This window comes from Vigna unguiculata, chromosome 4, assembly GCF_004118075.2.
Source record: "Vigna unguiculata cultivar IT97K-499-35 chromosome 4, ASM411807v1, whole genome shotgun sequence".
Classification (NCBI taxonomy): Eukaryota; Viridiplantae; Streptophyta; class Magnoliopsida; order Fabales; family Fabaceae; genus Vigna; species Vigna unguiculata.
In genome coordinates, this window is record NC_040282.1 from 31,549,770 (window position 1) to 31,621,858 (window position 72,089).

Below are 72,089 nucleotides of genomic sequence, written 5' to 3' on the forward strand. Positions count from 1 at the left end.
CTTTTCTTATTAAGAATGGTAATCAGTGTTGTTTGTTGAGGAGAGATCTTTCGCATGATTCATTATTCTCCTTCAAGCATTGAAGATATCTCATCATGTTTTTCTTATATAGAAGTTCTAAGGCATGTGTGTTGAAGTGGCCAAATCTTCTATTTAAAAGCCATGAGTCATCAACTTCTGCTTTCATGGCAATATTAGTTCACAGTTTGAAGCTTATAGAAAAACTTCTATTTCTCTTCTCCATTTTAACTTGGCTTATTTCTAACCTTCTATTGTCATAAATTTTGCATTTATCTTTCTGAAAGTAAAGAGAATATCCTTTCTCCATCATTTAGCCAATACTTAAAAGATTCTCTTTAAGATTGGGAACTAGTAAAACGCCCTTGATGAATTTTGTATCTTTCTTTGTATCCACCATGATGACACCTTTACCTTGAGACTCCATTGTGGTGTCATTTCCCAACCAAACTTTGACATTGACAAATTTATCAATGTCTTTGAAGATTCTTTGATCTATGGCCATGTGATTGCTACATCCATTATCCAAGTACCAACTTCCTTCTTTGCTTGGATATTCTTGATTAGCATAGAATAAACGATACTCGTGATTATGTTCTTCAGCAAAGTTTGATTGATGCTTTTTGTTACAACAATTTTTCTCCATGTGTCCAAATTTCTTGCAATACTAACATTGAGGTTTTTCATGATGCCAACAATCTTTTTCCAAATGAATTATCTTTTTACAAATGCCACATGAAGGATATTTCCTTGACGCGTCATAGAGAAGCTTATAGAATTTTCTTCATTTATAGAAATTTCTCCTCTACTTTTATTTCCTTCATATTCTTTATTCTGAAACCATAATTTGGGTTTTGATTGAAAGAAATTTTTGATCGAGTCTTCTTCATGCCTTTTCAATCTTTGTTCATAAGCTTCAAAATAGTACATTAGTTGTGTTACTGACAATGTAGCCAAATCTTTTGTTTGTTCAATCACGGTTACGGCTACATCATATTTTTTGGGAAAAGAAATTAAAATTTTCTCAACTTTTTGTCAAGAATATTTTTCCCATAGGCTCTCATTTTACTAACTATTTCTTTTATTCTAGAATAGTAGTCTTTAATGGTCTCAAATTCTTTCATTATTATTAATTCAAACTATCGTCTTAAAGAATGAATTTATCATTGTGTACCTCATCACTTCCTTGAAACTCCTCTTATATTATGTTCCAAGCTTCCTTTGCACTTGTGGCACCTATTATTCTTGGAAAGATTGTGTCATCAACTGCTTGTTGAAGAGCAAATAAAGCCCTTGAATCTTTCTACTTGTTTTTCTTCAAATCCTTCTTCTGAGCAGTATAAAGAGTGGAGGTGTCTTCTAAAATAGTGAATCCCTCTTCTATAATGTCTCATAAATCTTCAGAATGAAAGAATGTCTTCATTTTAACACTCCACAAATCATAATTTTTTCCTCTAAAAATAGGTATTGCAATTGATGATGTTTGATTGATAGTGGCCATGGATTGAGAAAATATTTTGGAAAGTTATGTAGAATGGAATTATAGTTTCTTCTTTTTTTTTAAGTAGTTGATCTACGCCCAACAGATGACCAAACTAACTTTGGTGTCATTGTTAGTATTTTTGAGGTTGTGAAAGGAATAGTTGATGGGATAAATAAAAATGTTGAGATAGTAGTAGTTGGAAGTAATATGTTTTATAGTTGTGAGTGGTTGTATTAGATGTTGTCTTAGTTGTGTACAAATGGTAGTATACATGGGTATTTATAGACTCAGATTATTCTAGAAAATGATAGCTAGAATTTATGTAGAATGTTCTAGATTTTCTACCTATGTAGAATGTTATTGACTTTTCCCTCATATCTTAGGTTTTTCTACAATGTTCTAGAATTTCCATGACATTTCAATACTTCTAAGACTTTCTATATTCTTCTAGAATTTTCATTACACTTTAATACATATATAGGCACTAGGGTGGCCATTTGGGCTCAACAATGCTAACTTGGTTACATTAAGTACCTCCAACCTAAGTGGCTTAGAGATGACAACGGGGCGGGGTGGGGAGGAGTTTTGCTATCCCATGCTCATCACTGTAGAAACAATTTGTCCCCATCCCCATATATGCCCGAACCCAACGGACTTTTGTCTCATCCCCATCCCCACCAAGTAATAGGTATAATCTCGTACTCATACCCATACCCGTTTTCTTACTACTTCAATATTAATTTTAATTAATTTTCATGAAATAATAAAAAATTACAGTAAAGTAAACAAAATATTATCAAATATTTAATATTAGAAGGTTGGTTGTTTCTTCGATATCAAATACTTTAAAATAAATTATAATTATTTACATTTTAGATTAGAATACCAAATAAAATTTCATGAGAACCAAAACATTTATTACATTTGCAAACTGCAAACATTAATGAAACTTAGTTAATAAAATTTAAAAATATTTTTAAAAAACTATAAAAGGAAAACAAATATTAAAATTAAAATATATTTCAAATGTTTGTTTACTTTAATTTTTAAATTCTAATGAATCTCTTTTTTTTATACACTAATAAAAGTTATAATACATCACTTGATTAAAATGACGTAAAGAACAAATAATAAATATAGTAATAAAATTTTAACATAGATATTGTATCATGGCAATTACATTAAATTTTATATTGCAGTAAAAAAAAGTTATTTATATAATTATAGTGAAAAAATTACAGTATGATTGATAATGAGTTAGAAAATAAAAAAAAAACTAGATAAAATATATAAAAATAGTACTCTACATGATGAAAATAAACAACAAATAAATGTATTAAAAAATTAACAAATGTATGTTTTATAAACAATTTGAGAGACTGTTGAAAGGAATCGCACAAAGAAAAATAAATGTATAATTAAGGGTATGATAAGATGAAAAATACCTTAGAGATCTAAGAAAACTTTTAAAATATTAACATATATACTCAATGGTTGAGAAATAACAAAAATTGTTTTAGCGAAACAAAAGAGTTCTTCAAATGAAACAAAAATTAATAATAATAAGTAAATAATTTTTTTTATATTACCTAGTAAATGAAATGTTTATGCTATTAAACACTTAAATTGAGAGTATTAAATATTATCGGGCGAAAGGAAAATATACAATAAATAAAGATATTAAAAAATAATAGAAATATTCAAATGTGAGACATAAAAAAATTTTAATTGACATACATCATTTTAACATAATTACATAAAGGTTATGATAAGTTGAAAAATATATTGGACATGTGAATGAGTTTCATGACAAACCAAATAATTAGAAGAAATAAAAAATAGAAAAAAAATATATATATATATATATATATATATATGGTTACTTAATTAATTGTGAATATTTTAATAATTTAAATGAGGATGGAGATATGGCGGGACAGGTATTATGGCGGGGATATGTACATCTCCATATCCAATTGAAAAAGTCGGAAATTTTCCATACTCATATTCAGTCAATACGGAGATTCCCCATCGAAACGGAGATGAATTCGGATAATACCTATGAGGCAGATTTATTTGTCATCTCTACCTAAGTCATCTTAATTGTTTGGCTCTTGCCTTACCATTTTCCACTTCATCTAAATTTTTATTCTCTGAGCATCTTCCCTTAAATCTCCAATTCCATAAGGCTTGGTTTTTGAACGAGTAACACTTAAAGTCACTCTTTAACCCAACTCCTACTAGTTTGAATTTTATGCTTGTTTTGGTTGAATAAGGTAGATGGATCGGGTGTTCGTATTTATAGATAAAGTTGTAATCTTTTCACATGGTTAGCTTTTGTGAATAATCTTATTTGTTTTTCTTGTGTGTTCAATGTAAAAAGACATTACAATTTATACGACATACATTGGGCTTTTCATCTCCGACCCATCATGTCTACCAATTATTACAAATCATGACACTATAAAGTTCATTAACAACCGAAACGTAACACAGTAAATTCTTAAGTTTTGTTCTCCTAAAACATCAAAATATAACTAGTCATCAAATCTACCGTACATAGTAACTGCCGCATTTAAGTTTACTTAACACTTACAAGGTTCTCTTACAAATACAACTTAGACAACCAGATACAATCGTCCACGTCTTCTTCCCTTAACTGCCTTTTCTTGTTCCTTATTAACAACCCATCTCCTTATTTACCTGCACATTTAGCATTGCAATTTTAATCAGTTCTAACTCATTTCGTATAGCAGTAGTTAAGTAGTTAAGTATACATATAATGACTTCTTACCACGAACTACGGAGATGATTGAACATACAGTCTGAATAAACGTTAGCAAAAGTAGCATAATTGCAGCACTAGTAGATGCTATTTTCCAAGGAGTGTTAAAGTACTCGTGTATAAAGATAGCCTTGTACTTGTTGCGAGGATTTTCATAGAATTCATTCAAACTATTGCAGATGGAGAAATAGTGTGAATTGAAATCTGGCATAACAATACTTGAGCTCAGATGATTAATCATTGTAACCACTGCTTTAGCATCACCCATCCAATTAACAATAATCTTCTTGTCAACAAGTATGTCCACGTCCTTTTCAGTATTGATAAGAAAATCTAGCAACGCTACATATTGAATAATGATTTTTGTAGAAGAAAGGTGGCAATCTTCATATGCCATCATATTCCTGAACAAAGCTTCTGTAGTGGCATGTATATTCAAGATTGGCATGCTCAACACTCCATGTTTAGAATAGGTCAAGTCAAGTAAGCTATTATTAGGACTGGCTTTGAACTTAAGACCTGCCTCCGTTAGTTGGCTTGCACTGTATACATGATTAACTTCTTCGCATTCTTTCAGTTTTTCAAGACCAAGTTTTGATGATGATATTATAGAAGATCTTAACAAATCAGTGAAGTGTTTTGGACTCTCTCTTGGACACATGTTTCTTAGACTTGTGTTCTCAAAATAATTGAAAGTAATGTCAAGTAATTTCTCATTCATACCAGTAAGGTTGTAGAGTTGTTCAAGAACAAAGAATGGAAGTTGATTTTCCAGAAGTAGCAAGTCACGTTGAATATAGTTTAGCATCCATGGTTTTAGCAACAACGGATCTTTTTCCTCCCACTCACTGTATCTGTGGCATCTTAGAAAAAGTTCAATTATGAAGCAAGCATCAACTAAAATCATCTTTAAGAAATAATCAACATTATATTGAATCGTGGCTGCATAACAACTTCGAATAATATTGCTTTCTTCCATCTCTTTAATTTTGACAACAAATTCTCTCATAGGTAGTCGTGTTCGATTTAGGAATCCCTTGAAATATTTCAGTTTAAGCTCTTCCATTTTTCCAAAACTATTGTGATGATAAGGGCCAATTGAAACAATTCGAGGTGTGTAGGCTTCAGGATTATTTTCACGAATATCTGGTGGTACCCTATAAATGCATTGCATATAGAATTCATCCATCTCCGGAGGTTTCACATCATGAAGCATCTCACTCCATTCTCTCTCCAAACGTTCTATTTCAATCGCTACATCTCTCAATTCTCCTTCCATTTGGTTAAAACTCTGTAACATTAAAAGTTATATAATAACGTATTCAAATATATTACGATTAAGGATTTTTAGAATACCATTTTTAAAGGTGGGGTAATTAGTAAATATAAATACTTATTTTAATAGGCATTCTTAAACATAATTGATATACCAAATATTTTCAAAATTAATAATTTTTTTTTTTACATTAATAAGCAAAAGAGAGAAAACACACTATATACTATAAAAAATACTGGTAAAGCAGTTAAAAAACAGTTAATTAATTCAATTATAGCATTTATACCAAAGTAGATCTAGATATTTCACAACAACAAAAAATCAGCCGACTTTAAAAAAAATCTGAATTCAGTATAGTACTTCAGCCAACAACAAGACACAGATCCCCTGCAGCTAAAATAATGAGTGCAGAAAAAATGTATTCATGGATGCATCAAAATCGAAGAATATTAGAACTAAATAGAGAAAAAAAAAGGAGAAGGAACCTCTGTTGAGGAATTGGATTAATGTTCAGCAATTGGATAGCCTTAACAAGCAAACCCAATATCCCACAACCAGCATCTGTTTTCTGATTCATCTCATATAATGATTCATGCTTTATATAATAATTCCTTATGCTAAAACCACTTTACACGCTATCTCGTGTAGCATTCGACTTTATAGCATACTAACTGATGAAGCTATCAGGTCCCCTTCACAGATTAGACTCACTCAATTCTGAATGCTCTACTTGAAAACTCTAAAAATCACACCGAATTATATTTTGCTAAAACACAAACAAAACTACCTTCCATTTGTAAATTTTCTTCCTCATACAACTCAGCAATTCCTTGATGTAGAAAGTATTTAAGTGCCCTAGGCATAAAGGTACACCATTTCACACTCAAAGAATGTATGATTGGTTGATTCCTTCCTAAAGTTGCAAGTATAACACACACTTTAGTTTCACGTATCACATGCGGATTGGGTCTTTTGTTTATACGATCTGGTCTTTGTATAGCGATTTGGGCAAAAGTTGTGGATTAAATAAATGTCAGTCATCAAATGACATCTGATATTTGAAGAGCATGAAGAATGAAAGGAAGTATGAGAGTGAGGTCTAAATAGACTTGAGCAAAACAATTTTCCATTAAACAATATATTTTTATCCTTCATGTTAAGAACCTCTTTCTAACCTTCTCCGCCACATATTTCCAATTTTATGGTTTACTCCTATTGGCAAGTAAAGATAGATATACAAGGATGGATCCAACTGTACAAGTCAACAAAATCGAAGATTCAAAGATGGAGGGGTCAAATATATATGTTTCTGATTTTATAAAATTGAAATGGAGGGAATACAAATATGAGTCTAAGTTTCATATTGGGTAGAAATGAAAAAATAAAACACCACATAAAGATGAAGACCCATAAATCCATTGTCTTAAGAGTTTTGTGTTAAGAGTGGTGAAAATCTTTTGTAGTTGAACTCTTGTTTCATTGGTTTTTTAATTTTTTGTTTGCATATAAAATTATAAATTAATTCATTGTTAACTTATTAATGTACATCTAAGTTAATATTATAAACGAATTAGCTCAATCAAATTTGTAAGAAAATAGAGAAACTCATGGACGGTAAAAATAAACGATAGGAGGAAGAACAATTAATAAAAGGATTAAATATGTTATGTTTTTGGTTCCTCAAGTTTTAGTGAATTTTGGAATTAATCTCTCTTCGAAATTTTATACCAATTTAGTCATTCATCTTTAGAAATCTGTGGATTTAATCCTTCTTACCAAATTTTCTTAAGTTTATTTGACATTTTAAACACATTTTATGATAATATTTGAGTTAATAAAGCGAAAGTGTGTCAAACGGTGTAAACAATTCAGATACTATCATGAAATGCGCTTGAAACGTCAGATAAACTTAACAAAATTTGTTTAAAAGGATTAAATTCACATTTTTAAAGATGAAGGACTAAACTAGTCGAAAGTTTTGAAGAGGGACCAATTTCAAATTTGACTGAAATTTGAGGGTAAAAACATATTTAACCCTTAATAAAAAAGCACAATTCTCGGGATTGGCTAATTATTTTAGGAAATTCATTAATGATTATTGAAAAAAAAAGGGCAAAACCACTCATTTATTTAACAAAGAAAGTGGTGTTTAAATGGAGTGACTATAGCTCTAGTGTTGGCTTTACCAAAGAAATTTAATATTGGATGTGATGCCTCAAGGCTAGTTATTGAGTATTCTCATCCAAGATGGTAAACAAATTGCTTATTTTAACAATGAGGACCGATTAGAAAAAGTTTGAGAAAATTGTCCTACGGTGGATCAACAAAACTCGGCTACAAAACTATTGGGTTACCTATTGGATATTGAGTATAAATTAGGTCTGAAAATAAAGAGGCAGTTGCTCTCTCACAAGTGGTGCTAATTTCCAACAAGTTATACAATTTACTCAGTGAGAGGGAGTTCAAATTATATAAGAGCATAAAGACGAAAAGTTGATGTAGATAATCTCAACCTTGAAGCAAGGTATAGAAGCCAAACCAGGCTTTAAATATAAAAAAGGGAGTTTTGTTGTATATAGAGGAAGATTAGTTTTATCTTCTAACTCTGCATGGATTCCCGAGATGTTGCATGAATTTCGTGAGACATTCCATTGTATTTCTGACTCTACATGAGTGGGGATGTTATTTCTTTGAAGGAGCTTGTTCTATGATTCGAAGATTACTAATTCCATTGTATTTCTCATATTTAGTAAGAATATTGGCTTTATTTCATACATGTTATTCCTTCTATTCTTGTTGTTGGAACCTTAACCATAAATATTTTAGATATTGAATAAAAAAATTAATATAAATTTAATTAATGAAAATAAAATTAAAATTTAATTAAAAAAAGTAGATGTTAAAATAAAATGTAAAGAACAAAAAAGTTCTTGGAATCATTACTATTTGATAAAGGAATACACCTTACAAAAATTTTCTTGTAGACTCCGAGATATAATTATCAAAATGTCTTCTTTCCCAATTGACCTTCATGTTCCACATTTAGCGACCCAACTCCTTATCAATCTTCACAGAAACAAAAACTATTGTTATTATGATTTTGTTACAAATAGTTCAGTATTCATATATATGATGATAATATTTCTTACCATGAAATAGTGAGACGATTGAACATACAGTCTGAACGAACGTGAGGAAAAGTAGCACAGTTGCAGCAATAGTAGATGCTATTTTCCAAGGGGTGTTAAAATACTCGTGTATGAAAATAGCCTTGTACTTGTTGCGAGGATTTTCATAGAATTCATTTAGGCTATTGCAGATGGAGAAATAGTGTGAATTGAAATCTGGCATAGTAAGATTTGAGCCCAGACTGTTAATCATTGTAGCCACTGCCGTAGCATCACCCATCAAATTGACAATAATTTTTTTATTAACCAATACATTTACATCTCTTTCAGTGTCGATGAGAAAATCCACAATCTTTAGATATTGAGTAATAATGTCTGTGCCTTGAAGGTGACAGTGCTGAAATGCCATTATATTTCTGAACATCATTTCAGTGTCATCACCTATATTCAAGATTGGCATTGTAAACATACCATCATCCGCATAGGACAAGTCAAGTAAGCCTTTATTTGGATCCACTTTGAACTTGATACCTGCCTCTGATAGTTGGCTTGCACTGTATACATGTCTAACTTCTTTAAATTCATTTGGTGTTCTAACATCAAGTTTTGATGATGATAGTAAAGAAGATCTTAAAAGATCAGTGAAGTGCTTTGGACGCGTTATTGGACAAACGGTAGCAAATGTAAAGATCCTAAAATAGTTGAAACAAATCTCAAGAAAGGAGGGGAATTGTTTATCCATACCAGTGAGGTTGTAAAGTTGTTCAAGAACAAAGAATGGAAGTTGATTTTCCAGTAGTATCAAGTCATGCACAATCTCATCTAGCATCCCTGGTTGTAGCAACAAAGGGTCTTTTCTCTCCCAATCACTGTGTCTATGACATCTTAGGAAATGTTCAATTATGAAGAAAGCATCAACTAAAATCATCTGTAAGAAATCATCACTATTGTACTTAATAGGTGCTGCATAACAACTTCGAATCTTTTCTTCTAACGTTTTGAGTGTGATGACAAAATCTCTCACTGATAGTTGGGTTCGATTTAGAAATCCTTTGAAATATCTAATTTTAAGCTCTTCCGTTGACTCAAAAATGTCGTCTTCCTCACCAATGTCACGTGTTTTATGAAAAGGGCCAATGGAAACAGCTAGAGGTGTGTAGGCTTTGGGATTATTTTCACGAATTCCTTTTGGTACTCTGTAAATGCATTGCATTGTGGGATCATACATTTCTGGAGGTTCCACATTTTGAAGCATCTCGATCAATCTTGTCTCCAAACATTGATGTTTACCAAGTGAATCACTTGATTTTCCTTCCATTTGGTTAATTTCTGTGGCATGGGAATTGTTAAATTAATATTGATAACCAAATTACCTACAATATTAGTAAATCGAAGGTAAGTCATTTTAATATAGTTCCAATATTGAAGAATTTAAATCTAGTTGGAGTCAATTTTATGAGGTTTTGATTTACACTTTTGTGATAACTTATAAGATATTTTTACAATAAGATCCACGCTTTCATTAACGTTTTATTTAGTTGTTGGTATAACTAAATATTTCTAAACCAGTAATTTTTATATTAAGTCTGAGTCTTAATTGGAGGACTTACAAAATACAAATTTTAACCATTATGATCCAGTGTGTAACTCCTGTGATATAGATGCTTTGAGTATATATTTCTCCCAAAAACAAATGCAGAAGCAGACACTTCAAAATGAGAAACGATATTCGTACACCCTAGATTCAACGCAGATCAGCAAAAAGATTCATATTCTTGTATGGATCAAAATCGAAGAAGATATATAGGAACTATATAGAGTAAAAGAAGGAGAAGGAACCTGAGATGATGAACTTGTTATGCAATAGGAATAATCTTCTTCACACCTTTAACAAGCACAAATCCTCTGTTCAAAAATAGACGCATCGAAATAGAAGAAGATTGAACTGAACAGAGAAAAACCGGAAGAGAGGTAACCTGAGACGGTGAAATTGTTGAGGAATATGATTAGTCTTCAGCAATTAAATCAACTGTTCCACACCTCAGCAACTGCTTTCTGATTCATCCTTTATAAAATAATTCAAGCTAAAACCAATTTTTCAAAGTCAACAGGCCATGTATGAAAACTATTCGAAATCTAATGGCTATAAATTGCAGTTTATTAATGCATTATTTAGTGAATGGTATTGCACGCTCTCTCGTTTTTGGATAACGTATGGACCCATTGTCCAGCATTTGGCATGTTCTGAAAGTATTATATAAAACTCAGTAATAAATAATTATTTATCATAGAATTTAAAATATCATAAGAATTTTTTTATCAAATTTTCTATGAAAGATATTTGCAAAAAAAAAAAATCATAATAATATTTTTGCAAAAAACTATTTTTAAGAAATATAATATTTTTTATTTTTATATGATACATTTAAATTTCATAAATGATTTTTTTATTAATTTTAAATTTATAAGTAATTTCTTAAAAACAAATCTTGAGCTGTTTTTCTTTTCTATGAAATTAAATTTGTAAATATATTTTATGCAAAATTATTCCACTAAAAATTTTATAAAATATAATACTTTTATTTTGATATTATTATCAATGATGAAGCAACTAATCAAAGATTTATTTATTCTATTAATTTTAATAATTAAAAATAAATTATGAAAAGAAAAAAAAAAACAATTGCAAAATAAGGTAGAGTTCAGGTCCCAGCGACTCAAACGTTTTCCTTATGACGCCAACTTACATCGTGGTTTTGTCGGAGTGCGTGAAGAACATGAGGAACTCGACGGAAAGTTATGTGAACACGGCCACGACAACAATCATGATGAAAGCCGCCACAACCACGCCGGGGACCTTCGTGATCACCTAAATTATTCTGCACCGATAATGCTGGTCACCACGAGAACGAGATTGAGCAAGCATGCGAGAGTGAGAATGAGAACCGAAGGGAGAGAGCCTTGTAAGAAAAAATGAGTCTTTGTGACGTCAAAAAGTTCCATATCAGTAAAGATTTGTCGGATAAAATTCGAAATAGGTAAAAAATATTATTATAAATAGATATATGAGTAATGGGTACGAATATTTTTATACTCCACATGCTAATGGGGCGAGGTACGTACGAGTATCGTAGTATCAGTACCTGTGAATATTCGTACCCGCTATATTCTAATTTAAATTATAAAAATAAAAAAAAGTGATTAATATATTAATATATTAATTTTGAATGACTTACTTTTTTATCAATTAGTTTTTAAAAAAAATTATTTTATTGTAAACTGTCATTCAACACTATTTAAATGAGTTATTTGGACATTGTTTGAAATTTATGAATGTTATGTATTATATTTTATTTGAATTTACGATTAAAAATATGTTGTTAAATTTTTATTTTTCTGTAAATACCTGTGGATACCCGTAAATATCCGTAGATATTAAAAAAAATATGCGGGTACCCAGATAATGATTATTCGCACGGATACAGATACATGACGGATATTTATCCAGTGAGTACGGTACGGAAGAGCTACTACTCGTATCCTACCGTACTGTTGACATCCCTAATAACAAAGAACAAATATTTCAAATTTCTTTCTTATTTTTAAAATAATTATTATTATAAAAAGATTTAAAAGATTTTTTCCTAAAATATTTAAAAGTATTTATTATCACAAATATTATATATATATATATATATATATATATATATATATTATAATATTTCACAAAAAATATTTATTTTTTCTCCCATTCTTGATTTATTTACATTTTTTTTTCATATTTCATATTTTCACACGTTATTTCACTACTAAAAAAATTTATATTTTCTACCAATTTTGTTTTGAATTTTTTTTAAAGAAAATACTTATAATGAAAAAGAAAATTATAGAAAATTGTTGTTAATTTTTTGTAAAATATTGTGTATAAAATATTTATTATAACAAATTTTGTAAAAAATACTTACGAAATAATTTTGTAAAAACAAATTATTTACGAAGAAATTACCTATCGATTAAGATTTTTAGTAAAAATAGTAAAAAAAAATCAAATTTTTTTAACAAATTTGTAAGAAAATTTTCATGTAATATAAATTTTTTTACTAATGTTTAGAGTTGAAAGACAAATTTTGTTCTTATTTTTCATATGTCATGTTTCATTTTATCGAGGACATTGAGTGAATCAAATCGAGTAAATGAGTAAACAAAAACCAACATTTTAAGGCAAACAGAATCAAGAGGAAGAGTAGAGAAAAAGGCACCGTTAAGACATGTAGAGAAACCCAATTGAGATATATAACAATATCGACGGAAACCTCATCGAGGTGGGGAGATATGAGAGAAAGGCACTCGAGACAGGGATTTGAGCTAAATCGAGAAGAGCTGTAATATGCAATCGTGGAATTGATGAGAACATCTAAGACTACGTAAAAATGTATGTATTCTTCTTTTATTTTAGTTATCAAGTAACACTCAGAAAAGCGAGAAAATATATAAAATAGATAGTTTAAATGTAAATAAAAGGTAATAAATCGTGGATACAATTTCAAACCATTGATGTTGGTTATTGCAATTAGAGTCACCGTTTTCATTAATTTATTTTTTCAGTTCTTGCTCTGGTAATTCATTTTCATGCAGTTTATATTCTTACAAATCATTCATCTATCATTTCTTCATTTTATCTTTTTCATTCATCTAAAATCCCACTTGAAAATCTAAAATGTATAAAAAGTATTATCCTTGAAAATAAATTCAGGAGTGGTTGATTAAAATCCATAAGTTAGAGTTCACTAATTTAAAGATCTCTGTGACAATGATTTATAACATAAGCGAGTTGTTTGTCAAATTCATTATAAGAGTGGATGTATAAATATTTTGAAATAGATTTAAAAACTTATAAATTATTAGCCTACCATAAACAAATGTGCGTCAAGTAAATTAGGTTCTTTAAATGACATTGAATATTTTTCGAACCATAATCTTCCAGAAACACATTCCAAAGAAAAAACAAAGACAATTATTTTTTCACTTGATACTATAATATTAGTTTCATATATTTCTTTTTTACCTTACAAGTTTTTTGTATAATATTTTTTTATGAACATAAAAAAAGAAGTTAATTGTTATCTTTCAATAACCCAATTTTAACTATGATTTAATTATCATATATTTCTTTTAATAATTACGTAATTTAATATCTAATTACATTTTATGATAGTTTAATTTTTACTGTTGAACCTTTTTCTTAGATAAATATACATGTAAAGAATAAAATAGTAAATTCATTTTCTAAAAATTATAAAAGGAAAGCGACACTTAAAGACAAAAACAAGACAAATTTAATTTTTTAATTTATTTTGAAGTATTGTGGTAATAATCCAATTATTTATTTTTGTTATATTAAGAACATTAATTGTTTTAATATAATATATAAAGAGAAAAAAGAAATCATAGTGTGACTAGGCTAAAATCCATGTAATATCAAAAAGTCAAACAACCCAATCCATTAAGAAAATCTATAATCCGACAATCAAAATCTATTTCTAAAACAATAATTAAATATATAAATCTTGAATATATTATTTTAGTTCCACAAAAATTATTAGTCAAAATTCATCGTCAAATTACATCAAAATTTAACAAATTCGTTAGAGCCTCGTTAATTTGCATATTAATGTTCAATAAAATCCTTTATGTTCTATATATCTAACTAAGTAAACAATTTTCATCTTGTTTTGTAAAAGTACATATTAAATTTAAACCTAATTCATAATTTGGTATTAAAACTTATTCTTTGGACGTTATTGCACTTATAATAACGTCATTTGTTGGATTATTATCGGATTATTTATAACACAAGAAATATTGTCTGAACCTAATTAAAAATGTGTGTTAAAGAGCTTGCATAAATTAAAAATAAAATCATTTACCAGTAGAAATAGTCTTCACTTTACAAACATATTGGATGAAAATCAGTCACAGGTAAATTCAATTCATAATGTGGGAACATTTAAACTAACATTGATCATAAATTCCTTGAGATTGCCACTGCACAACTTCATTGACTTGATGGACAGTCTTTCACAAAGCATATGTACCAAACTCATCTCCCATCAAAAGTCCACCTATAAACCTATGTACCAATCATCATAATGAATATTAACTTACCATTTTACATATATCTGTATTCATACATTTTGTTATTCTTACTCTTTTCTCACTTTTTCGCATGGTATGATGAAAATAACAATTTTATATTTGAACAATTATGATAGAATGACGAATTTCTTCGTAAGCTTAAAAATATTTACAATTATCACGGAGTAGAAAAATTGGAAAACAAGTTGAATATTTAGTTTTATGAAAGAAAAGCAACAACAAAGTGCGTAAATCACCTTACAAGGTTCTCTTACAAATACAACTTAGAGAATCAGTTACACAATTAATGTAGTAAATCCTTCCTTAAAATGATCCATCTTCTTATTTACCTGCACATTTAACATGGCTAATTTTATCAGTTGTAACTCACTGCAGAAGTTAAATATACATATATAATGATTCCTTACCACGAAATACTGAGATGATTGAACATAGAGTCTGAATAAACGTGAAGAGAAGTATCACAATTGCAGAAATAGTTGATGCTTTTTTCCAAGGAGTGTTGAAGTACTGGTGCATGAAGATAGCCTTGCGCTTGTTGCGAGGGTTTTCATAGAAAGCATTTAAGCTATTGCAGAGCGAGAAATAATGTGGATTGAAACCTGGCAAGATAAGGTGTGAGCACAAATTATTAATCATTGTAACCACTTTGTTAGCATCACCAGTCCAATTGACAATAATTTTCTTATCAACAAGTAGGTTCACATCTTTTTCAGTATTGATAAGAAAATCTAGAATTGTGGCGTATTGAGAAATGGTTTTTCTACATAGAAATTTACAATGCTCATAGGCCATTATATTCCGAAACACAATTTCTGTTTCATCATATATATCCAAGATTGGCATGGTCAACGCTCCATCGCGTTTAGAATAGGTCAAGTCAAGTAAGCTTTTATTTGGACTGATCTTGAACTTAAGACCTGCCTCCATTAGTTGACTTGCGCTGTATACTTGTTTAACGTCCATGAATTCTTCTAGTCTTCCAAGATCAAGCTTTGATGATGATATTACAGAAGATCTCAAAAGATCAGTGAAGTGTTCTGGACTCTCTCTTGGACACACTTTTCCAAAAGACACACTCTCAAAAAACTTGAAAGTAATTTCAAGAAAATGCTTAGTCATACCAGTCATGAGGTTGTAAAGTTCTTCCAGAACAAAGAAAGGAAGTTGATTTTCTAGCAGTAGCAAATCCACCTTAATATCGTATCGCATCCAATCTTCTTCAATTAAGGGGTCCTTTCCCACCCAGCCTGTGATTTCATCCCATCTTAGGAAAAGCTCAATTATGAAGCAAGCATCAACCAAAATCATCTTTAAAAAGTCACCACTTTTACATTTAATAGCTGCTGCATAACAATTTCGAATCTTCTCTTCCAACTCTTTAATTTTGAGAACAAGTTCTCTCATAGGTAGTTGTGTTCGATTTAGAAATCCCTTGAGGTATGTCAGTTTAAGCTCTTCCATCTCCTCCAAACTGTTGTCTTCCTCACCAACCTCACGTGCTTTGCGATGATAAGGGCCAATGGAAACAATTCGAGGTGTGTAGGCTTTTGGATTAGTTTCACGAATTTTTGGTGGTACCTTATAAATGCATTGCTTATCGAAAGGATACTCTTCCGGAGGTTTCACATCTTGAAGCATTTCACACCATTCTCTCTCTAAACATTCTATTTCACTTTCTCTTGATTGTCTTCCCATTTGGTTAAAATTCTGGAACATCAACACTTATATATTAACTATAATTTGAAAGGCCACAAATTAAATCCCTAAAATATTACCTCCTTTCATGGATAGATATTCTAAATATTTATCAAATTTTGTCTCTACATTAATAAAATTACTAGCATTGAAATATTAATATTATATATCATATTGATTAGAGATAGAATTAAATTATAGAAAAATCTAACACTACTTAGTTGACCTTATACGGTTGAATTACATCTAATTTCTCTATTTTAATATATTATCAGAACAATTAAGAGTCCACTTTCGCTGAGACTTTGGTTTATCGGGCGACCCATTATCGGATTAATTTCTTTTAATTTTAACGTTCAATGTTTTCGTATGATGTGTTGGACATTATTACTAAACTGATTTAGTAAAATTGAGTTATATTTAATTTCATTCTCATAGTAATTAATTTAAAGAGATTTTTTAACAATTAAAACATTTTTGTAAATTAACATAATTTTATAATATTAGGGACTGTTTATATAATTTATCTAATGAAAGAAATATGGGACAAAGAAATTGTACGACAAAGACACTGGATGTTATACCTTTTAATATGTTTTAAAAAATATATTTGGCATACCACATCGAGAAAAACCATGCTCAAAAATTTACTGCCAGTTGATGGAATACTCGTTTTGAAGTGATTTGTAAATGTACTCTTGGATATTAATAATGTGAATTTTCTTAATGAGCAATAACAAAAAGTTATAAAATATAAATAGTTTGATATATATTGTCCACAATATGTTCAAGAAAAAAAATAGAATAGTTGATATTAAATAGTTACATTCAAAATTACCAGTTTCAGTGATTTAATAACTTCTATAGAATATTTCCTAAAAGTGTGAATTCTGAAAAGTTATAAATACTTTTTACTTAGAACTCGATTGGGAATGGGTGGGTTAAATTTTGAAATTTTAAATTTACTACATTAATAATGCTTTGCTCAATTTCATTTTTAAAAATTAAATAAATATGAAAAGTATGAACTTTATAATCTTTCATTATTAATTTTTAACTCTGAAGTTAAGTATTAGTTTATAAGTTATATATATATATATATATATATGGTTAAATATGTTTTTGGTCCCTTAACTTTCAATAAATTTTGGAATTAGTCCATTTCAAAACTTTGGACCAATTTAGTCCTTGATCTTTCGAAATACGTGGATTTAGTCATTTTAATCAAATTTTGGTAGGTTTATTTGATGTTTTGTATGCATTTCAGGATTGTATTTGGATTGTTTATACTATTTGACACATTTTTACTTTAATGTTAAGTCAAATACTATTATGAAACGCACTTGAAATATCAAATAAACTTAATAAAATTTGATTAAAAGGACTAAATCCACACATTTCAAAAGATGAAGGACTAAATTGGTCCAAAGTTTCGAAATGGACTAATTCTAAATTTCACTGAAAGTTAAGGGACCAAAAACATATTTAACCCTATATATATATATATATATATATATATATATATATATATATATATATATATATGAAAGAACTATTGTTTTTATAACTTTTTTATTATAGGTGTTTCATTGAAACCATAAATATTTAGTATATTAAATAATTAAACTCAACATTATTAATATTATGCATTTCATATAGTTTGAATTTATTTTTTTGGAAAACAATTATAAATGCTCTTTAGGTTAATTTATTAAGTTTAATTAAACCAGTATTATTTATTAAAAGAAAATAGTATAAATCTTAGTTTGAAATTTTAACTTTGAAAATTAATTATTCATTTCTCGAAAATTTGGAATAATTTAGTCTCTCATCTTTAAAAATGTGTGAATTTAGCCCTTTTAACCAAATTTCGTTAAATTGATTTGATATATTTAAATGTTTTTTTCGATTAACAATGAAGTGAAAATATATCAAACAGTATAAAGAATTCAAATGCAATTCAAATTATATCAAGAAACGTGTTTGAAACCTAAAAAAAAAAACTTAACAACATTTGGTTAAAATGACTAAATTTGTACAATTTTAAAGACGAAAGACTAAATTGAAGCAAAGTTTTAAAAATAGACCAATTCAAATTTCACATTAAGGGTTGAAAAACTTATTGAACCCTACTATTATAAATACTTGTCATTAATAAACCTTTTTAAACATAATGACATGACAAATACTTTTAAATTGTCATACAACAATTTATGTATTAATATACAAAAATGTAAAAAATGAAAAAAGAAGAAGAAGAGTAATTATCTATTAAAAATAACATCATGTATTGCACAGATGAATATACCAACACAGTTTAAGGAAATGTTTGGACTATAATGAGCATTTATCAAATATAAAATGCAGTTCCAATATTGAGACAATTCATTTGATGCCAAAGCAGAAGTAGATACTTAAAAGATAATAACTAAATAGAGAAAAAAGGAGGAGAAAAAACCTGAGTTTGTGAAGTTGTTCATGAATAGGGATAAATAATCTTCACACCTTTAACAAGCACAGATCCTGTGTGTCTATATATATGCTATAGAGTGAGTGAAGAACACAATGAATGAATGGCTTGTATTCAGAAGCTAGCAATGTACGTATTAATAAATTGCATTGTACATTATGTAATGAAAACTCATCTGCTCCAACTGCCACATTAATTTTGTTAATTGCTCTGCAACTGTCCCACGCACTACGGACAACGTGTTTTTCACTTCATATATGAATAAATTTTCTCATAAATCATTTTAAAAGAGAAGAACGGAAAAAAATTCTCAATAAATTGTCCCCAAATGAAATTCTGAACGATATTTTAATTAGAAATATTTAATAACAAAACACTTTTTGAATTTTAAAAAAAAAAGGTTATATGAAAGATAGTTGAAAGTATAAATACTAATGTATTAATGACAATTAAAATAAACTTTTTATGATTTTTAATCAATATAAGTATAAACGATATAAAAAATTTATTTCATAATATGATAGTTAATTACCATACAAAAAATCCATTTTTTATGTCGATTAATAAGTATTTATCATAGGGAAAACATTAAAATACATCATATTTATTATTATTATTATTATTATTATTATTATTATTATTATTATTATTATTATCTATGAGAATTAAAATTACCCATGTCATAGTATATTTTTTAACATGATTAAAAGTTTTAACCGTCATAACATGTTATTTTATATGATGGTTAATATTACAAATGTAATAGAAAGTAACACTTTTTTTAGGGGTCATAGGAAATAACATATTTTATGGCAGGTTTGGACTTAACCATCATTTATGGTCTCATGTGTCATACTAAGTATGTGTTTTTTTTTTTTTTTTTAATTTCGAGATCATTCATTTTCCTACTTACCTTGCATAATAATCACATTGACCAAGTTCAAATTTCCAAATAAAATCTTAATTATCCAGTACATAATCATTTAATGTCTTCTACCACGTACAAAATTATCAATAATTAATATCGGTAATTCTAATCATGTACAATAACCTAAGAAATGTTAATAAAGAAAATCTTAATATTTAATTTGGATGAGATAATTTACAAGGCTAATTCATTTATTTGGAAAATTTGTAATTTTATATACTAAAATGACTTATTTTGATAAAATAATTACAAAAAAAAATTATGGTGTACTTGGATAGAGTATTTTAATGATTTTTTTTTTTTTTTGAAAAATTTAGATTTCTTTGTAATGAAATGTTTTGTTTGGATTGAGAAATTAAAAAGTATTTAAAATACAAGCATTTTTTTAAGTATTTCAATTAGCTAAATTAGTAGAAATTCAAATATCCTCAAAATAGGTGGAATTTGAAATTCTTCTCACTCAACCTCACACTCTAGACTTTCAGGTAGAGTTGTCAATTTGGCTCAGTCTGTAGGCGGGCTCGACAAGCTCGACGACCTAGATGGGCCCGATAGCCCGACGACCTAGATAAGCCTAACCGACCCGGCTAGCTAGCCGAGTTAGACAACCTAACAGCACAAACTGTCAGGCAGGCCCGATGACATAAATGGACCCAATGACTCAGATGGGTTGGCGGGCACGATGACTTAGTGGGACTAAGTCGGGCTAATGACCTAGACGGACTAGGTCAGACTGGGTAGTCAGGTTGGTCCGGCCAATTTGGGTCGTCGAGTCCGTTTCTAAATTTATCATGAACTCAAAACATAATCATGCCTAAAATAAATATTGTTAAAATGAAATTTTATCTCATAAGAAATTCAATTGTTTATCCAAACAAGAAATTTAAATATAAGGTATTTTAATTTCTTTATCCAAACAAGTTATTTAGAAAATGAAGGGAATTTAATTGCAAGTAATTCAAATACAATGCATTTCAATTTCTCAGCATTGTTGAAATACTTATCGAAACACATGGTTAAAGGAATTTTGGTAGGTATTTCAAATGAGTCGGTCATAGACGAAAAGGTCAAGCTGAGTCAACCTGGAACAAAGTTAAGCCAAGTTAGCCTGAGCAATGTTGAGAGTAATTGCCTAGGTCGAAGGTTGAACCAAGTTGACCCAAGCTGAAGATCAAACTAAGTCAGCCCAAGTCGAAGATCGAATTGAGTTAACTCCACTAATACAATAAAGAGATATTACATCGATTTTTTTGGGCATATTACATCGATTTACAACCGATGTTGTATTAGACTATGTAATAAGTGGAAGAATTATTGCATCGGTAGTAAAAACCGATGTAATATCATATAGTATAACATCAATTAAAAAAAATCGATTTGATAGAGAATTGGATTTCAGCAGGAAAGCTATAACATCCCTAGGGAATATTACTTAGAAATAAATAATAAAAGAAATAAATTCATTAATGGTCATCTCGATAAGAATCCCAACGTGGGAAAATTTCAATTTATAAAGTTAGCGCGCCAAAACTCATAATTGAATTCATAAAATGTTTACAAGTTTCCATAGTCTGTGTTTAAAACATAAAATACATATGATTAAAAAAAAACTCTAGCTCTAGTCCCATGCTAGCCCTCACTCCGTCATCTGAACATCCTCAGCACCACCTGTATCAACATCTGCTCCCGTGTAACGAATCACACGATCATCGCCAAACACAAACAGAAAGGGTGAGCTGAGAAAATAAAATAATAAGCATGTAACACAAGATAGATCATTTACCCATCTTAATCATTATCTATAAATCTTGGCCAAGACCCTAACCCCAAGACTTGACAGTCTTCAATTCATGCAATTGGTTAGCCTTGGACTCGGGAATCTGATGCTCACACGAACCTGCCCGCTCGTGGTCCTGCTTCTACGAACCTCCCCGCTCGTAGTCCTGCTCTACGGACCTACCCGCCCGTAGTCCAACACATGTGATCCACCAGCCCCCGTACCTCCCCGCACGTGGCATCTCTCAACGTGAGCACGGAACATACGAACCTCCCCGCTCGTATCCCCACGTGAGAGTAACTTGATATGAACCTCCCCGCTCATATCATCACATGTCACACCATCCATGAACCTACCCGCTCATGGCACATCATCTCCCGATCCAAGCAAGGCATCATTGTCAGTTAAAACAACACACACAATTCGTAGCCTGGTGCACGGCCGCCTGGCGCACCAGCCAACACCGCCTGACGAAACAGGCCCAGACCGCCTGGCGGTTCATGCACGCCGCCAGGCGCCAGCGCTCTTCCAGCGCCATTGTTTTTCCAACACCGCCTAGCGGGGCACATCCTCATCGCCAGGCGCCATACGGTGCAGGGACATCTGACGCTAGTCCAATCTCCTGGCGCACTCGCTCGTGCCGCTAGGCGCTACTCCAGTGGTCTGCATATTGTCAATTTTCTCACGCGGTTTGAGTACATGGACTTATACCACTAATAATACCAAGAAACTCATGATCTCTTATTCCTCACCCTCAACTTGGTGTAATCTTGTCACGCTACACATGATCCATGATCTTTAATTCACTTCCTAAGTGGCCCTAGTCATAACTTGGCCTTTAGCATCCATAATGTCACCATTTCTAAAGATTTGTTTAGCTTAACATCACCATTGCTCCAACCAGTACCTTCACTACACCATAAATTTGGTATTTCTATACAATGTTACATAATCCAACGTTATCCATCACCCACTTAAGTCACGAATGATACCTAACCAATAAGTCCTAATCACAATTATCCAACCATATATGCAAAAATATACTCCCAGAACCCAAATTGTTAAATACCATTACTCTTCCCTCTTCATTCCATAAATATTCCCACCAACATACCATATCATATTCCCTTTGCGTAAATTTTACCCTTCTCCCAAAAGTACCCTTAGCTCATCAATCTTTCTCTCTCACTCACCAACAGTTATGTATAATTCAAATACCACAACTCCCTCACGACCAACCCCACACTGCACTTAAACTGGGACTGCTCAAGTCCTCGCCTGGCGGCTAGCGAGGAGCCGCCAGGCGCTACACCAGAACCAGACCACGTTGTACGCGTTCTTGCATCTCCCGTGAACCCCACTCACTCTACTTCTTTCCAGTGATTAGCACACACTATAAATTCGGTAATAACATGATTCCTTGATACTAATCCATTCCAAAACAATATACTGATTTAATTAAGGCATCCCTAACCTCCAATTTCCAAGGGTTTGAATCACACCCTTGCGTAATTGAACTCTTTAGGGTTATAATCACAATCTAATTTATAACATCACAACGAAGTCATTCAAGTACAATTATACATTCAAATAGGATAAATGTTCCAATGGAACCTCAACACAAGGTAAAAGTCACGAAATCACGGCAAAACCGCGACAACCAGAACGCACCGCCTGGCGGAATTCAACTCACCGCCAAGCAACTCATAACAAAACCCAGAAATAGGGTTACACTGATGTGCCGCCTGGCGGCACATACGTGCCCGCCAGGCGGTTTCTGGGCGAGGACCCAGAATTTTCGTGGAACAGCGTCAGAGTGAAAGGGAAACTCATGCATTCAATCAAACATCGCATAACCAATCGAACATGAAGTAAAACATAATAAGCAGCTCCCCTAACCTGGAATTCCTTGCTAAACCACGAATTCTTGATGTATCACCAATCCAACAAGCTTCTTTAACCCTCTGTTGCACGTTCACAATGTTTTCCAGCCACTCCACCCTCTTACAATCAGTTTCTCCCTTCTGAAAACCTAATAATCGACCCTTACACCCACTGTGGTACTCTTTGCCTCTCTCACTAGCTTGTTCTCTCTTACTTATTACCCAAATTAAAGGTGCTAAATGCTAAAAACGAAAATTCCTAGCTAATGGCTACTCATGAACCACTATTGAATGGTTTCCTACCCATTGGACTGCCTTTATCTGCAGCTAGGGTTTCTACGTCCCTTCAATACCATGCAATCCAAATTTGCCAAAAAGAAAATTAGTTTTGTTCTTAGCAAGGATTGAACCCACAACAAATCAATTAACAATTTAAGTACATAACCACTCAACCAAATCATATTTCATGATAACTCCTACAATTTTAGGAATTTATCGTTACACTACACATTCAATATATAAACACACAAAAACACATAATTTAGATAACATCCAAGTGGCACATATAGGACTCGAACCCAAGTCTTCACACACAATAAACTACTCTCAACCACTTGAGCTAGTACTTTTCCACGTCATAGCTCCTCACATTTATTACTTTAAATGTTCTCCTTACCCGTCCTAATTAAATAATTAATTAAATAACTATTTAATTTTCCCGGGTCTTACAAAAGCAATATTACATTGGTTGTTTGTGGGACCGATGTAATATTCTTTACTGATTTTTAGGCTCTAAAAGATATGCATATGAAAGGCTAGTGTATTTTCCCACCATTGCAGTTCTATCTTGTGTGGCATGTAACAATGATTGTAAGCTCCACATTGGTCACTATTCAGACAAATGAATATCTATGCATATTTTTTTTCTTTAGATGATACATATTTGAGATGTCTAACACTCACAATTTCACTGTATCTTTCATAAACATCGGAACATTGGTGGATAATGATATTTTTACCTACTCTTTTTGACTCACTTTTAACTCACCACTTCAATTATCTATTTTGATTTTTTTTAATGGTGTGATGTGATAATTGAAGGATAATTGGAGTTGTAAATTAAAAAAAAGTAGATCAAAATATAATTATCAACATTTGTCCTTGCACTCCACTCTTTCAACTTAGGCTCGGCTGCAACTGCAAATGATAAAGGATTTAGTTGAAAGACACCAACACTTTAACAAACAACTATTTCATAACCACATTTTTAGAAAAGCATAATGGCTTAGGAATATTTATGGGGAAATGGAAGGGGTTAACACCGAAAAAGAATGAGTTTGTAAAACCAATCTATATATACTCTTATAGTTTATTTTCATAACATTTTAAATAAAATTGTTTAAAAATAAACTTAGATAAAAAAATATTAGTTTTGAAGTAAAATTTAAATCAAATCTCGTTAAAATATTATAGATAATTTTTATTTATTTTGTATGTAATCTTTTATTATAAATATTTACTTTTGTTTAAAATAATTAAATTTAGGACGATATAAAATTAAAAAAATAGTTAAAAGGTAAAATTTTCTTTATATACCTCGATAATATATATATATATATATATATATATATATATATATATATATATATATATATCCAATAAATACTATAAAAAAATGTTTCATTAACAATCAATTGTGACAAAAAGTTGTTAATCACTAAAGTTATTAATTATTAAAATAGTCAATATTATTGTAACTAATAACGATTAATTATAATTTTTTATTTAGAATATTTATTGTTTTAATAAATATTTTATTTTGTAAATTGATATCTAAATTAGTCATTATATATTATAATTAAAAAATTTTGTTCATTGAAATTTGTTGTTAACAAAGACAATTTCTTATCGTAATGAAATGAATTTTTACTTTACCAGTTTACAAATATCTTTTTCCTATCTTTATACATATACTTTGTTATTCTTATTCTTCTCTCACAAGGAAATTAAACTCACAACTTCTCGCGCTCTCCATATTTACTATTAAGACATAGACACTATAAGCTTAATTTAGTGGTAAAAATATGAAGGAAAGGGGAAAAAAATTGTGGGTTCAACTTTTCCTTTAATATTTAGAATTTATAAAGTTGATTTAAAGGATTCGGAATACGGGAGAAAGGTTGTGGCTCAACTCTTATACTAATAAAATACTAATAATTAATATTTATTGATAAAAAAAATAAAAAAGTTGTTAATAGAAGGAAACGTAGTTAAAGTTATCCATAGAAAAATTAGAAAATAAGTTGAGTCTTTATTTTGACGAAAGGAAAGCAACAACAAAGTAAATCTCATTACAAGTTCTCTTACAAATACAACTCACACAATCAGATAGAATCATCAACGTCTTCTTCCCTTATAACCGACCTTTCTTGTTCCTTATTTAACTAATCATCGCATTAGTTTCCTGTACAATTAAAATAACTAACTTTATCAGTTGTAACTCATTTAATAACAGTAATTAAGAATTAATATATCATGATAATATTTCTTACCATGAAAAGAATGAAATGGCTGAACATATCGTCTGAATAAACGTGAGCAAAAGTAGCACCATTGCAGCACTTGTAGACGCTATTTTCCAAGGAGTGTTGAAGTACTGGTGTATGAAAATAGCCTTTGTACTTGTTGAGAGGGTTTTCATAAAAATCATTTAAGCTTTTGCAGATGGAGAAACAATGTGAATTGAAAGACGGCATGTTAACATATTTTTCCGTATTGATAAGAAAATCTAGAATCACTACATATTGTGTTATGATGTATGCAGGGATATAAAGGTGGCAATGTTCATAGGCCAATATATTCCTGAACATAACTTCTGTATTATCATGTATATTCAACATTGGCATGCTCATCACTCCATATTTAGAATAGGTCAAGTCAATTAATTATCATTTGGATTGACTTTGAACTCGAGACCTGCCTCCATTAGTTGGCTTGCACTTTATACATGTTTAACTTGTTTGTCTTGTTCCAGTGTTTCAAGATCAAGCTTTGATGATGATATTATAGAAGATCTTAACAAATCGGTGAAATGTTTGGGACTCTCTTCTGGACACACGTTTCCGTTCCCAAAATAGTTGAAAGTAATGTCAAGAAATTTCTTATTCATGCCGGTGAGGTTGTAAAGTTGTTCAAGAACAAAGAATGGAAGTTGATTTTCCAGTAGCATCAAGTCATGCTCAATCTCCACTAGCATCCCTGGTTGTAGCAACAAAGGGTCTTTTTCTTCCCAATCACTGTATCTATGCCATCTTAGAAAGTGCTCAATTATGAAGCAAGCATCAACTAGAATCATCTTTAATAAATCATCACTATTATATTTAATTGGCTCTTCGTAACAAAGTTGAATTTTTTCTTCCATATCTTTAATTCTGAGAACAAATTCCCTCATCGGTTGTTGTGTTCGATTTATAAATCCCCTAACATATTTGAGTTTAAGCTTTTCCCATTGGCTCAAAAGTGATGTCTTCTTTACCGACGTCACGCTATTTGGGATGTAGGGATGGACAAAAAAATCTATTTTTTTTATCCAATTCACCTTTTGTTCTGATCCAATCTATTTAAAATTTATTTTATTAAAAATTTAATTCATTTAAAGTTTATTTTATTAAAAATCCAATCCATTTAAAATTCATTGTAATGGATCTGAATTTCAATCTAATTTACATTTTATATATTTTATGGATTGGATATCCATTCTCTAAATCAAGATTTTCAAATATGGATAATCCCAAAAATCTAATCCAAATTTTCAATTTAAATTTTTAGTTGGGTTAGGCTAAAGATTATCATGGAATAGGCTAAATTCAGACTCAAACAAGCCTTGCTCGATGACTTGTATAGACTGGGATGGCCCGACGACCCTAAAGGGCTTGGCGGGCCCGACAACTCGAACGGTCTGACAAGCCTAAAGACACGAACGGGCTAGGCAGACCCAACGAACCAAACGGGTTGGTCAGGACCGACGACTCAAAAAAGTCGGGCGTGCCTGATAACCTTAACGAGCAAGGGAGGCCTGATGACCCGAACAGGCCAGACGAGCCCGATGACCCAAATGGTTCAAACAGGCCCAAAGACTCATATGGACTGGGTCGGTCCGATGACTTGTAAGGACCAGGCATGCCTGACGACCTTTACAGATTGGGCAAGACTAACCACCCTAATGGGCCGAGCAGGCCCGACAATCCAGACAAGCTGAGTCGGCCCGACGACTCGGACAAGTTGTGCTAGAAGACCAGTACGAATCGGGCAGGTCTGATGACCCGAATGGGCCAAGCTGACCCGAAGACCCCAATGGGCTGTGCTAGGCCGGCCCGACGACTCAGACAAGTCGTGCCCCCTGTACAGACTAGATAGGCCCGACAACCCAGACAGGCTGAGTCGGCTCGACAATGTGGATAAACTGAGTTGTGTCGGCCTTAAAGATACAAGTTTTAGAAAATGAAATTTAAATTTCTTTTATTTAAAATGGATTCTAGATGTTGAACTTGATCCAAATATTTGGACTGAACTTAAATCTTAATCCAAATATTTGGATCTGAATTTTAAAAAATTCCAAACTAGTTTTGTTAAAAAAATGGATTTGAATAAAAAATCTAATTATCTAAATCTAAAATGTATGTGTATTGGATGATTAAAAATTTCATCCATAACACCTTGTTGGAATGATAAGGCCCGATGGAAAGAATTTGAGGTATGTAGGCTTTGTGATTACTTTCACGAATATTTAGTGGTACCTTATACATGCATTGCATATAAAAGGATGCTCTTCTGGTGATCTCACATTTTGAAGCATCTCAATCCATTATGTCTCTAAAGGTTTATATCAATTGCTATATCTATCCATTCTCCTTCCATTTGGTTAAAACTTTGTAACAGAAAAGTTGGAATATTCACTATAATATTAATAAGGCTTAAATACCTTTTTGGTCCTCATTTTCGTAGTGTTTATTGCGGATGCTCCTCATTTTGACAGAATGTTTAAAATGATCTTCATTTTTACCGAATGTTTAAAATGGTCATCATTTTCGCAATTTGTGTTTTATTTGGTCATTTTTTGTAACGCCGTTTAAATCATTAATGGAGCATTGTACAAATGGCACGATTTGTATTAGGGTATGTTATGTGTATTGTACATAGGGCTAATTAACGTTAATTTTTCAATTTAGGGGGAATTTTGCAATTAGGAAAATTTCTTCATCTTCGTCTTTCTTGAGCTCGAATTTGCAGAAGAAACAACTAATACTTGCCATTTCATCATTGGATTGTAGTTCTGCTCTTCATTTCAATGTAAAGATTCCTTTGTCTTCCGTAGACCCATCATAGGTTTGGATGGTTGTTTTTTAAAAGGAAAATACGGAGGTGAGTTGTTGAGTGCTGTGGGTAGAGATGCTAATGATTAGTTACTGCCCTTAGCGTATGCTGTTGTGAAAGTTGAAAACAAAGAAACTTGTACATGGTTCTTGGAATTTCTTATTAGTGATCTTGGAGGTATTGACGTGTGTGGGACAATGACATTTACGTCTAACCAACAAAAGGTATGTATAATATATGTTCAATTTATTAATTTTTGTTTAATGTTGTAAGTACTAATAATCTTATCATTGCACAGGGATTAGTGCCTGCCATTCAGGACCTATTACCCACTGCTGAGCACAGGTTTGCATGAGGCATAACAGGAACAATTTCCCAGATAAGCCTCTGGATGAGCAGACTGCAACACCTGCTGAGACTTAACCAGATGCCCAAACTGCTGAGAATGCACCAACTGCTGAAATTGCTGAGAATGCACCAATTGTTGAAACTCAAACAACTCAACCACCAAGGAATGAAGTGAAGAGTCAAGTAACATCACTACCAACACTAAAAGAACCATCTCAATAGTTTAGCATGAAATTACAGATTATGAGGAGGCCTTGATAGCAACTACAAACGTCTTAGTTATTTTTTGGAATTTCTGATGTAGAATTCATTATTGATGTACTGCATTTTGACTTTCTTTAAACTTCATTTAATTTCACTTTTGCCAAACATTGATGTAGTGCATTTTGATGAGGATGAATTAATGTTATGAATTTAACTTCTTCTAGACTTAGATCAATTTAATTTTTCTCAAGCTTAGATCAATATCACTTACTTCAATGCTCAGATTAAGATGTCATTTTGTACATGTTAGGACTAATATCAACATAATCAAACTAATTCATTTCTTCATTTAACAATAGTACAAAACAGATTGGACTTTAAAAGTTTACACACAATAACAGTACGAATAATACAATAACAACACAAGTGAACCCTATTACTAATTGCAGTCTCTTCTCAGCAACCTTCAATGACTTCTCCAAATCATTAATCTGCCTCATTTGTGTCATGATGATGACATCCTTCTCATCAACACCACAATTTGAAAAAGTTGCAGCCCACATTATTGGAACCACCACTCTGTAAATCAATAAACAAAAAATTAAAACCAATTTATTATTAACACAAAAATAAAAACAGATTGTACCCAAAATTTTCTACCAGTATTCTTTGGAGTTCTTGCCATCCTCAAAGTTGTCATCTCTCTGCAACTACAAATCAAGGTTAATCTATTTCTCGTTGAACCACCAACAGTGCATGAAGTGATACAACACGGTTGCCTCCAACGATTACAACCAGAGGTAAAGGAAGAAGATTGGGACCGTAACATACCTATATAATGGGATTGCAGGAAGAAGAAGATTGCAACAACACCAATTGGAAATGGAGGAACAAGATTGTCAAAACTCACCAACTGCCCAAACATTCCTTACAAAAACCCTAGCTCACTTATTTATCACCAAATATCTAATTATCACACCTGTACAGTACACGTAACACACCCTAATACAAATTGTGTCACCTGTACAATGCTCCGTTAATGATTTAAACGACGTTACAGAAAATGACCAAATAAAACACGAATTGCGAAAATGAGGATCATTTTAAACATTCGGTAAAAATGAGGACCATTTTAAACATTATGTCAAAATGAGGACCATCCGCAACAAACACTACAAAAATGAGGACTAAAAAGGTATTTAAGCTTATTAATAAATAGAAACTATTATACCTCCTTTCCTTAATAGAATTTGTGAATATTTATCAGTAATTTGGTCTCTACATTAATATTGAACTATTAATCTAAAGAAATTTTTTTATAGTTAAAAGATTATGTAACATGATTTTTATAGTTTTAGGAACTGTTCATATACTTTTTATTTAATAACAAAAATATGGGACAAAGACATTGGATGTTATACTTTTTATTATTATTTTTAAAAAAATGGCATACCCATCTAGAAACTCATGCAAAAATTTACTTGACACTATATATTAAATTCAAAATTATAAGCTTTGATAATCTAAATGTAATATATAATAAAATCATCTTTAAATTTTAAACTTTAGAAAAATTATTGTAGACATTTTTTGGGTTATTTGTCAAAGATAAACAATGAAATATAAATTCACTAACTTTGATGATTTTAACACTGTTATAATTAACTTACTGAAATATTAAATTTTAAAATAACCTTTTTTAAAAATAACGAGTAGTTCGGGGTAAATAGTAATAAACATTTTTAAACATGATGACATTATGTAATAAAACCTTTTTAAACCTTTTTAAGGTAATGTACGTATTAATAAATTACATTGTAATTATGTAATGAAAACTCACCTTCTCCAACTGCCACATTAATTTTGTTAATTGCTCTGCATGGACAATGTGTTTCTTACAGCATCCATTGAACAAAAATTTTCTCATAACTCATTTCAAAAGAAAAGAGAGTGAAAAAGGGAAGATATTTCTCAATAAGTTGTCACAATAATTAAATTTGGAACGAGATTTTAATCAAATATATATTTGATATCATTGAATTCTTTTAAAAGAGTTCTACAATCAATGTTATATATAAAAGGTAGTTGAAAGTATGAACTTTGAAAATATTGAACTAATGTTGTTGTCTAATACAATATTAGTTATGAGTGTGGTCCATATTGAAAATTACTCAAGCTATCAAGTCATAACAATGTGGTATGTGGAGTGGATGGTTGAACCCTCTCCATGAAGATTCTAATGCACACATAATATACATTTGAACGCATGGATAATTCTCTTTTTTAAAATCATTAATGTGGCAAAAGTTGTTTAGGCCAAAGCAAATTTAAAAGACGAGACCTTTTATTTAAAAATTATTTTTCAAGTTTTTTTTATGTAAAATTATTTATTAAATTGTCAAAATTAATTTTATTTAACATTTTTTTAATAGATAATATAGCTCAATCATTTAATTTTTCTTGGGGCATTGTTAATCTTAAATAAGTTTTTATTATATTTAGTTTTGAGAAACTCCTCTCGACTGAAACAACTAACACTGAAATTGTTAATATTATCCTTATCACATCTTTCTCTATTGTTGCTTTCACCCATACCTATAATGTTATTATCTTGTTCATTCAAAGAGCACTCACCTATATTTTCTAATTCATTTTTCTTATCTATTTTTATAAATTCATTCATAGCTCCTTTTTGTGATGCAATTGATGTTTCAATTCTTCTCTTTTTTGGATTTCTGAATAGCCTAATTCAAATTTTCTAGTTGGCATTTATATATTTTTATATAAATAAAAAATCATAATATATAAAATACTGATAACGTTGTCATTGACGCGAAAAAAAATTAATACTACTTATCTATAACAACTTCAATATTGTTAAGAAAGTAGTCAACAAAATAGAAAGGGTAAAGTAACCCAAAGTCGTCTCCCAACGAACACGGAATTGATTTTAACAAATAAGTTCTTATAAAACTATACAAAAGAGTTAGTCAAATAAAATAATAAAAATATGAGGGATAAAGATAAACAAGAAAGAAATAGAAAAGATAAAAACAATAGTAAAGAAAATAAATTGATTCCATTGATTTGATTTTTCAAAATAGATTCATCATCAGTTATCTAAAGATTATTTCTCAACTAATTATTGTTGTAGATTTACAAATTAATCAATGTAAAGTCTCAATTAATTTGTTGGCGTTCTCACTTTTAACCAAAGTAAAGTCTCAATTAAAAATGAGAACTTTTAGATTATCCACAATAAATTCAATCAAAGTACAATCTCAATCAAATTTTACTATGCTTAATCGTGTATATTCTTTTATCTCCTCACCAAATAAAAAGCTTAATTAATCAAAGTAAAGTCTCAATTAATTTTAGTTAGATACCTTTAATCAAAGTAAAGTCTCAATTAAATTTGAAAATCCTTGAACTCATATGATCAACATGCATATAGATTTAAAATCATTACTTTTTACGTGATTCAAAGATAAAAGACATAGATGAATGAAAACCTCAACAATAATAAAAAGGACAAAGAAATTATTTCATTCTAACCTTAGAATCCATAATGGAATTACAATGGAATCAACCCAAGAGGTTTAGCAATCCATAGAATGCAAAAGTAAAATAAAACTAGAAAAAAGAATAGAGAGAAAGGACACAAAATTAGGCCCCCCTAGGGGTTCCAAAACTCTGAAGTCCCGAGCTTTTTTCTTCTACTCCCTTGGTCTCTTTATATCGGACTTGGACTAGGCTTTTTAGTTGCTAAAACCTCTCAAATATCTTTTAAAATTAAGATAAATATTATTTATCATTATAGTGATTTTAAAAATATTTGGAGAGATAATTAGTTTTAAAAGTATTTAACAAATATAGTTGGTTAATAATTTATGATATAATTAAATAAATTAATTATTTAAAGATATAAGCCATTTTTAATTATGTATTCCAAATTTGCAAAGACATCCAAAAATATCAATATTTCCTATTCAAACCCTCTTATTTGACTATTTGACCAGCGTTGACTAGAATCTGCAATGTTTGACCAATCTTTGAATGATTAACCAGAGTTGACTCGTTGACTGTTCAATAATAGATTGACACGTGGCATTCTAGCTCCTTCTCTCACATCAGTCTTCTCTTTCCTCCTTAGGGTTTCAGCTTCCCCTTGTGAATGACGACTGCGAATTTGGTGAAGATGCAGAAATGGTTCTGGCTCGTTGACACGCGTTAATGGTAGAGAATGATGCATGAAGGATGGTGGTTCGATGGTTTAGCTACGTAGGATGCTGTGACGAATGGTGATGACATAGTTTCCGTGGTTGTTGCTGCAATGGTAAAGTCGCATATGGCAGCTCTGGTTCGTGGTCAACTTCAGGTGTGGTGCAACTGCGATGGATATACTTGAAGGCGCACTGTAGTGATGGTTTCCGCAAGGTGCATGGGTGGTCTGATGCATTTTTCGACAAGGATGAAGTTGCGCGTTGTGCACGGATCTGCTGTGATTCATTGATGGTGATGCAGATACTTGATGGTGATGAAACTGTAGTGGCTGACACAGATCTGTGGTGGCTGTGACTGGTACATGTGCAGGGAGGTGGCATTGTAGCTGATGTTGGTTTGCATGGCTGCCTAGGGTTTCTGATAGGAGAGATGAAGATGAGGACGTGGCAACATGCTATTGGCTCAATTTCTTTAGTGAAGATTAAGCCCACATGGCTTGTGCTGGTTGGCCAATTTTAAAGTTGAGGATTGCCACATGGCAGCATCTGACTGCATCTATTTTATGAGTGAAAAAAGGGGTGCAAATAAACAAAGACAGGGGTGCAGAAGTAGGTTTTGTGAGACCCATTTGGAAAGAGGGGAGTGTATAAGTAATGTATGAGGTACAAAAGTGATTTTCCAGAACTTGCTGATTTTAGCCTTATTTAAAGGTGTTTGTAATTTCAATCAATTTATTTTTCCACCTTTAAATAAGCTCAATCTTAACTTCAGCTGCATCAACAAACATTAAAATATCCAAAAATAATTTTTGCCGCTAAAAATCACTTTTTAAGACATTTTTATCACACAAGTTCAGATAGCCTAATTATAATAACTATCAATTATATCACTCTTTAAGCACACAAATTCAATTAAATACCCATAATTAAACATTAAATGAGGGCAAAAATACGCACTCATCATACCCACACAATTATCCTTTTGCACTCCTGGGCAAAATTAAGCAATTTTAAAACTTCTTCTGAGGTATTTTATTTCACATCAACACTAGATCATAGGAATGAACCTTACTTGAGACAAATCAATATTCTAGAAATCAAGTTACCATGTATAAACAAACGGAACGATTATATTTTTCACACTTTTAATCTTTTGAATTCACAAGACAATCAATTATGAAAGAAAGCACTCAAGTTAAGTGTGTGTTTCCTCACCAAAATTCGCTCAAATGTTTTTGGCTTGTGTTTTCACTCAAAATACTCATGCAAGTAAATACTCATAATACTTAACAAGACTCTAATATTCACAAACTTTCAGAAAACATGCATTCAAAGATCATGAAGACTTTTTTATAGGTTATAATGGGGCCAAGGCAAAGGTAGGATAAATTTTAGGATTTTAGGATTTTTGGGTTTTTGAAATAGTAATGTAGGAAGAAAAATGGAGCATAATTTTAAAAACAACTTTTTTTCGTTTATTGCTTGTTGCTCTCTTTTTTTTAGAAAGAAATTATTTCAACATTTTTTCATCAACAATTTTTTCTTTTGCCACTTTTATTAATTTCTGGGTGTGGTACTCACCCACACATTTTACTCCTCAACCAATCCTAACATAATACACTAGCTCCTTCTTTCTTCATAAGGTAGAATATGGTCTTTTTCTTTTCAAGGTTATGCTAAAGGCTTAAAACAAGAAAAAGAGGTTTAAAAGCTCAAAGAGGCTACCAATGGATTAATATCAAAGTGGGCTTATTTGGCCAAGTAGCTAAAAACAAGAAATGCCTCAGTCATATCAAATCATGCATATTCATCTAAGATGCAAAACAAAAGAATCAAGCTAAATATTTAAGTATAAATAAGCATGAGCAAGTCACCAAGGAAAAATAGGAATGGCACAAGGCAGTCCATCCATGACATTAAGATTCAAGACTCACAAGATCAAAATTCTTTCACAAAAGATTTAATCAAGAAATTCTTAAATCAACTTAATTAGCAAATTATAGAAACAATCCACTCATATTAACATGACTTTTATTTTTCCAAAATTATGATCATCCCAATTTAATACCCATCATTAAACATTAAATGAGGGCAAAAATACACACTCATCAAATACTGCTAAAGATAAGTATATAAAATGAATGAATTAAAACAATAAAACCTGATTTTGGTTGTCAAGGAAGTAAACTTGATAGTAGACTTCTAGTATCTTGAAGTCTTAAACATCTTTCTCTTTATCAAGTCTCAAATTTTTCACAAACTTGCAAAATTTATTTTAAGATTAATCATTAATAAAAATAATTCAAAAACATTGTTGTTCTTCGATAGTAAGTGGGGAAGATATATGAAAAAAAATCTTAAAACCCGTGAATTGATAAGTACCGAAAAACAACATTAGGCAGAAGAAACACATTTCTAATTCTAATACAAATTCAAAACAAAATGAAAATAACAGCAAAACAAATACAAAGAAAAAAGATACCAACCAGATATGAGGATGAAAATATTGGTACACATGAACAACCTGAGATTTAAGATGAGGAGATTCATGGAATGTAATATGCTAAAACCCTAAAAAAATGACTTCAAGAAAAGAAGAAAGTAAGGAGAGGCACGAGATGACACCAAGAGAAAAAGAAGAAAATAGAATATAGATTGATTATAAGAAAACAAAGATATCACTATTCATTATCATTTACGTAAACAAAATTATAATTTACTAAAAGAAGTTTTAACTCATTAATTATCATTTTTAATACCAACAAAAATTATCAGACAACAATAATTTAATTAAATTTTATTTTCAAACATAAACTTATAATTAATTTAATAGAGCTATATTAGTAATAAATTATTATTTTTTTATCCTTTTTTTCCTAAACATAATTTCATAATTAATTTAATAGAGGTATATTTGAGGCCTTTTTTCTTAAACATAATTTTATACAGAAATATTAGTAGTAAAAAAAAATTTGAGACCTTTTACTGGAGACCTAAATCGAATGATTTACTCGCTTTGTTCTTGAGCTAGCCCAGGATGCAAAGTTAGAAATAAAATAGTCTAAGCTTTCACAAACATGAGGAGGACGATGGTGACTTGGGGTTGCCACATTATAGGAAGTTTATCTTGATGAACCTCACGATTCATATCTCTTGTGTTTTCTCCTTTTCTTCTATATTCTTACGAGTGTATTTAATGTGTTCTCTTGAAAGGTACTCTCACCATCACTTCAAATTTAAACTGATATTGAAAGGTGCTTTCATTACAAGAAATATGGTTATTATCTACGTCCATAATTCATAGAAAATGGACAATTTTCGTAGGTAATTTGATGTTATATACGAATTATCTACGAAGCATATTTCGTAGGTATTCAGCTGGTAGGAAACTTTATCTACATAATGCGCATTCGTAGGTAATTTTATTTACGAAAATAGTCGTAAGAAAGTACTCAAGTTACCTACGAAGATTTTTGTAGATAAGTTACCTACAAAATTTTTCGTAAATAACTTACATACGAATTTTTTCTTAGGTAACTTAAATATATAAAAAATAGAAACAGATTATAGAGCATATGTAGAAACTAGTGCATCTATTAACAAATAATATTCTTTAGCTTAGTGGTAGAGCATTTACTTGTACCCCACGAGGTCATCTGTTTGAACCTTAATGGGACATAATTTTATATTAACACTATAATTATAATTGTACATCTATAATTCCAAGTGCATTTACCGTAAGAAATACAACACTATATAAGAAATAAATACAGAAGCTTTGATAATGATAAAAATGCTTATTTGAAATTTATTACGGGATAATATAATAATATTTTAAAATCCTTTATTCTCCTACAAGTTTTCTAATTGCGAAAAGAGGGAAACATGGCCCTACTTTGTGGCCAATGGGTACCTTTTCAAAGAGGGTAAGTTGTATGCACCTTAAGGTTCTCATAGGAAAATCCTATTTAAAGAGACATATGGGGGAGTCTCATGGGCCACTTCAAGAAAGATTCCATTTGTCCCATATGAGAAAGGAAGTACAAAGGTATTGTCATAGTTGCATTCCATTCCCATAAGCTAAGGTTAAGACTATTCCTCATGGTTTGTACACCCCTCTTATTATTGCTTTATTAGAATAGATTACGCCTACCCAAGATCCAAAGGGGATTTGAATCTATCTTTGTGGTTATGGATAAGTTTAGTAATATGGCTCATTTTATACCATGTCACAAGGTAGATGATGCAACCAATATTGTTAGACTTTTCTTTAAAGATGTAATGGTTTGCCTAGAACTATTGTGTCTGATAGAGATACTAAGTTCCTTAGCCATTTTTGAAAAACTCTTTGGTCAAGGCTAGGAACCAAGCTTCAATTCTCCACCTCTAGTCATCCTCAAACAAATGGCCAAACTGAGGTTATGAATAGATCTCCAGGAACCATGCTCAATGCAATCCTAAAGAAAAACCGCAAATATTGGGATGCGTACCTTCCATACATTGAGTTTGCATATAATAGGATGGTTCACAAGACCACCAAAGTCTCTCCTTCAAAGGTTGTGTATGGGTTCAATCCTCTCACTCCCTTAGACCACACACCTCTTACAAGGGTCAGAGTTTGTAAAAAAGATGCATGAGAAGGTGAAATCCCAAATTCAACAACAAAATGAGAGAAACATTAGGCATAATAACAAAGGCAAAAGGGAAGTGATCTTTGAAGAAGGAGATTGGGTTTGACTCCATTTGAGCAAAGATAGATTTCCAAAACAACAGAAGTCCAAACTCAAATCTCGTGGTGATGGTCTTTTTAAATTGCTTAAAAGAATAGATAGTAATACTTATAGGCTAAAGTTGTCAAGTGAGTATAATGTAAATGCTACTTTCAATGTCTCTGACCTATCCCCTTTTGTAGGATGTGAAGATGGAGATGAAGAACTTGTAGATTTGAGGTCAAATCCTTCTCAAGAGGAAGGGAATGATGATAACCCACCTAATCAAGGGGCTAATTACAAGAAGCATGGTCAAGCACATTCAAGAAGAGTTGGATTCATCTGTAAAAGGTGGACCCAAACTTTTATTCTCTTGGGCCACATTGGAGAACTCTTAGTAGTATAGATTTCTTATGGAATTTGTATATTATTGGCCTAGTTGTGTTAAATTTCTTTTGGGCCTTAGAAAGCCCATGAGTGGAGTACACATTGTTGTTCACTTTTCAACTCAATAGGCACATTTTGTAGCTTGGATGGCAAGGGAGAGACTTATCTCCTTTGGTAGAGAATGGTGATATGTCATGCTCGCATAGGAAAGTTTTTCTCTTAGTGGCCACATGGAACTATAGGAATGAAAAGTATTTTCCACCGTCTTAAGTGACTACATGACCCTCTAGGAATTGAGAGTAATTTATACCTTCTTGAGTGCACATGTCCCCAACCTATTTGAGAGGATTTAGACCCTGGACTCTAAGCAAGAGAAGTTAGAGTTTTTAGGGTTTTGCATCTCCAAATTCGGAGACACTTTAGAATATAAATAGAGATGTATCCTCCTTTGTAAATTCACTTTGTAATTAGTAGAGTTATGCTACCAAGTTATTTTGTGCCTTCATACTTATCTCCAAAAGTCTTGGCTACAGCAACCCATGTGGTCTCCTCTATAAGTTATAAAGGACTTTCTTAGCCAAGAAGGAGGAGCAGAATTGGTTGTGAAGGAAAATTAGGTTTAATTCAAATTTGAAAACAACCGTTACTTTAAATCAGATTGACCAACAAATCAGCATGCAATCATTACTGGAACACACATTTTCAAATAATTGAAAAAAAATTTAACATATTGATTTCACTTAACAAACAGTTAGACAAATAGACTAGTATAATTCAATAGATTAAAACATCAATTCAATAGATTGAAATACTAGGAAAATTTTGCAAAAAATGTAATTTATGATAAACTCAGATACAACATGCACAACTTATTAAGATTGATTTCAATCAATAAAAAAACACAGTTACAACTCCATATTACATCAATTCACCAGAATAGCATAAAAAGATTGCTTAAAATAGTATCTTGAAATCATTTAATGAAGAACAAGTAAGGAAAAGAGGATCAAACAAATACACACAGAGTTTTATATATTGGTTCACTAAAATCTATGTTATATTTAGTTTGTTAGGGAAACCTTAACCTAACTTTGCACTATCTCAAAATTTTTATAAAATCCACGAAGATTACACTTTTGAAAACACAAAAACTACACCAAGACTCTTAAATCCAATAAGAATCTTAAGAAAGCACAATAAAACTCTCACTTGTAGATCTGGAATCACACCAAATAACACCTAAAAACTTGGGAAAGACCAAACCTTGGTGATGACTCTCCCTAGCCAACCAAAACTCTTTCTCCAAATCTCTTACACTAAGAAAATTGCTCCAAGAATTCAAAGAACACCTCACAAACAACTACAGATTTGTATAGTTTAGGAAAAGAATTTTCCAAAATATTCACACAAATTTCGCACTCAAAATCACAACTATTATTCATCTTTGAAAAACCAGACTTTATAGTCTGTCTGTTAGCATATTTAACATGTTGATTTATCTATTCAATATATTGATTTCACTTGATTAAGTGAAATCAATTGATTGAATGATAATTCAACTGATTGAAAGTGTCAATAACAGAACTACAACAACTAGCCAATTAATATGTTAAAAGTCCATTAAGTAACTAAAAGACTACATCCATACACAAAACACCTATTATATGTCAAATAGTCTTCATGTTAAGCTCCAATATTCAAACTTTAAGATCTTCACGTGTTAACCAGATTAAGAACACATCAAACTTGATTAACACATTATTTCTTTAAGTTTGCATATTTTCATCAAGTCACTATGCAATATCTTAATCAAATCTCATGCATCAAAGTCATTTGTGCAACCATCCTCTAGCCACCCTTCCTTTAGTATTTGCCCAACCTCACTTGAGAGCACCAAACTACACCATTCTACACACCAAACCACCAAAACCGAGAACATCCTTCAACTCCTTTCAAGTCTTTTGTGTGCCACTTTGCACCATGGACTTCATCGTCTAGCTTTGGAGCATACTAGCTTTAGGAGGGAGCCACAACTACGAGTCATAATATCAAGTCAGGTAAGTTCTTTATCCTCTAAAGATAAGAATGATTATTATCAACTATTACATGCCTTTGAGGAATTGCATGATGAAGAAAATAGGCTTGTTGTCTTAAATAATCGATAAAGAAGATTAAATAACTGGCTAGAAAACAGGGTTAATCAGTTAAAAAAAAGTTAATTGAATTAGAAGATATTTTTGAAAACCTGGACATGATTTAAAGTCATTAAGCTTGTTGTTGTGGAAATTAGTTGATTTCAAAATCTTGTGAAAATTGCACTATTTTAGAAAACAAAGTCAAATATCTTTTAAAAACATGTTCAAGATTCATAAGAGGAAAAACAAATTTAGAAGTTGTTTTAGGCTCTCAAAATTGTCTTTGGAAAAGTTGGAATTGGATATAAATAGTTTTCTGAAAAGAAATTCAAGGAGTTTAAAAATTTCTTTTCCATAAGTAAATCAAATTATATGTATTTTCCAAAGAACAAATTGTGAGAGCCAATCTATTAATGGTACCACATAATACAAATATATTTTTATATGTCTTGAAGGAGATAAGTGAAAAACATGGTATAAAACACAACTTCTCTACTCCTAGAACTTCTCAACAAAATGGTGTGGTTGAGAGAAAGAATAGATCAATTGAAGAACTTGCTAGAACTATGTTGAATGAACCTTTATTGCCAACATACTTTATGGCTAATGCAGTCAACACAACTAGTTATGTTTTAAACTGTGTGTTGATAAAACCAAATTTAAAGAAAACCCCTTATGAGATTTTTAAAGGAAGAATGCTTGTTTTTACTCATCTAAAGGTTCTTGGTCATAAATGCTTTAGTCTAAACAATGTTAAAGAAAAACTTGGCAAATTCGATGCAAAAGTTAATAAAGGAATCTTGCTTGGCTATACTACAAATAGTCATGCATATAGGGCATACAATAAGAGACTTATGATTGTTGAACAATCTGTACATGTTGTATTTAATGAATCTAATTCAAAATTGCAAGATCAAGTGTCTATTGATGTAGATAAGAAGATACAATTCAAGAAAATGAAGTTAAAGCTGAAAAATGAATCAGCTAAAGATGCAAATCAGTCAACTGAAACTCTTGTTCACAACATCTTGCCTAAGGATTGGATTACTCCTAAAGGACTATCAGAGGATAACATTATTGGTGATATTAATAAGGGAGATTTTACTAGACTCAAGCTTATTAATGTTTTACAACATATTGCAATTGTATCACAAGTTAAACTTGAAAATGTTAATAATGCATTGAATGATAGAAATTATATTGTTGCTATGCAAGATGAACTTAATTAATTCACTAGAAATAATGTGTGATCTCTAATTCCTAAAAGTAATGATATGAATGTGATAATACAAATACGTCTAATACCACAAACCAAGAGGGGTGAATTGGATTTTCAAGATTTTACTGTTTTGAAATATTCTTGAACTTTTTTTCAATCTTTATGAATGCTTCAATCAATTTATCAATGTTGCATTAATGGATTAATTTGAGCAATTAGCAGTAACAAAAAGATGAAAGAAATAAGAGAAGGCAATACAATTTTTATACTAGTTCGATTCAAAATAAATTTATATCTAGTCTTCTTCTAAGCAACTCGAGCTTAGAAAGATTCCACTAAATCAATAGAGTTCCAAGAATTACAAGATCACCTATATAATCCTAGACTCTAATGACCCAAGAACTTGATTCACTAATCAAGAACTCCATCTAAATGCAATGTTACACAAAATTGCAAATAGGCCTTCGCCTACATAGTGAATGATAATGAAAAGAAACGTGATTCAAGAAGAGAAAGAAACGAGTACACCTATTGTTGTGTAGATATTACAGTCAATATATAAGTATTTTCAATCCTACACTTATGTTCCCTTATTCATCTAGTGAGCTGTCTACGACTATTTTACAGGAAACATATTATTGACATATCCTAAATATAAAAGAGATTTATACGATTGACAATCAATCAATAATAATTTAACACAATTAAAGTATTCTAGTTACAAACTATTTTTGACATATATAATTTTGGTAGTTATTTTAACCGCTAAAATTTTATTTATGACGTTTTTTAACTACTAAAATTTACAATTTTAACCACCATAAATATTATATATTTTTTTAGTGTTTGTAGAGAAACTTCTAAGCACATAGTTGACATGAAAAGTCAGCCATTAAACATGTGTACCAAAAACATCTCCAATAAAACGCCAGCTATAAATCGACAAATCATCTCCGATTACCACTTTACAAGTATCTTTATACATACATTTTATTATTCTTAATTACTGATATGATCAAAATACTAATATAACATTTGAATAATTAAGACAAAAGCGAAGTTGTATTTTGTAAGCTTAAAAATATTTACAATCATCTAAGAGCTCGTACTAAAGTTCTTAGTGGATAAAAGGTAAATAAAGTTAAGCACAAAATAGAAAAAAATAGAATATAAAGTTGAATCTTTGTTTTTAGGAAAGAAAAGGAACAACAAAGTGAATAATGTTACAAGATTCTCTTACAAATACAACTTAGACAATCAGATACAAGGATCGACGTCTTCTTCTCTTAACTGACGTTCTTGTTCCTGATTTAACAACCATATCTCATTAATTACCTGCACATTTAACATAACTAATTTTATAAGTTGTAACTCATTTCATAACAGTAGTTAAGTATTAATATATCATAATTTCTTACCCTAAAATAGTGAGAGGATTGAACACACGGTCTGAATAAAGGTGAGCAAAAGTAGCACAATTGCAGCAATTGTAGATGCTATTTTCCAAGGAGTGCTGAAGTACTCATGTATGAAGATAGCCTTATACTTGTTTCGAGGATTATCATAGAATTCATTCAACCCCATTATGAAATTGATATGAACCCTAATTATAATTTTTCCTAAATTATTATAATCCTTAATTATGAAATTTAGGGATTTTGTGTTTTTCGCTACCTATGGTAATTTTTTCTTAAGTTTTGAATTTATACAGTATTGCTTATTTAATTAAAGTAGTATGAGTTTTGTTATGTTTTGCATTGTGATAATTGTGATTTGTGAATATAAATTTTATTTTTTCTAAATAGGTAAGAGGTGATAAATTTATATTAGAAAGATTATGATAAAAAGTAAAAAAATTGATTCTTTTTTTCAAAGAGGAAGGTTTATGATGAAGATGAAAAAGAAATGCATTTACGTTAACTAAGCTTGAGAAATTTTATAAGAACCAAGAATTTAAGACAATATAAAACAAATCTCTAAAGTTATCAGAGTTACATATAATGAATTTAACAATTCAATAGAATGTGATCTGGGAAAAACGACATCAAATTTGACAATACCACCAAATCAAATTGATGAGATACGAATAACTTATCTAAAATGGTATTCATGAATTGGTATCATGATATAATAGCGAATGATAGTAATATTTTTTTGAATTCTACTATTATATGTGTTTGTTATAATAAGAGGAAATGAAGAGAAAAAAATGAATAGTTTTTCTTCTAAAAAAAATTATATATAACAAATCCAATTTGGCCCCCTTACAATTTTAGTCCAAGTTCCGCCACTTCTCACGAGTATGATAAGCCATATTAGCTTGTATTAATGAAGCTCGAACAACCTCCAATAAGTGACAATTTTTTTGCTATACAACCCCATTTTTGATGAGGTGTATTGGGACAAGAAGTTTGATGAATGATCCCATGAATTTCAAGATATTGAGGAAAATCAATACTTTGATATTCTCCACCATTGTCATTAAGAAGAACCTGAATCTGTGCATTGTATTGAGTTTGAATCATGTTATGAAACTTTTGGAATAATAATTTTACTTCACTTTTGGATTTCATCAAGCATATCCATGTCATTATAGTGCAATCATCTATGTAAGTAACAAACCAACGTGATCCACCCAAAGTTTGAACTTTATATCAACCCCAAACATCCGAGTGTATAAGCATAAACAAGATTTTACTTTTATTCAATGTCAATGGAAATGAAACATGATGACTTTTTACTAGTTCAAAAACATCACAACATAAGCTAGAAATATCACATTGTGTAAACAAACTAGGAAATAATTTCTTCAAATACCCAAAAGAAGCATATCCCAAGTGCTTCATAACTAAATTTCAGATTTCTTCTTCTCCTCCTCAAAACTATTCACTCTCAAAGCTTGTTGTATATTGTTGATGCTTTTCTTCTCTAAGTCCAGATAGTACAGTTTCCCTTGCTTAATACCACAAGAAATCGTCCGTCTGGTTTGAATGTCCTTAAACACACAAAATTTAGGCTAAAAAAATTAGAACATAAAATAAAACTGTAGTTATTTTGGAAACTGATATCAAGTTGTAATTTAAATATCGAATTACTAAAACAGAGTCTAAATTCAAAGACTTAGTGAGGGTTAAAGATCTTTCACTAATAACTGGACTTGTGTTACCATTGGCTATGCAAACAAATTTTTGTGAGGACGATTTAAGAGAAAAGACTTGTCTAGAATCAAATGTCATATGATCAGTTGCGTTAGAATCAATTATCCATGTGTTATTCAAACTATGTTCAGAAATATTTAAAGCCTAACCAAAAATATTTGTAGTTGTTACCAAAGTAAAGTTCCTTTCAATAGTTGAATCTTTAGACTTTGATTCAATAGTAGCTGTAGTGGGGCTTTTGTTGGAATTCTTCTTTCTTGAATCACGATTATGATCCCACCATTTAAGATACCCCACTCAAAATAACGCTCTTTTGTATGACCATTTTGGTTGCAATGGGTGCATTTATAAGTAGATTTATCACCCGTAGTGGTCTTAGGATGGTTTTCTTTATTTCGATACTGTCGATCTTGAGTTGATCGATTATAGGCTACCATTGTTGAACTTTTAGTATTTTCAGGTTCTATCTTTAGAGTTGTAATCTAAGGAAAAAAATTTACAACTCATCACTTCCATCATAGAAGGATTTCGATAAAGCACTCCATATTTCGTGGGCAGTGGGTAAGCGTATGTAACACTTCATTGTTTCTGGGCTCAGAGACATCAACAACCAGTGCTTCACCTTTTTATTTTTGGCATACCATTTGTCATATCTTCATTCGTCTTTGTAGGAGGCTTCACATGACGGCTAAGATATGAGGTTTTTTTCCTGCTCTACGATATGCATCTCCATTAGTTGTCACCAAACATCATAGTTTAACTCTGTGAGTGTGATTTCAGCATTAAAAATGCCCTCTAGTTGAACCACAATTGGTGTTGATTTTCCAAACATATTTTGAGGAGATTTGACTTCATATTTTCTTTCAAAGGGAGGCTCTTGATACCATCTTACAAAATAGTAACATAGACATAGTTGCAGGGTTTGGAAATTCCCCTTATTTTCTCCTATTGCAGAACAACAAATGTACAGTCAGTATAGAAAGATTTTCAATCCTCAACTTACGTTTCCCTATTAATCTAGTGAGTTGTCTAGAACTATTTTACAGGAAACATATAAATGAAAAATCCTAAATATAGAAAAGATTTATAGGATTAACAATCAAGCAATAATAATTGAACACAATTAAAGTATTTCTGTCACAAACTATTTTTGACATATATAACTTTGGTGGTTATTTTAACAGCTGAAATTTCATTTATGACTATTTTTAAACACTAAAATTTACAATTTTAACCACCACAAATATTATAGTTTTTTTAGTGTTTGTAGAGAAACTTCTAAACACATAGTTGACATGAAAAGTCAGCCACTAAACATGTGTACCAAAAACATCTCAATGAAAACGCCAGCTAGAAATCGTATGTACCAATCATCTCCGATTACCACTTCACAAGTATCTTTATACATACATTTTATTACTCTTAATTACTGATATGATCAAAATAATAATATAATATTTGAATAATTAAGACAAAAGCGAAGATGTATTTTGTAAGGTTAAAAATATTTACAATCATCTAAGAGCTCGTAGTAAAGTTCGTAGTGGATAAAAGGTAAATAAAGTTAAGCACAAAGTAGAAAAATTAGAATATAAAGTTGAATCTTTGTTTTGTGGAAAGAAAAGGAACAACAAAGTGAATAATGTTACAAGATTCTCTTACAAATACAACTTAGACAATCAGATACAAGGATCGACGTCTTCTTCTCTTAACTGACGTTCTTGTTCCTGATTTAACAACCATATCTCATTAATTACCTGCACATTTAACATAACTAATTTTATAAGTTGTAACTCATTTCATAACAGTAGTTAAGTATTAATATATCATAATTTCTTACCCTAAAATAGTGAGAGGATTGAACACACGGTCTGAATAAAGGTGAGCAAAAGTAGCACAATTGCAGCAATTGTAGATGCTATTTTCCAAGGAGTGTTGAAGTACTCATGTATGAAGATAGCCTTATACTTGTTTCGAGGATTATCATAGAATTCATTCAAACTATTGCAGATGGAGAAATAGTGTGAATTGAATTCTGGCGTAGGAATATTTGAGGTGAGATTATTAATCACTGTAACCACTTTATTAGCATCACCCGTCAAATTGACAATAATTTTCTTGTTAACAAGTATGTCCACATCTTTTTCAGTATTGATAAGAAAATCAAGAATTTCTACATATTGTCTAATGATGTCTCCAGCAGAAGGGTGGCATTGTTCATATACCATCATATTCTTGAACAAAACTTCTGTAATGTCATCTATATTCAAGATTGGCATGCTCAATGCTCCATCACGTTTAGAATAGCTCAAGTCAAGTAAGCTTTTATTTGGACTGATCTTGAACTTAACACCTGCCTCCATTAGTTGACTTGCACTGTATACATGATTAACTTCTTTGCCTTCTTCGGGTTTTCCAAGACCAAGCTCTGATGATGATATTATAGAAGATCTTATCAAATCAGTGAAGTGTTTTGGACTCTCTATTGGACACACGTTTCCGCTCTCAAAATAGTCGAAAGTAATGTCGAGTAATTTCTCATTCATACCAGTGAGGTTGTAAAGTTGTTCAAGAACAAAGAATGGAAGTTGATTTTCCAGTAGTATCAAGTCAAAGCAAACATACGTTCCCAACAATGGTTTCTGCAACAAAGGATCTTTTTTCTCCCACTCATCGTCTTCATGCCATCTTAGAAGAAGCTCAATTATAAAGCAAGCATCAACTAGAATCATATTTAAGAAATCATGACTATTGTATATAATTCGGTCTGCATAACAAACTCGAATTTTTTCTTCTAAATCTTTAATTTTGGCAAGAAATTCCCTTACTGGTAGTTCTGTTCGATTTAGAAATCCTTTGAGATATTTAAGTTTAAGCTCTTCCATTCCCTCGTAATTGTTGTGATGATGATAAGGACCAATGGAAACAGTTTGAGGTGTGTAGGCTTTGGGATTATATTCACGAATATTTGGTGGTACCCTGTAAATGCATTGCGTATGGATTTCATCCATCTCTGGAAGTTTCACATTTTGAAGCTTCTCAGTCCATTCTCTGTCTAAAAGTTCTATTTCAATAGCTAGATCTTTCGATTCTCCTTCCATTTGGTTAAAACTCTGTAACTTAGACAAAAAAAATATAATAACTTATTCAAACTTTAGGATTTTGGAATCAATTTTTAAAATAGTATATGCCATAATTTATAAGACTGTAATCAACATTTATATAAAACCAGTAGTTTAAAAGTTACTTCAGAGAAAGAAACTCTTACTAACAACCAAATTAATGGTTTATTTATAAATTTCTTTAAAATTTTCATAGGACGCAAAGATATATATTATGAAAAGGATGTAAATATAATATACAGAAAGATATCAAATATAATAGATTTTAAATATTATAGGGTATACCGCAGTTAGCACAAGCCATGTAAAATAAATGTAATTTTGGTAAGGAAACAACTACTAGATAACAAAGTATCGACCAAACATGACTACTAGCTATATTAAAATATCAGTCAATAATATATAACCTTTTAATAATTTATTTATATATTCATTATATTTTTATTAAATAAAAAATATAAGTAAAAGATATACATAGATAAAATAACTATTTAACATTTTACAACGATTTCAATTTCAAGATATATTTTTTTATGAAATCTATTAAATTAAATTTAATTATCTAGAAATATTTTAAACGTTGTAATTTATCTAGAAATATATATATATATATATTGTTAATTTAATAGTGAATACTAACTACAATCAACTAGAATAGTTGGGAGTAACCATGTACTATCAAATGAATTTATATTTTATATTAATTTTATTTTGAAATTTTTTCATAAAAAATACATACTAATTTTGTGATAGAAAAAAATTTGCAAGAAATTATTATCAATTATTTATTAAAATATTTTGTTTAAAGAAATTTTCTTAAAAAATATTTGTAAATTTTATAATTTTATAAAAAGTAATTATGTATGTTAAAATTACCTGTTAATTAAAAATTTAGAAAAAAAAATATAACAAAAAATAATATTTTTTTTGTAAATTTTTTTAATAAATCTATTAGAAAATTTTCATAAAACATTAGAAATTCTAGTTGTGATGATGCATGAATCATAAAATTAGTGAAACTTATTTATTCTCACTACATCAAACAGACCCTCTCTAGCTAGAATAATTAGCGCACAAAAAAAATCTGTTCATGGTTGCATCGAAATCAAAGTAGATTGGAATTAAATAGAGAAGAAAAAAAAAAAGAGAGAAGAAAGAACCTGTGAGATGGTGAAGCTGTTGATGAATAGGATTAATGTTCAGCAATTGAATAACTTTAACAACAGCAACTGCTTTCTGATTCATGCTTTATATAATCATTCCTTATGCTAAAACCAACTTACACGCTTTATATATAAACTATACAAAATAAGAGAAAACTTTCAACTTCTTTCATGCTGTTCTTATTTCATTATACAAACATATGGATCCTTTTCTCTTTGTGTAAGAGAATATAATATATGTGTTCATTTTATTTATTATGCTTTTAGTGCATTTGAAGATATAGAAAATTCAAAATCAAGAAAATTCAGTGAGGTAGAAAAGGTATAGATGATCAATAATGAGAAATGAAAAGATAAAATGTAAATGGATATTTGAAGAGAAAAAGAAAAGAAATACTAGATGTAGAAAAGAAAATCTTCAAGAAAAGTAGAGTGAATCTATAACAATATATAAAGAGGATTCCCTCTTTTGTGTCCACATTTCATAATATCAAATATACCCTTTACAATATTATTATTTATTAATTTTTTAAAATTAATAATTATTTTTATCTATTTTTTATAAAATTGTTTATCTTTTTTTTATTCATCAACAATTATTCTCTCTATTTATTTCATTTTATTTTTAATAAATATACATTTATTTTATATATTAACTTAATAACATTATACTATTATCATCTACTAATATAATATCATTCATATTTAAAAAATAAACACACAGGCGCGATAGCGCCTGTGTTTACACTAGTAAATTATAAAGAGATTTTAAGCTACGTTTACGATAACAATTAAGCAAATAAAATTAACTTTTTTGAAATAATTAATTTAATTTAAAAAAATCCCAAATTTTAGGAAGGCTCTCTATATCACGATTTTAGAATTCTAAGTTTTTAAAAGAATTTATGCGAAGTTTTAAACAACTAAAATATCTACATCAAAGGTATTTAACCTCATTATTCCTGATTTCAATCGCATATTTACTATCAACTTTTAAAAGATAGATTTAACTCGGTATTTATAAGAATGTTTAAGTAATTTTAATGTAGAAAATTTCAAATTTTAAGCCAAATATTCTCAATTTTGAGTGAAAATTATTTATAATACATTTCAAAAAGTTTACATCTTTAGAAAATATTCTATATGAAATTCATTAAACTATTGAATTAGCAATTTTGAATTTAATTTCACAAAAATATTTGTGAACAAACTTATCAACGATAAACTATCTATATTTTATCACTTTTACTGATTGCTCTTTTATTAAGGCCTTAAAATTCATATCATTAAGATTACATTTTATTCATCTCTTCAAACGTTTTTTTTCTTCCTCAGGCAACTAGCAGTAAATTATTTTTTAATATTTAAAATCGTTTTCTTAAAATATATTTAAAACTTATAACATCCGATGTCTTTTGTCGTAATGTAACCAATTTAATTGGTCTTTTATAGGCTCAGATAACTAATCTTGGTAGTTCTTAAGTTCCTACATTTATAGGCCTGACAAAGGAACTAGTGTATTATCAATAACTCGATTGTTTATTAAAACCAAATATTGGTTTAATTATAGAGTTTGTTAATAACCAATGAAAATGAAACTACAGAGAATCTTCGGTGAACATCACTGTAATATTTACTTTAGAGTTATTGAAATCCATTAAGGAAAATACAATTTTTAAAGGATATATAATATTAATGAAACGACTTTGGGATGGTTTAACAAATCTGAAAACTCTAAAATCCGTATCAATTTTGGTAAAATACAAACCGAATTACTTCCATTTGTAGGTTATTTATATAGTTTTCTCTCTTTTTTGTAAACAAATGTTGTTAGTATTTTCTTATCAGGGGAGTTGAATCCACGTCCACTCTCACCTTATCTTTCAAACTCTTCAAACTAACCTTATAAATAACTCCCAAAATATTAATGGAGAAATTGAATCCACAAACTTTCCCATCTTCCCTTTCAACTTTACCATTTCAACTTTACCACTAAGTCACCTTATAATTCCTTAAAATGTAAAAAAAAAAAATATTTAAGAAATGACCCAACATTTCAAAAACCTATCACTCATAAAGGTACAACATTTCACACTCAAAGAATATATCACTTGTTGATTCCTCCCTACAGTTGCAAGTAAAACACGATTTGTGCCAAAATAATTCACTTAAAAAATTAATTATTTTATGACAAAATAGAACCATGGTACTCATTGCAAATTTGTGCCAAATTGAAGGAATGAAATCCACTTCTATTGAAGGCAAACTCAAAGCAATTAGGATTGCACAATTAAGCAATCAATAATATCAACAAAGAGCACTTAAAACACAGCAAAACACACACAAAACAGCACTGAAAATGGATTTTCCTGAAACTGACAGTCCAGAAAACGATGATTGATGCCTCAACTTCACAGATTTTTCATATTTTTTGTGTTCAAAATTTTTGAGTGATTCTTTTTTTCGTCTATCTCTTAATTTTAAGAGGCAAAAATCAGAAAAAAAAATTATTGAGCCATGTGTTCAGGATAAATCACAAACAGTAGGTGTGCATGCAGTGAAAACTGAAAAACAGACTAGAGCAGAGTTGCTCACGAAAATTGTAAGATGTTCTATGAAATTCAAGATGAATGAACTTGATTATGATCTAAAATCAAGCATGAATCATAGAAGAACATCTAAGACACTCAAAAGCATAATCCAATCGATGAAATGGAAGAAAAAAAGTGAGACCTTTGCCTTACACATTCACAAGCATCACTTAAAGTTCATAGCTCAAATGTGTGATGTAGGACCTCGTTCTCATCAAGCAAGTGCAGAATTTAACAATATGAACGAAAATTAAGATGAAACAAAGTGCTTAAACATGACACCAGACAAAACACAGCATAAGGAACTGAAAATTAAAAGACGCACCAATTAAAAATGTAGAAAACAGCAAGGAATCAAAGAACAAGTGCTGGAAACAAGAAAATAAAACCTAAAAACACATTTACACCATTGAAGCAAGGAGTACTACAATTTGAATCAACAAGATTCATGTAGCCTCAATGACAATCAGTAGAAATGAAGGAAACTTGAAGAAGACAATGGAAATGAAGAGAACAACACACAAGTATGGACCAAGAACCTTACCCAAACCAAGAGTATGGATACAACAAGGCTTGGATGGCTCTAGATACCACTTGATGGAACTTGTAGCACGAAAATGAAGAGGAGAAGGTCCATGGCTGCAGCAGAAATGCAGTGAAATGAAGGAGTGGATTCAAACTTGAAGGCTCTTGATACAATGAAGGTGAAATGGAGAGGAAACCTAGAAGAGAAATCTATTCTAGGGAAGGAGGCTAGAGGAGTTCTTGGTAAAAACTAGTCTAGCAAAGTGACTCTAGAGGCAATAGGTGGAGTGCTCTCAACACTTAGTCTATTATCAATCCAAAGTAACCAAATATAAGAGTAGAATGGTCCCATTTATAGGAATCATGGCTGGCCAAATGAAATGAAAATGTATCATGAAATGGAATGGAGATGTAGCTTGGAGAAGAAGCATAAAGGTGGGTCGTGTGATGCAAAGGAGGAAGGGATCTAATGTCATGTGACAAAGTCACACTCAACATGCATACACCAAGTGGACAAGAGGCTCTCCAAAGCCTTGTCCTCCAAGCTCATTCTTAGCCAAGGGATTTGAATTGGGCTTGCATTAGCCCAATTTTGAAACTAAAGAACAAATTACTTTAGTATTTTTATTCTATAACATGGCCTAACATGTGGCCCAAAATAAAAGCTATTCTAATGCTCTAATAATGTGAGCTCTCATATTTTGATGTCTTCTTTAGCCAATGAGAATAGCATAGGAAGTCCATGATGAATTTGATCCTCTTGAGGCAATCCCATTTGGATCCTTCTAAGCATGCCTCTTGTTATTGAGCTTCTTGATATTGAGCTCAAATGTTTTCTCAAGAGTGTTCTTCTTTCCTTCTCTATACTATCTTTTAAAACGATGTTCATAAGATTCGGAGATCCTTCACTGCACTCGATCGATCTGACAGGTTGTTGTATCTTGGGAGAGAAACGCATATGATTTGAAACACATATGATCGTGTATTGTGTATTTGTATTGCCCTGTGCAATAAGGACGTTTTCTCTCTAAGGATAATGTTATGTGTTCCTCAATCCAAACTATTAATTGTTGATATCTTATTAATATTCATTAGTTTATATTTATATATATATATATATATATATATATATATATATATATATATTAGTGTTATTATTGCTCTAATAATCATTATTATGTTATTTCATATTTTTATTATTATTATTAGTATTATTAGTATGATTTGAGTAATATTTTTGTAACAAAATTAACTTATTGAAATATTAAGTTTTAAAATAACATTTTTTTAAAGTAAAAAGTAGTTCGTGGTGATTAGTAATTATAAATACTTGTCATTAATAAACCTTTTTAAACATAGACATGACAAATAATTTTAAAGCATACAACAATTTATATATTAATATACAAAAATGAAAAAAGAGAGTAATTATTTGTTAGAAATATCATCATGTACTGCACAGATCAATATACCAACACAGTTTAAGGAAAGGTTTTTCTATAATTAGCATTTATATCAAATATAAAATAGAGTTCCAATATTGAGACAATTCATTTAATGCCAAAGCAGAAGTAGAAACTTTAAAAGATAAGAACTAAGTAGAGGAATAAGAAGAAAGGAACCTGAGTTGGTGAAGTTGTTGAGAAATGTTCACACCTTTAACAAGCACAGATCCTCTCTGTGTCTAATATATAAGCTATAGAGTGAGTGAAGAACAAAATGAATGGCTTGTATTCAGAAGCTACCAGCTATTGTACGTATTAATAAATGAAAAGTCATCAGCTCCAACTGCCACATTAATCTGGTTAATTGCTCTGCAACTGTCCCACGTTCTGACCGCATAGATCTTTTGAGCAAATTTTCTCATAAATCATTTTAAAAGAAAAGAAAGAGCGAAAATTGGGAAGATATTTCTCAATAAGTTGTCACCAAAATTAAATTTATAACGAGATTTTAATTAAAGATATATTTATGTCATTTTTTTTTAGTTAAATCATTACAGGGGTCCTAATTTTTTAGTCAAATCTCAAGTACATCTTCCAATTTTTATTTGACTCAATTGAGTCTCTATTTTGAAAAATTCGTTGCAATCAATTCCTTTCTGTTAGTTGTACAGTGTTAATTATGTACCACGCGTCAGCACGTGGTTTTTTTATTTTTTATTTATAATTTATTTATAATTTTTAATTATTTTTATAATTTTTTTAAAAAAAATTAAAATTGTCATGTGTCAATCTGACATTGTGCCATGTGGCAGAGACAATGTGGTAGTGGCAGTGCCACATGTCACTATTGAATTGTCTCAATTTGGTCCCAATTTTTTTTAAAACTGAATCAATTTCATCCCTATATCAAATTTAATTTTTATATAAATTTTATAATGATATTTTTATTATAATTGATATTTTTAACAAAATTAAGTTTATTTAAATTTATATTTTGCATTGAACTTTATTTAAATATTGTTTCAAATATTTATATATAAATAATTTCAAATATTTATATATTTCAAATATTTATCTATAAATTATAGATATATAAATATTTAAAACAAAATTTAAATAAATATCAGTGCAAAATATACATTTAAATAAACTTAATTTTGTTAAAAAAATCAACTATAATAAAAATACCATTGTAAAATTTATATAAAAATTAAATTTGATACATGGATGAAATTGATTCAATTTTAAAAAAATTAAGACCAAATTGAGACAAAATAACAAATACAAGGACTACATTGAGACTTTTCACATCCAATAGTGACACGTGGCACTGTCACTACCACATCACATTATCTCTATCACGTGGTACAATGTCAGATTGATACGTGAAAATTTTAATTTTTTTAAAAACAATTATAAAAAAAATTTTAAAAATAAAAAAAGAAACATATGCTGACACGTGGCACATAATTAACACTGTTACTGTACAACTAACGAAAAGGAACAGATTGCAATGAATATTCTAAAAGAGGGACTCAATTGAGTCAAATAAAAATGGGGGGACCTACTTGAGATTTCACTATAGAAATGGGGACCTCTAGAATGATTTAACCTTTTTTTAATTCTTTTAAAAGAGTTCTACAATCAATGTTATATAAAAGGTAGTTGAAAGTATGAACTATCAACATTGGTTCATTGAAAATTTCACAAGCTATGAAATCATAACAATGTGGTATTGAAAATTTTTATCAATAAATATCTTGTAAATAAAATTAAAAGTGATTATTACAAGATCATAAGTATTGTTGCTTTATTTTTCATTTCTATTTTTTATATTTAAATAAGTACGAGTGCTTGTATATTGTTATCATCCCTAAAAGCGGAGCCTGAGTTGTTGTCTACTTAGGGTGTTTTGAAGGAGATCTAGGATGGTGCGTAGTGCTTTATGATCTTTGCTCAATTAGAGGTTAAGAAAGAGGAAAGGATAACAGTGGTACTCGTGTTGTGGGAATTTGAGGATGTGTTCCCGGAAGAAGTACCAGGGTTGCCTCCGAGGAGGGAAGTTGAGTTCTCTATTGATCTGGTACCAAGAGCGGGTCCAGTATCAATAGCTCCTTACCGCATGGCTCTAGCAAAGTTGGTGGAGTTAAAGAGACAGATAGAAGAGTTGCTTGAGAATTAGTTTATACGACCTAGTGCTTCGCCGTTGGAGGCTCCAATGTTGTTGGTCAAGAAGAAGGATGGTGGTTCAAGGTTGTGTGTGGACTACCGACAACTGAACAAGCTGACCATCAAGAACAAGTACCCCCTCCTTAGGATAGATGATCTGATGGATCAATTGCATGCGGCGTTAGTGTTCTCGAAGATCAATCTGCGGTCGGGTTATCACCAGATCTTGGTGAAGGCAAAGGATGTTCAGAAGACTGCCTTTAGATCCAAATACAGGCATTATGAGTATGTGGTTATGCCTTTCGGTGTGACCAATGCTCCAACCTTGTTCATGGACTACATGAACATGATCTTTAGGCTATTTTTGGATAAGTTTGTCATGGTCTTCATAGACGACATATTTATCTATTCCAGGACTCATGAGGAGCACGTCGAGCACCTGAGGATAGTGCTTGGGATCCTAAGGGAGAAGTAGTTATATGCCAAGCTGTCTAAATGTGATTTTTGGATGAAGGAAGTACAGTCTCTAAGGCATGTGATATTGGTTCAGGGCACAGTAGTGGATCCAGCTAAGGTGGAAGTAGTGTTAGGGTGGGAATGTCCCAAGTTGGTGCAAAGGTCAGAAGCTTCGTGGGTTTGGCTGGCTACTATAGGAGATTCATAGAGGGATTCTCCAAGATAATGGCACCTCTGACCCAACTTACCAGGAAGGATCAACCTTTTGCTTGAACTGATAGGTGTGAGGAAAGATTTCGAGAGCTTAAGAAGAGGTTGACTAGTGTCTCAATTTTGGTCATCCTCGATGTTAGTATATCCTTTGAGGTTTATTGTGATTCTTCTCACTAGGGTTTTGGTTGTGTATTGATGCAAGAGAGGAAGGTAGTAGCATATGCTTCAAGTCAACTAAAAGTCCATGAGAAGAACTATCCCATCCATGATCTAGAGTTGGCAGCGGTCATGTTTGCTTTGAAAATCTAGAGGCACTACCTGTATGGTGCACAGTTCCGTGTGTTCAGCGATCACAAGAGCCTCAAGTATCTTTTTTATCAGAAGGAGCTGAACATGAGGCACATGAGATGGATAAAGTTCTTGAAGGACTATGACTTCAAGCTTCTATGCCACCCAAGGAAAGCAAATGTGGTAGCGGATGCTTTGAGTAGGAAGATAGCCCATGTGGCTCATCTCATGATTAAAGAGTTAGAGTTAATTGAAAATTTCAGGGATATGAAGTTGTAAGTGGAGTTGGAGCCAGAGTTCATTAGATGTAGTACCTTGACTATATCTAACGACTTTCTGAGCCTGATCAAACAAAGACAGTTGGTGGATGCTAGTTTGCAGAAGGTAAAAGAGTTGCTTGGATCAGACGAAGCAAAGGAGTTTACCATGGGTAGTGATGATGTGCTGAGGTTCAGAGGCAAAGTTTGTGTGCTGGATGATGAGGAGGTAAGAAGGTTGATTCTTGAGGAAGGGCACAAAAGTCGTCATAGTTTGCATCCTGGCATCACTAAGATATACCAAGATCTCAAGGAAACCTTCTGGTAGCTAGGTATGAAAAAGGATGTTGCACAGTTTGTACCCGCCTGCTTGACTTGTCAAAAGGCGAAGGTGGAGCATCAGAGACCTGGTGGGACACTCCAACCGTTGGATATACCAGTGTGGAAATGGGATGGCATAACTATGGATTTTGTTACCCATTTGCCACGAACCTTGAGAGGTCATGATGCTATATGGGTTGTGGTAGACCGGTTGACCAAGAGTGCTCACTTCTTGGCAATGAAACTGAGGATGTCTATGGCCAAGTTGGCTCAGCTATACATCAAAGAGAATGTGAGGTTGCATGGGGTACCCAATAGCATTATGTCTAATAGAGACCTATGGTTTACTTCTAGGTTCTGGTAGACACTGCAGGATGTTTTGGGAAGCAGGTTGAGGATGAGTTCCACCTATCATTCTCAAACAGATGGCCAGTCGGAGAGAGTGATCCAGTCCTTGGATGATTTGTTGAGAACATGCATCTTGGATCATCTCAGTAGTTGGGATGAAGTGGTACCGCTAGTGGAGTTCACCTATAACAATAGCTACCAGGAAAGTATTGGGATGACGCCTTATGAAACTTTATATGGGAGGAGATGTAGAACTCCCTTGTGTTAGTACCAGGATGGTGAGTCAGTTTTAGTTGGACCAGAATTGTTGAAATAGACCACAGAGAAGGCCTAGATGGTGAGGGATAGGATGTAGACATCTCAGAATAGGCAAAAAGCATATGCAGATCAGAGAAGAAGGCCTTTGGAGTTCACGACTGGGGATCATATGTTCTTGAGGGTGACCTGAAGCACTGGTGTGGGAAGGGCTACCCGCTCAAGGAAGCTTTCTCCTAAGTTCTTGGGCCCAGATCAGATCTTGAGAAGGATAGGGCCTGTAGCTTATGAGATTGCTTTACCTCCGCAATTAGCTAATCTTCATCTAGTGTTTTACGTGTCCTAATTGCAGAAGTATGTGTTTGACCCATCTTAGGTGTTGGAGCTTGAGAATGTGCAAGTTAGGGAGGATATAACAGCGGAGGTTCAACCAGTTGGCTTAGAGGATCGCCGAGTCAAGGAATGTAAGGGAATCAGTCTTGTCAAGGTCATCTGGGACCGAAGAATGCGTGACTCTACATGGGAGTTAGAGGAGGATATGAGGATAACATATCCACATATGTTTTCTGGCATGTTCTAATTTTTGTGGTCAAAAATTTTTGTTGTTGGGGAGATTGTGAGACCCCTTTTTATTAAAATATTGTTTTGAGAAAGGGTTGGGCCTGACCTTTTCGAGGCCTAAAAGTCAGCCCATTTGGGGACCCCCTTCCAGCCCTAAAAACTATCATTTGTCTCCTTTTCTAAAAAAATAGTTCCCTCTCCTTCCTCCAACTTTTGAGCAGTAGCTTTGCTAGGGCACCAATTTTTGCCTCCTTGAGTTAGTGAATCTTCCTTGTTCGGAGCTACCTGAGCTCACATCTCCATGTAAGTAGACCTCCACCATCTTTTACCAGTTGTTTTGTTATGGCCCTGCCTAGGGTTCATCTTAGTAACTCTATTTTGTTTCAGGTGTCAATATTTTCAGCCCCTTAATCTATTTCTAGAGTTGTGGTACTCTTCCTTGGGGTCCTTCGTTTGGCTAAGTTTTATTAAGGTAAGGGGATCTACACCTTGTACTCACGTTATTTCTATTTTCAGTGATTAGTGTTTTGTGGAATATGAGACAAGATTGGGGAAAACATTAAATTTTGGTGTATTTCCAAGTTAGGGGTTCAAATATTCACGAAACTGTGGTATTTGATGTTATTTTTTGTATTCTAGAAGCGTCGGGGGGTCGCTGGGCGAGTGCCTTGGTCGCTGGGCGACTATGTCTTTTTCTAATATGCGCAATTTTAGTAAAATTGATTTTTCTGACTTATTAAGCATTGGATTGAGCTCAAATTTGGACATTTGGTTCATAACATGCTATTTTTTGGTTTGACTGGTTGGATAGTCGATTAGATGTCTGTAGCTTGAGAAATGTGTCACGCATTACTGCAATGATTTTGGTTTTGTTATAATAAATTTTATTAGGAATTTTGGTGTAAGAATTATGGTTGTGTGTTGTGCTTGATTGTATTGAATTACAGGTACTTAAATGTTGACACTCACTTATTTGGATGAATACTATTTTGTGATATATGTATGTCATTGTATGCATTTATAAAGTAGGAGATTAAATGAAATCTTGTTATGTTGACTATGAAATGGAAAACATGACTTGTTTGGTTGGTGGTGGATTGACATGAGACTTGAATGATTGAAATGACATGTGGAAATTATTGGTAAAAGAGTTTCAAGGGAAACTCTTGGTGATGGTGGTTAGTGTATATCTTGATATAGAAGATGTCTAGATAAAGGAAGGTATCCTGAACTCTAATAATCGTTCACGCTCACATAGAGCATAATGATTTATGTGGTGAGAGTGGCAGGAGGTCCTAGTCTTGGGACATATTGAGCCCAAAACATTAGAGGATTAACCCTGTGTGTGGTTGGATGATAACCCCTTGCGTCTAGACCCTTGGTTGGATGATGGGCATACTTCCTTTAGAATTCTATATCAAGAGTATGATCCAGATAGTTGAGTTAAAGAGTTTTGTATTTGTTTGCTTTCACATGATTTGGGTGCCTACTGCTTTATATGATTTTAATCTGATTTAGCTTTTATTTTCCCTATAACATGATTAAAACATTTTTACTCTAGCTTACCCTATTTGTTTGGTGTATGTCTTCTGTTTGGTTTTTCCTTTTGCGATGATCATCATTAATTGGTGTGAGCAGATACGGAAACCCCTGGTGGTCATTAGGATGATGGGAATGTTGTAGTTTAGATGAACCATGCTTTGGTGTTGGCTCATTAATGATCCCCTTTTTGGAAGAACAATAACTGTGTTGTAATTCTCTGCCCTATGGGCAGTTCTTTTGCGTACTATTAGCTTTTATGTTATCTAAGTGGCCATTGTTTTGTGCCTTAACTTTCATTCCAAGTATATTTTAGATTACTGTAATAGTTAGTACATGTATACTTCATGTCGTGTGCTCGTTTATATTATAATCATATGATGTTTAATTTTAGTAGATTACTATGGGATATCACAAAAACTAATTTCTGCTAACAAGTATGATAATTGACATTATCATGTTTTTATTTTATTTATTTTTATATTTTACTGTTATTTTATTTTTGGATTTATTTGATATTTCAGGTTTTATTCAATAAAAGTAGAAAAGATAAAACGTGTGGATTATATTTTGCAAATAGGTGGAAATCTTAGAGATTTAGAAAGATTATCAACAGAATAAATGGAATATTAACTAGTCAAATATAATCAACAATATCAGATATCTACAAAGTTGGTTACTCAAATTTCTAGTTAGAATAATTGAAGAATAATTCAAATATGGAATCTCCAAAGATTAAAAGATACATATGTCAAGAAAAAGTGGAATATTGAATAATCAAAGATTATCAATAGTATCGGATATCCACAAAGTTGGTTACTCTAATTATCAGTCAGAATAATTGAAGAATAATTCAAAGATATGGAATCTCCAAAGATTAAAAGATACATATCAAGAATAAGTGGAATATTGAATAATCAAAGATTATCAACATTATTAGATATCCACAAAGTTGGCTACTCAAATTACTAGTTAGAATAATTGAAGAATAATTCAAAGATATGGAATCTCCAAAGATTAAAAGACATATATCAAGGATTATCTCTTACACTTTATTCAAGTACCAAATCAAGTCCAAATTTTAGGCCAGTCCAATTATGAAAGTTTATAAATAGAGGGATTGACATAGGTTAAAAAGACGCACCTGGGAAGAAAGAAACTTGATATCTCTACATTTGAAGGTATAAGGGATATATACCCTAGACTCTTTGATAATTCAAACCTAAAATATGCTACACTAGGAGAATTGGGGTACGAGTACGGAAACCAATGGATATGGAGCCTTAATGGAGAAGACAGTGGTTTGAATGGAAAAACCAATTAATAATGCAATGCAAAACCAATTACAAAGGTTTACATTAGTTAGGGATAGTGACGATGAGTGGGAATGGAAGGATGAAGAAACAAAAGTCTATACGGTAAAGTCTACATATAAGAAGTTGCAAAATGGAATCAATGGTGAGGATGAAGCCCTCTATGATAAGTTTTGGAAAATTAAAGTCTTACCAACAACTAAAAATTTTGCATGGAGTGTGTAAGACCCGAGAAATTTAAATAATTAATTAAATAATTATTTAATAAATGCGGGTGTTATGACATGTAAAAGTACTAGCTCAAGTGGTTGAGAGTACTTTATTGTGTGAGAGGACTTAAGTTTGAGTCCTATGTTTGCCAATTGTATGATATTTTATTATGTGCATTATTTTAATGATATGATTGAATGTGAGTCGTGATAATGTAATCCTATAATTATAGGAATTATCACGAAACATAAATTGGTTGTGTATTGACTTTGTAATTGAGGGATTGTGGGTTTAAACCTTACTAAGAACGAATTAACTTCTTTCTTTTTGCCAAATTTTCCGTTGGCATGAAGATGAAAGGGTATAAAAACCCTAGCTGCAAAAGTGGCAGCCAAGAGAGATAGAAAATAGACATAATAGACATTGAATAGCCATTAAGCTCATGATTAAATTCAAAATTCGTTTTGGACCATTAACCCTCATTATGAGACCATTATGGGGTATTGAATTAGAGAGAAAAGGGTGAAATTGATGTTGCATTTTCGTGAGGACTGGGAAGAGAGAATTGCAGAACCATTTTGTGTGCTTCGGAAGTGTGAGAGCTGAGTTTTTGGAGTGCCAAAGGAAGGCTTTTAGGGTATCATAAAGAAAGGGCTAAAAGACCATTAGAAGCAAGGATTCCAGGTAAGGGGAAATGTTTATATATGTTTTAATCTTGTTCAATATATTGTGCCTTGTATGAACATAATTGTATAAACCCCATTCTTGTTACGCTATTTTCTGCAAAATTCTAGGTCTTCGCATAGAAATCGCCTAGCGGGCATGAATGTGCCGCCAAATGGCACATCAGCTTGTACCCAAATTTTGGGTTTTGTCACGAACTGCCTGGCGGCGAGACGAAACCACCAGGCGATACACGATGTCTGTCATTGTTTCAATGTGTTTCTATGAATTTTATGATATGTGGAACTTCCAATTAGGTTCTTATATTTGTATGATTGCATAATAATATGCTATTTTGTTGTTTGGGGTGCTTGTAATTATAATTGGAATACAGACATGAAAGGTTCATGTTAGAACGAAAGGGGTCATTCTGAATCATGGATTTAGGGATGATTAAGATGTGATAGAAAGATGTTTAATACGGAAAGGATAATGTTAGGGGGAGTGGGTCTAACAAATCGTGAAGGAGTTGTGTGTTTGACTGAAATTGGAAACTGGTTCAAATTCTAGGAATTGATGTTTCGCAGGTACAGAAACTTGGGATTTTTACCCAGGTATTGTTGTGCCGCCTGGCGGCATCTTATTGCCTCCAGGCAATAACGGTAGACCGACACTGTTCTGCAAATTTTGGGTCAGTGACTACGAGAGAGGGTGTTAGTAAATTGAGTCTTAAGACTATTACTATGGTTTAGGGACAAAAAGAGTGTATTAAAGTCGGGAATTGGAAGGATTAATTAGGAGAATATGATGACAGTTATTTTAACGTGTGGGTAAGAAGTAAGATTTAATGGTAATTGCAATGGGATTGTAATGGTAGTCAGGAACCAATATGAAGGTCAATATGAAATGTAGGAATTGCAAATTCTGATTTTTGGTGATTTTTCTATAAGCATGATGGGGAATGTTCGAATATCAACTATAAGTTGTGAAGCTTTGATTGGAAAAATAGTGAATGAATGGCTCGACATTATTTTAGTAGGGCAGTGGTAAGTGATCTAAGTTAGTTATTGGATTGGTATCTTACTCCTTGGGATGGAGGGAGATAGAAGGCAATAACAGAGTACTTGGTAAAACTCATAAGAATTGAAAAATGGGACTTCTAATTGTTAAGCATAGGCGCGTGAACCATTTAAGGGTTGTAGATCACCAATAATTGGACCTTGATTGATGTTGGGATATCTGAACTTTTAGGGGTGATTTAGACTCTAAGTCAAATTATTTTGGGTGCTAAAACTAGTAGAGCTCGCTACTGATATAGCGTCTAGCGGCACGGGTGTGTGTGCTAGGCGATAGGAGCATCAGGGGCCGCGTGGTGCCTAGAGGCACAGTGTGCTCTGACAGACGATGTAATTCAAACATATGGTCTGAAATGAACTGGCGCTTGGCGGTGAGGAGGTTCCGCCAGGCGGTCTGTGTAGGTTTCGCCTGGTGGCGCTTAGGTTGCGTCAGGCGATACTGCTGCAGTTAGTGGCTTGCATGTGTTGCTTTCAAGCAGTGATGCTACACTTGGATCAGGAGATGCTGTGCCATGAGCGGGTAGGTTCATGGATGATGGTGAACACGTGATGATATGAGCGGGGAGGTTCATATCCAATTACTCTCGTGTGGGGATACGAGCGAGGTAGGTTCATATGTTCCGTGCTCACACTTGAGAGATGCTGCATGTGAGGAGGTACGTAGCTGGTGGATCACGTGTGTTGGACTACGGGCGGGCAGGTCCGTAGAGCAGGATTACGAGCGAGGAGGTTCGTAGAGGCAGGACCACAAGCTGGCATGTTCGTGAGAGCATCATAAATACTAAGTCCAAGGCTAACTATTTGTGTGATTTGAAGGTTGAAAAGCCTTGAGGATTAAGGTCTTGGCCAAAAAGTAACTAGAATGAATAAGATGGGTGTTTTGCTTATGTTTTTGCTACTTTATATATTATTTTATTGTATAAGCTCACCCTTTCTGTTTATGATTGGCGATGATCGTGTGATTCGTTACACGGGAGCAGATGATGCTACAGGTGATGTTGTTGATGCATAGACGTGGAGAGAGGGCTAGCTTGGGACATTATGAGCTAGGGATTTTGCTATGTTTTAATTTTACTATTGTAATAGATTTTGGGAATTGTAATAATTTTATTACTGCTATTACATAGTTTTTGGCGTTTGAATAACAGTTTTAAATTTTCCCACGTTTGGGAATAATAATATTGTGACTTTTGAATTTCAACTATTGTTTATTTATTTTAATTAAGTAATTACCCTTAAGGATGTTACAAAGTGTGATGCTAAATAAAGTCGCTACATATGACAATTTACATAATAGAGGTATAGAGTTAGGAACTAGAATGTGTGTAATGTGTGGAAATAATGAGGAAACAATAAGTCACCTATTTTTTAGTTGTAGGACAACAAATTATATATGGAAATTATGCAAGAATTGGGTTGGAATATCTTCTGTACATCATGAAAGAGCAAGGGAACCTTTTCTACAGTTTCAAATTTTAGGCGTAAGTAATAAACGCAATAAGGTGTGGAGGTGTATGTGGGTGATGATCATAGGGAATATTTGGGCTCAAAGGAATAATATCATATTTAGAAACCTTAAACTTGATGTTTAAGAAATATTTACCCTAAAAAAAATCAAAAGTTTGGCTTGGATCATAAATAAATATCCGAAAGCAACTTCTCATACTCAGAGTGGTGTTTTAGCACAATTATATGCCTACAAACAATGCACTTATGAGTATGTAAGACAATTTAAACACATTTTCTATGTATGATAAGATATAAAGACTATGTTTAGTGCGGTGGGGCAACCAATATTAATATATGCAAGGATTTAAATTTTGAAAGTTGTCTTGATAGAAAGTAGGAATATTGTGTGTATGGAATTGGGTAGCTAACCCTTTTGTAGGTTGCAATTTTGAGAGAAACCAACAACCCGTGGTTACAAACACAATGCAAGACATCTAAAGTTGGAAGACAATATATAGCACAAGTGTTGCATCTTTTTCACGGGGTAAAGACACTATGAGGAACTAAAATTCTTGCTATATTGTAATGAAAAAGTATTGTAAGACCCACATAATTTAATTAATTAATTAAATAATTAATTAATTAATGCGGGTAGGAAGAACATTTATGGTATTTAATTCTGATTTGTATGATGTGGAAAAGTACTAGCTCAATTGGTTGAGAGTACTTTATTGTGTGAAAGGACTTGGGTTCGACTTTTCAATCAATACACTACGATTAGTAATATAATGAATCAATTTCCCTCACCACAAGGTTAGTCCTTAATGAATTTCAGGCCTCCTGCTACTCTCACCACAGGAGTACAGATGGGGCACCACCATGGACACCCACTAACAAGGGCCATGGAATTACGTCCCGACCACTGAAGCGCGACCCTGGGAATCTCACCTAGAGATCCCAAGGACTTACGCACTGACACAGACCAAACTTCTCGTAATCCATATATAAATATATAAATACATATACATAAAATTTCTCGTAATCCACCTCTTTAGTATTCCCAACCAAACCATGCCAGCTTATTGTTCTCGAACCCATAATGTGAAGCTCTGTCTCATACCATTACCATGCCACATTGATACCAACCCTTTCATGTCTCATGTCGAACTCATACCAAACTCATCATTTCAATTTCATGAATCATCTCATACAATTATCATGTTCCCGTCATGTTAAAACTCACAAATCACAACTCATACACCACCTCATACATACAGGCCATTCAGTTCATAAATTTAAAGATAATACTCATACAAGCATGTTGTCCACTTTTTGAAATCAAGGAAACATCAAGACCAACCCCTTTCTCGCCCAGCATCTCGCTCAGGCAGAAAGGTCTCGCCCAAGCGAGGAGGACCCTCGCTCAAGCGAGCTCCCTTCGCCTAGGCGAGAGCTCGACTTCCAGCATGAGAAACCTACGCACGTTCTCGCTTAGGCGAGACCCTCCTCGCCTAAGCAAGACGTTCGCTCGCCCAAAATGTACAGTGGGTCACCTGGGCGACCCTTCGCGAAGAAATCCTTAGGCGAGTCCCTGTAAATCTCGCCTAGGCGAGACAGGCTCGCCTGGGCGAGTTTATCAGACTTCGCCACTGTTCCTCTCTGCCATCAGCACAGTTTCATACCCAAACAACAAAACAACTCATACCATACACTCACAGTCACGTACAAGCATGAAAATCACAGAATATCATCAAAACAGCCATCATTGTACCGAACAATAGGGTTCTAGCTTCCATTACCTGGAAGTAAGCTAGTGAAGTAACCCGACACGCCCTCGACACAGAATGCAAGAGCACCACAGCTCAAGGAAAGAAAACAGCGGCTGGAATGAAACCAAGAAAAATAGAGTAGAAGTGATTAACAAAAGAGTCTCATGGGAACGCTACAGAAGAGTTAGTGGAAAGCTACTACGAGTTCGGAAATAACTTACACGGGGAGTTCGTTCGGAGAGGGTGACGACTAACCCTAGCAAAGCTCAATGTGGCGCACGGGGAAGATGACGACTACGTTTCTGAAAGTGAATGAGAGTGTGAAATTAGGGCAACACGAAGGGCTTTTATCCTATGGGCCAGCCATTAGGCCCACTGCTATAGGGCAACCTTTAAAAGGAAGCAGAATAAAAAGGGGCCTTACAGATTTGGCATTGGCAAGGTGGTGGGTTCAAACCTTGGAGAACTCGAATTAAACTTTATTTTTGCCAAACTTAGTTTTGGCTTGAATGTGAAGAGTTGAAGGAAAACCTAGATGCATGGGCAGCCAAGGTTGGCTGAAAAACGGACCATAAAGGAGTAATGAATGATAATAAACATTACCATTAAAACTTAAATTCGTTTTCGGTAATTACCTAGTCCTAAGGCACCTTTAAAAGGCAAAAATTAGGTTAGGAGAAGGGTTTTGCAAGGCTGAAATTGCACTCGGAAAATAGGGCATGAATTTTGTTAGAGTGGTGAGGTTTGAACGAGGTTTTTGGAGCCGAATTGAGAAGAACCAAGGGGAGTCTTTAGTGATCAAGGGAGAACTCTTCCAGTGTCAAAGCTTAAGCTAAGGAAACCAGGTTAGGGGAGCTTTATGCGTTAATTATATATTTTAAATTCGATTGGCATGCTAAATAAAGTAATTTCATGCGTTGATTATTTTAAGTCTGATTGGCATGCTAAGTATGGTATGATTATGTATGAATTGTTGTATTCCAATTAAAGTGGTGATTCTGGGAAATTTCCAGAAATTGTCTGGTCGGCGATGAACTGCCGCCAGACAATTCTTTCCTCTTTTAGGCAATTTAGGGTTCCTATAGAGGAACCACCTGTTAGAAATAGTGTAAAATATCCTGTTGGACCACTGTTGACTAAATCTTTGCCCAGAGTTGACTGGTTGACCAGTGTTGACTCATTGGCTGTCCAACGAGAGGCTGCCACATGTCAGAGTAGTCTCTCTCCCAAATCAGATTTACTTTCCGCAATTAGGGTTTGGTGGCGGTTCCGTGAGTGGCCGTGGTTGCTGCAGGTTCGAGTAAGTGTAGGCCGTGCACATTCGCGAACGGTTTGCACGAGCTTCGTTGATGTTTCCGTTGGGGTTTCTAACAGCGTGATTGCAGAGAAGATGAAGTAGTCGCAAACTCCATTTCCAGCAGCGGGACGATGCGCAGGAATTGAGGCACAACGGAGACGTGGTTTGCAGTTGAACACGCTGCGATTCTATGAGTCATGGATCCTGGTTCAAGAATGGTGCAGTTTGGAGGTAGCATGAAGTGTTAGAGAAGACAGTGGTTGCAGTTCCGGCGAGAGCGCGACAGTGGTGGCTGCATTTCTGCGATGAGCATGGCAGATCCGCGAGAAAGGACAGTGGTGACGTGGGTGCGGGTGCTGCTGGAGGTGCGCGGACTATTCTGGCGAGTGGGAGGCACGGAGGAGGCGAGTCATGGCGGCTAAGGGAGATGCCGATGCCATGTGGCGCAATCTAGTGGACTGAAGTTTAAGTGATATTAGGGGTGTAAATTAGTAGAAAGAAGGGGTGCAGAAAAGAAATAGAAAGTCCAATTGCAGAAGGGGGTGTAAACTTGAAAACCGGAGGTACAGTTAGCTCCACAAATGTTTTTTTTTTCAGAAATAGTTAATCCAATTGGAAAAAAAGGGTGTAAACATGAGAATTGGGTGTGCATTTCATACCAAAATTATTTCTCTCCAAAATTCTTATTTTGGAACTTATTTTAAGACTTAAAATATTCATTAATTACAATCTTAAGGGCTTAAATTAAATTCTAGTTGTGTTATTTAACTTAAGATTATCCAAACAAATATGTTGCAACTAATATCAAGTCATATGCACGGAAATAAGGTTAAATTCCCAAAATTTAAATATTTAATGTGCACAAAGGTTCAACCCATTACACCTTCTAGGCAGTCTGGAAGTGCGCAGCGCCTGGTGGTACGTGTCCCCCGCCGGGCGATTTTGTTGCTGCAACCTTGGGTTGTTGACTCTGTAGGCGTGATCAACGAGGCTTTTGGTGATGCTTCAAAGGTGGGATTGTTGGTGTTCCTTGAGTTGTGGCTCGGAATAGCATCTCTTGAGTTGTGGCTCGGGATGGCAGATGAACACGAGGAACCATTGAGTTGTGGCTCGGGTTGGCAAGTGTTGCCGGTGTGAGTGTACTAGTTGTGGCGAGTACGGATGGGTCCAGATAGATTGCCCTCCTCAGTAATTGACTGACGAGTTTGGTAGTCTTGGGACGTTGCGAATTATGTTCGTATTTGGGAACTCCACCTGACGTTACGGTGTGTGATCCGTAGCAATGGTTTTCCGCACGTGCTCTATCAATTGTGGCCGATAGGTATGGCAGCAAGTCACCTCGAAGTAATCACTAGAAAATGTAGAACACGAATAACCTGGTTGTGGCCAGGTGGTATAAATTAAAAGGGATGAAATTCATTTGGGATAGATGTGTTGCCTATATATAAATGTGTTATATATGTGTGTGCCATTTTATATGCTTTATCTGTTAAGCTCACCCTATCTGCTTGTGATTGGCGATGATCGTGTACGCGGTACACGTGAGCAGATGATGTTGATGCAGGTGGTCCTGGTGAGACTTAGCTACGGAGCGGGGATAGCATGGGAGCTATAGATATATTTTATGTTTGGAAATAAGTTGTAGACTCTTATGAGAGGTTTTTATATCATTTTCAGTTTTATAGAATATTGATTTCAGAACTTTATTTGGAAGTAATAAAGTTTCAAATTTTCCACGCTTTTTGGAAAATGAAGTATTATTAATTGCGAATAATTATTGTTTTATCTATTTTATTTATTTAAATCCGTAATATCCTGACGGGAGGTTACAACTTACAAGTACCATAACAAAAAACTGAACTTTTTTGTCATATTGTATTGGGTTTTCTATGTAATAGGAGGGGAACCAAATAGTGTCTTACTATATTGTTTTTCCTTTTTTATGTTGTTGATTTTGTTGTATACGGTTTAGGGTAACCCAATTGTCCCATTAATATATTTGTTTCTGCTAATAAAAAAAATCAGGACTATTTGAGTAAATACACATCTTGACTTCATATTACACGTAGACAAATTATTGTCAAGTAATCTAAATAATACTTGAACTATCCTAATATTCATATTATTGGTTGTTACCTAATATATTGTTCAAAATTGCACTGTTTAACACTAGTTGTAATTGCACTATCTTTCAATGTTCGTATAATTAATCTTTATTGGTAGCTGTAATTGAATTAATTCTCATCCAATCAATGTTTGTCTTGCTAATTTTAACAGGTGATAATTTTTCTAACTATTTGCTCTAATTCAGTTTTTCAATCTTAATTTAATTCCTCTAATTCAGCACCTAATTACTAAGGCATATGAAGCTGGCTTCTTGTCAAGAAGAAAGTTGACTGGAGGAGTACAATAGGGTGATGTAGTGTTGTTGTTGACATTTGTGAATATTCCTTCTTCCATTTTTGTTTGTTTTCTTTGGTTAAGTTCTTTATATACGATACTATCATTTTGTAGTGGCTTCTGAAATTTGGTTGTTTACCTATCAAAATTTTGATATAGGTGTAATATGTAATATCAACTTGATGTGGCCAAATCTCATAAGTTGGCTATGATTGGATCGGAGGCCTTAAAATTCGTATTGAGAAACGTGTAAAACTTGAATGAAACCCTTTTATTTCTATGATGCTAAAAAATATGTAAAATTTGAATGTAAATTTTCCATTTGATGGCCTATATATTCCTTTTCTTGGTTTTTGTCATTTTTAGTCTTGATTAATTTTATAAATTATAGTTTGTTTATAATATATATTGTTGTGTGTGGTATATAAAAAAACTGTCACACTAAAAAAATAATTTTTTTAGTAAGGATTATTTTTGGCGTTTCTGGGATTTAAACCCCCACTAATGATTTTACTCGGGGTTTTCACTTCTCCTAGAAAAATCAGTGTAGCTAATAGATTATCAGAGATTTTCAGCAACCCCTGAAAAGACACAACTTACCTGGGGTTTCTAAACCCACTAGTGCAAAATAGTGATATAACAACAGGATATAAAATCACTTATCACAAAAATGATGTAATTAATTTCGCAGTGACAATTTTGTAAATAATGAGAACTATATCACATCGAGTATTTGTCTAGCCGATATAATATCCCATTATTTTGAAAATAAAAATAAAAATTATATTAAAACCTCATTTTTTTGTAAATTGAACTAGATACTACATCGATTATCCTGGCTAACGATGTAGCATCACTTCTAATCAAACAGGAAGCGCTTGGCTTTTAACATTTTCACCTTCTTCATTTTCATGCTCCATTCACTTCTTTGTTTTTCTCCTAGGTTATCTTCGTTTCCTCCATTTGTGCCTTACACACTCCTCCATCGAAGTCGTCATGGATCCTTCATTCGAAGTCGTCATGGACATCACTTTTTCCCATTCGAACCCCTTACCTCGTTGTTGTTAGACTCTGGTCTACTTTTCCGCCACGGCGCACACCGTTGTTTGCTTACCAGTTCCACCGTCTCATAGATCAAGTCACACTATCTCAGATCCAATCGCACCGCCAAGGAGTCTTGGGTCTCAATCGCACTGCGCGTTGCTCCGAGTAGGTGGTTTTATAAAAGCCCTCCATCCCAATTGAGACGCCCACAAATCCGAGGAGGACCAAGACACTGGCTCATGACACCCTATCTTCGA

At 32.3% G+C, this 72,089-nt stretch overlaps 4 protein-coding genes and 1 pseudogene across 9 annotated transcripts; all 5 read right to left on the reverse strand.

Annotated features, from left to right (window-relative positions):
• Window positions 1-3,870: 3,870 nt before the first annotated feature.
• LOC114181652 (UPF0481 protein At3g47200-like) lies at window positions 3,871-6,355 on the reverse strand. 2 transcript variants are annotated; one of them, XM_028068163.1, is made up of 3 exons: window positions 6,048-6,355; window positions 4,296-5,140; window positions 3,871-4,204 (listed from the first exon to the last, which is right to left on the reverse strand). In XM_028068163.1, the coding sequence occupies exons 1-3, from the start codon at window positions 6,137-6,139 to the stop codon at window positions 4,197-4,199; spliced, it is 945 nt and encodes a 314-aa protein (XP_027923964.1). In that variant the 5' UTR covers window positions 6,140-6,355; the 3' UTR covers window positions 3,871-4,196. The 2 variants fall into 2 exon arrangements, with proteins under 2 accessions (XP_027923964.1, XP_027923963.1); XM_028068162.1 differs by having other exon boundaries at window positions 4,296-5,577.
• Window positions 6,356-8,417: 2,062 nt separating this feature from the next.
• LOC114181497 (UPF0481 protein At3g47200-like) lies at window positions 8,418-10,804 on the reverse strand. 4 transcript variants are annotated; one of them, XM_028067968.1, is made up of 5 exons: window positions 10,667-10,804; window positions 10,530-10,575; window positions 10,301-10,428; window positions 8,712-10,019; window positions 8,418-8,628 (listed from the first exon to the last, which is right to left on the reverse strand). In XM_028067968.1, the coding sequence occupies exons 4-5, from the start codon at window positions 10,006-10,008 to the stop codon at window positions 8,624-8,626; spliced, it is 1,302 nt and encodes a 433-aa protein (XP_027923769.1). In that variant the 5' UTR covers window positions 10,009-10,019; window positions 10,301-10,428; window positions 10,530-10,575; window positions 10,667-10,804; the 3' UTR covers window positions 8,418-8,623. The 4 variants fall into 4 exon arrangements, with proteins under 4 accessions (XP_027923769.1, XP_027923770.1, XP_027923768.1 ...); XM_028067969.1 differs by having other exon boundaries at window positions 8,712-10,063; XM_028067967.1 differs by lacking the exon at window positions 10,301-10,428.
• A 4,211-nt stretch (window positions 10,805-15,015) lies between these two features.
• On the reverse strand, window positions 15,016-19,043 carry LOC114182663 (UPF0481 protein At3g47200-like). The gene is made up of 3 exons (XM_028069573.1): window positions 19,003-19,043; window positions 15,254-16,556; window positions 15,016-15,175 (listed from the first exon to the last, which is right to left on the reverse strand). The coding sequence occupies exons 2-3, from the start codon at window positions 16,542-16,544 to the stop codon at window positions 15,168-15,170; spliced, it is 1,299 nt and encodes a 432-aa protein (XP_027925374.1). The 5' UTR covers window positions 16,545-16,556; window positions 19,003-19,043; the 3' UTR covers window positions 15,016-15,167.
• Window positions 19,044-26,150: 7,107 nt separating this feature from the next.
• LOC114180747 lies at window positions 26,151-26,858 on the reverse strand (annotated as a pseudogene).
• Window positions 26,859-46,889: 20,031 nt separating this feature from the next.
• On the reverse strand, window positions 46,890-54,469 carry LOC114181697 (UPF0481 protein At3g47200-like). 2 transcript variants are annotated; one of them, XM_028068221.1, is made up of 4 exons: window positions 54,382-54,469; window positions 49,641-49,779; window positions 47,199-48,471; window positions 46,890-47,115 (listed from the first exon to the last, which is right to left on the reverse strand). In XM_028068221.1, exon 3 carries the CDS (start codon window positions 48,457-48,459, stop codon window positions 47,200-47,202), a length of 1,260 nt encoding a protein of 419 aa, XP_027924022.1. In that variant the 5' UTR covers window positions 48,460-48,471; window positions 49,641-49,779; window positions 54,382-54,469; the 3' UTR covers window positions 46,890-47,115; window position 47,199. The 2 variants fall into 2 exon arrangements, with proteins under 2 accessions (XP_027924022.1, XP_027924024.1); XM_028068223.1 differs by lacking the exon at window positions 54,382-54,469 and having other exon boundaries at window positions 49,641-50,009.
• Window positions 54,470-72,089: the final 17,620 nt, after the last annotated feature.

Bases quoted from the DNA above. Each gene is read 5' to 3' on its own strand.
- LOC114182663 (XM_028069573.1), bottom strand. From the start codon at position 16,544: ATGGGAAGACAATCAAGAGAAAGTGAAATAGAATGTTTAGAGAGAGAA.
- LOC114181497 (XM_028067967.1), bottom strand. From the start codon at position 10,008: ATGGAAGGAAAATCAAGTGATTCACTTGGTAAACATCAATGTTTGGAG.
- LOC114181652 (XM_028068162.1), bottom strand. From the start codon at position 5,565: ATGGAAGGAGAATTGAGAGATGTAGCGATTGAAATAGAACGTTTGGAG.
- LOC114181697 (XM_028068221.1), bottom strand. From the start codon at position 48,459: ATGGAAGGAGAATCGAAAGATCTAGCTATTGAAATAGAACTTTTAGAC.